Raw genomic sequence first — 72,089 nt, 5'->3', positions numbered from 1 at the left:
CTTTCTTTGCATCAAGTGGGCATAAAACAAAAATTCAATCAATCAATCAGTATCAAATTTCAGGAATCAAACATTTATCTGATTTTGAATTTTGTGAATTTCAAATGATTCAAAATATAGGGTGATTCAAAAGTCCCAGGACACCCATTTTCTCTAAGACAGATGTGGTAATGGCAGATCAAACTTCACCTGGGTACGCCTTGGGGCCCGTGTGTGAGGGTGCTTCCGGGACATGGACGCCATCTTGAAGTCAAAATTTTCAAATGGCAAGGGGATCATGTGGGGATATCAAAACACAATAGAATTTTCCAAGAAATGCAATGCTATAATTAGTTTTGTGATAGTTGTAACTGTACAAAAATTATCGACTCTGAAAGATTGCAACAGCGTGCTGCGGTACCACCGGTAAGTCCTAGAGGATGCGCTAAATGTGGTTCTCATCATGCCGAACACTCTCTTCGAGGCATGAGATCCACTCTGCATGGACCCCCATGGGTGGGGGGGGGGGTATTTGATCACAGGCCCGCATGATGTGGTAGGTGGTATGCGTCACAGATTTTCTCGGAGTACAAAAGCTGTTTCAAGTAACGTCATAGATAAAAGTCCAGGGGTGAGGTCAAGAGATCTTGGTGGCCATTCAACGGGCTAATCCAGTGACCGGGGAGTTGCAAATCTAGCAATTGACGAAGTGGGGTGGTGCCCCATTTTGCTGGAAATATCGGGGGGAAGGTGCAGTCTTCTGTGAGAAGGGAGGGAAACACTGTATCCTGAAGCAGTTCAAGGTAGTGCTGAGCAGTGAGCGACTTCCTTGGATGCGTCAAACCAGTGAGGGTTTGTATCACTCTAAAACCGGTGGTTCTGACGGTTTACCTTGCCATTGAAATGAAAATACGCCTCGTCGAAAAACACGATGCTCTGTGCGAACGAGGGATCTTGTTGGTGTTGCAGTAAGGCCCAGGTACAGAATTCTACCCGTCTATCTGGGTCATCCTCGGCTAGTTTCTGATGCATTTGTATCTTACATGGATATCAGTTCTTACTGTGCAGAATCCACACAATGGACGGCTGACTGACATTATGCTCTGCTGATAAACGTCGGGTGCTCTTTGTTGGACTTTTCGCTATGGCTGTGAGGACCATCGTGTACAGTGCTGGCCAGGATTAATCATCTAGAGGTGCTGAGGGGGAGCAGACTGAAATTTAGGGGGTGCGACGTTGAAAATAAAGAAACCATGAATTTTGCATGTATGTTTTAGTCCCTAAATCAAATATCAATCAACTTTTAGTTGGCATCTTTGATAATATGGTAATGAAACTGAAGAATACTAACTTGCTTAATTTTTGCCTGATTTTTAGCACAACAACGAAGTTTGGGAAAGAACAGCTTGTTCAAGGGAGGCCAATAACAAATATGGACGACTGGAGTATTTTTCCATGGAGAAGCAAGCAAGGCAAAGCACTTTTCCACGGAGAGGGGTCGGGGTATCTTTCCTCCCTAATAGTGCTGTTCACTCTCTCTAAAAATATTCTTCGGTTTGAAGTTACCATGTTCCTGCAACGCTCTTATAAAAATTAAAATAAATGAACGTGACTGAAATATGCAATTTTAGATTGGCATCCATAGCTTTACGTCTACTTTGTGCACATATAGGTTAATCAGGACTGCTTCTCTTTTCTGAAAATGTTCCGTTGCTTTGTTACCTCCTTTCATATGCGTTCGTTTAACATAATACATAGCCTACATTCCGTCTGCCCAGATGTTACGGTGTCAGGACAAAACGCTAAGTGCACAGAAAATTCTTAGTTAAAATCTCTTGGGCTGCACTGTCCCCAATAACGAACTAAAACATTTCTTCGCGAATGTCTGGCCTCTTCGTAACAGTCTTTCAATAAGTCTGAAGTAATACTTTTACTAGAACGAATTAACAAGGAAACTACCGTCACGATACAACTGGCGTTAAATAATTTCCCGAGAACGACCTGATGATATCTTGAAAGCAACTGAAATATTTGTTCCAATTCGACTTCAAGAAAAGAGGAAAATCAGGTTCGCAGGTTTATAACTGTTTCAAGGAAGTATCCATGGTCATCATACATTTTCATGGGCAAGTGTAGGCTGTAGAGGAAGAAATTTCCTCCGCCCCTAAGATATCTCACTTCTTCTCTTCTTCATGCTGACCTCCGTGGCGTAGTGGTTATCGCAGCGCGCTACGAAGCCAGGGATCCCGGGGTCGAATCCCGGCCTGGGCAGTTATTTGTGAATGCCCTTTCATCAATTCCAACATGTCATCATTCATTCTCATCTTCGCGATAAGCCAAATGTGAGAGAAAAGCGAATTAAAATAAACTAAATCAGTTCTTTTCATCACAAAGTCAAAGTAAGTTTGTGACGACCTCAATTAGGATTCCGGATGAAATTTTCTGTACTATTAAAGAAAACCGATATACAGGCAAATATTGCGTATGGTAGTGTTAGAAAAAATAAATAAAGTGACAAAAATTTGATTTGAAGTCAACATTATACACAGGGGTTCAACGTAACTGGACCTATGGAGTAGATTTTTGTGAAACTAACCGTTACAGGAGTAAAACTGTGGTGTTTCTTCACACATGGAAATGCTGATCATATAAATTTTTAATACTATACGCGTAAATTGATGAAAATATATGCACTCAAAAATCCGTCGTCGTCGTGAAAGTGCCATAATAACGATCTAAAAAAAATGAAATTAATCACTATCAATCTCCGCTTATTTTCAACTATCTCTGGTAGTATGCATTATTCCCAGTCATATTTCGATTTCATAGGGCATATATTTGCATCACTTCTCCAATTTATCCACACAAAATAATTTAAAATATTAACAATATTTTAGCTATCAAGCACATTGCTTAGTGTGAAATAATGAATTGCACCGGAAGGTGGTGTTTTTCACCCCTCTCAAATTCACAAGTCTTGAAAATTCAATAATTTTGGTCAGATGTTTCAGATTTGAGCGAAATTTTTCATGAGATTCAGATGGAAGGCGGAGGGAGCGATTGTCCCCCGACTTTCCCACCGAGATGTCCAAAACGAAGATCATTCCTCCTCGACATCTAAAACTAAAGATCACCCCTCCAGAAGTAAACATAAATGACCCGTGAACATTAAAATAAATGACGATACTTCTTTTTGATGTCTAAAAGTAAGCGATCATTTAGCCACGTTTAGATACGACGTCTAAATTTAAAAGTAAAAGCTTAAACGAACCTAACAGGCGACAACTTCCCTTCCCACGAGAGAATGTGGTTGGTCCGCCACAAGTGCTTGAAATGTTGTCTGATGTAAAGAAACTGAACGACAAGACTTTTTCATATCCGAATTTTCTGTTTCTCATTGCTATATATTGGAATATAAACAACAAAATATATACTTCAAAGTATGCAGCACTATAAACCAAGAGCAAGAAGAAGGGATGATTGAGACAGTACTTCGTCTCGTCCCTATCTGTTCTTCAACACAGAAAACATACATTCGGCCATAAAATGCAAGGAGAGAAGTACAACTCACCAGTCTACTGCTTCTATATCAGGCGACTGACATCTGTGCAGTGATCTTCCGACGTGACTTTTCCAATATTTTCGTCCATTCAAAATGTAGCTATTCTCTGGACAATAAGTATACCACCTGACCAAAAGGGAAGGGGAGAAGGAACTGGAATTTCCAAGAATATGCTGAGGCGGGTACTATTTTTCGTACGGCCAATGACCTTCTTGACTGCAGGGGTTCCTAACGGGAGATTATTTCCACAAAGACCGAAGTAGCGGTCAGGATTTACGTGCAAATCAATCCTTGATCCGAAACCGCTCTGTTCCTGAATAGGCCTAGAAACGGTTGCACCATCGCCACTCAATCTGCTACTTTACAAAGTGCTGGATAACGACAGGCGGGAGATTTAGGCATAGGTGGGTTGCGCAAAGCATTTTTATCCTCCGCCTTGTAAGGTGGAACTTTCTCCTGCTTGCCATACGACCTGGCAACAGAAAATGGAGAAAGTTGTGTATGTATTTTGTTTGTTTATTACGTGCTAATGTATGCTTGTCAATTCCAAATGCATGCTTTTTCAACTGAAATACGTTTAAAAAGAAAACGAAATATTTATTGCAATCAAATGAAACAGCTGATCAAAGTAGGTAATGAATATGTCGTACTCTCATTTAATATCAAATATATGTTACATGGTACAATATAACCCGTAATCTTTCGAAGTAGTGGGGAGATATTCTTACAAACTTTTCAAATTATTTTTCACGTACTCCAAATCAACATAATGCAAAAAAGAAAAATTCCTCGTCTTATCTTTCAGTAAGGCATACGGTCACTTTTTTTTTTTAATTCATTCATTCATTCATTGTTTTCTGCCTAAGTGGCAGGTTTTTTACTGCAATCTCCAGCTTTCCCTATTCTCTGACTTATGCTTCGTAATAGCATACGACCCAGTTAATTTAATATCATCCATAAGCTGATATCTCTTTCTTCCACGGACTTTTCCACCTTCAACCATTCCCTCCAAGGCATCTCTTAGCAGGCAGTTCCTTTTTAGACAGTGTCCTAACCACTTTCTTTTCCTCTTCTTGATGGTCTCCAGTATAGATCTTTTTTCACCAACTCTTTTCAGTACGGCTTCGTTTCTTACCTTGTCCGTCCATTTTACACGCTCCATTTTTCGCCATGTCCACATTTCAAAAGCTTCGAGTCGTTTCTCTTCATTTCTTCTCAACGTCCAGGTTTCTGCACCATATAGTGCTACACTCCACACAAAACATTTCACTAATCTCTTCCTTAGACCTATGTCCATGGGTCCACAAAAACATTTTTTCTTCTATTGAAAGCTTCTTTTGCTATTGCGATTCTCATTTTCACTTCTTGGTTGCAGCTCATGTCACTGCTTATAGTGCATCCGAGGTACTTGAAGCTATCCACTTGTTGGATTCTTTCACTGTTTGCTCTCACATTAATATTCCTTGGTTTCCGTCCTATAACCATTGCCTTTGTCTTGTTTACATTAATCTTCATCATATACTGCTCACAGCTGCTGTTTAACTCTTCTAACATACTATTTATGGTTATTTCATCCTCAGCGAATAATGCCATGTCATCAGCAAATCTTATGCAGTTTATTCTTCTTCCTCCCAATTTGACACCTCCTGTGCCCTGGAAACAAGTTTTCACTATATCTTCTAAATAGATATTAAACAAAGTAGGTGATAGGCAGCATCCTTGTCGTACTCCTCTTCCAATTTCACAGCCTTCTGTCATTTCGTCTCCTGTTCTCACTTTAACTCGTTGATTCATGTATAAGTTGCTTAGAAGTCTTCTCTCTTTCCAATCTACACCAATTTTCTTCAGAATTTCTAAAAGTTTAACCCAATTCACTCTATCAAAGGCTTTCTCCAGGTCTACAAATACTACAAACACCTCCTTTTCTTTCTCTAAATATCTTTCTCCAATGGTCCTCAGTAAACCAATTGCATCCCTTGTACCTCTTCCTTTCCTGAAACCAAACTGTTCTTCCTCGAACTCGCCACTGACCTTCGAGTATAGGCGTCTGTTCAGAATTCTTAGAAGAATTTTTGCCGAGTGAGATATCAAGCATTTTCTGGCATTGCTTTTCTTCTGCAGAGGTACCAAAACAGTGTCCGTGAAATCTTGTGGCCAATCCCCTTTCTCATAGATTTCATTGCATAAGTGCAGTATTTCTCTTTTTCCATCTCCCAGGCATTTGATAAGTTCAACAGGAATTTCATCAGTGCCCGTTGCTCAAATTCTTCATTCAGGATATAGTATCCTTTCTCATCATCAGGCACGTCGTCTTCATTTTCTACATTCAGACTGTCTGGGCGATTATCTTTCTGGTAGAGCTCTTCAACGTACTTTCCCCACACATTCGATATTCCTTCCTTCCTCGTCTTCTATCATCCACATTGTTTTCCATTTCTTCTTCTGGAAGCCCAAGCAGTTTACTTCACGATACATCAAGTCATACCTTCCTCTTTTTTCCAGTTCTTCAATTTCTTCACATTTTTGTTTCATCCATTGTTCTTTTGCCCTGTCAGTTTCTCTTCTTAGCTGGTTATTCAGTATCTTGTAATTATGTCTTCCCTCTTCTGTATTTACATTCTTCCATTTTCTCCGTTCCTCCATTTTTTCAGCATACTTTCAGTAATCCATGGTTTCTTTGCACTTTTCCTTTCCCTGTAGCCTATTGTTTCATCCACTGCCTTCTGTAAGCAGCTTTTTATTCCATCCCACATCTCATCCTTATTGGTACAACTAGCTTTAAACTTATTATAGTTTCCTTGGAAATGTTCTGCAATTTTTGTCTTTCGTCTTCGAAAACACTACTAAACAGTGACCAAAATTTTTACGAAGTCGTAACAAATGCAAGTTACATTTTTTAAATTTTTAGTGCAATGGTGACATATCTGAGTTTGTGTAAATATACGGAATGAGAAGAGCAATCTTCTATTCTGCTCTTACTAATTTATCATTCTTTCCTGTTAATAATTTATCAATCCGTAACCCCTTCTTTAGCGAATAGCGAGTATCAGTATTATCAACGTTGACCATCTTATACTTAGGTTTATTCTATATTATAATGCAACTTTTGTTCCATAACAAGTAATAACGATGCAAATTAAAATTAATTTTTTGTATTCAAAACAAATTCGGATAGCACCAAAAATCGTCAACGGTTCTATATACAAGATACATTTTGGGAATTACTATCACAAAAGGAATAATCAAATAGTAATGTAAAGTACCGTAGTATTGTATGTACGCATGTTTTATTCTTATTAAGAAAAAATAAGAAACTCCAGGCTGTATATACTTTCAGATAGGTAGTTACGTGCAGCGTTATATGCTAGTGCAGTGCAAGAACGTATATATTTGTTTACAAAAGACACTAATATCCACCCGGAAAATATACCTTGTGCATACGTACAAGCTGTGGCCCTTTTTAGACGAGCGGACAGGGGCAGGATTAGCACCTTGGGTAATACATGCTAACAACACCAAACCTAGCCTGCTTAACCTATCCACGTATGCATATAATAGCTTAAATAAACAAATTATAACTTTCCAAACCTATTTACATGCTTATATATGCTATTATATGCAGGCCAGGTTTGGTGTTGTTAGCATGTATTTCCCAAGGTGCTAATGCTGTCCTTAGCCGTTCGTCTTTTTAGGCCAGTTATTTTGAAAAATTAAATACAATATCATGTATATTGCATATAAATGTTAAAAAAAGAAAACAGAAAAATTTGAGTTCACGTTTTATGCATCTTCAGGCATGCAGATTCGTGCAAGGTTTATTACAATGGTTCATTTTCTTTGTATCTACGAAACGTAACACCATTCGGAAATTGTTCCTTGTATATACGTATCAATGCCGTAAATATACTGCTGTACCTATCTCTATTATTTTTTTTGCCAGTCTTAAAGTTAAAGTACAAAATATCGCACAATGTACTTGTAATTAAAATATGTTACTTGGGATAAAATGTTTCCACAAATAGTAAATACCAAAAAAAAACTTTGGCATTTACGTCTTATACACTCCCATGTATGTATATTAGGGTAGGTTAGGTTACGTACAAAACCAGTAAGAAATTGTTCCTTGTACATGAGTGTCAATATTGTAAGGTTGCTTGTTAACAGTAATTTTTTTTTGCCAGTTTTGAAAGTTACATACAAAATCACACATATAAAATTACGTTTCTTTAAAGATTGGTATTACATCTTATGTACTATTAGGTATGTAGTTGTCTGCAAGGTTATTATTGTAAATGTGTGTTTTCGTACAAAACAAACCACCATTCGAAAATTGTTCCTTGTACATATGTATGAACTGGACGGTAAGAGTACTGCTAAATATTATACGTACATTATTTGCCAGTTCTTATTCGGAAATAACACGTTACTTGTTTATTTACAATGTTACATTCGCACCAATGGCGACGGAAGTGACTCGAATAATATTACACGAATTTTAATTTTAAAGATTACAAATTACTAGGATTGCGAAAAAGCAACTGATGCATGGTGTACATTTCGTGTATTGTGTTGTTTGGTTGAAGAAATTTGTTACAGCAAACACACATTCATTTATTTGGAACGCCATTTTAATACAATTTTGCAATCATCAAATGCATTACTTTAACGGTAGTTTTTATTTATATATCTGTACCCGCATGCACTCAAATCCTACTTTTTACATTTACAGTGAAAATGCTAATGCTTAGTATTAATGATTCAATATACAACATTTTCGGAACACACATGAAAATGACCACCTAATATTCATTTTTACACATACATATTTATAAACGTTGCTTTGTTTATTGCCGTTCCTGACATAATTAACAAATACGCCTTTCTTACTGTTATTTGGTAATGCAAAACATGCAGCAAACTTTCGCAATTTACAACAGCTGATCGAGACTTTTTACCAACTATAATAGTGCAAACACAGATTATACAATGTACTGCACGTATCTGTTGGCTGCACAGTGTACTGCTTTTCCATGTTTATCTGGCACTTAACGCGTTAGGCGCAGCTCCGACGACCACTTACGTTACACGGGACTTTAAGTGCTAGGTAACGTTAGACGGACATTGAACAACCGCAAAAATGATGTTAAGTGGGGGATAAGACGTTAAACGGAGATGGTGCAACCAGCCCTTAGACTCTTTGGCTACTGTGTTGGCAAAGTGAATGCGGCTTTGTGACCTACGCCTCAACATGGAATGTTGGTTTATGTCAAGAAACTGAACACGATTTATAAAATAAAATTAAAAAAAAAAACATTGGGATATTTACTTTCCCATTGCCATATGTTTCAAAATAAACTAACCCCTTCCTTCTTAAGCCCTTGAGGAGAAGTCGTGAGCCTCTTCCGCCGAGTGTCTTATTTTATCTTCTTCACATTTTGAAAAATAATTTGCACAGTTGGAGTGAAATGCCAACTTTTCGGAGTCACGGTGGTCTAGTCTGACTGTCACGCAGGAGGCTCGGTTTCGATTCCCGGGGTGGGTGATATAAGGTCGGAAATTTTTTCCGGCCTTGTCACCACATAAAGCGGCTCCGGGGCTCAACCTCAAATCAATGGGTACCTAGTGACAACCCTGGGAGGTAAACGCGACCGGAGCGCGATGCTGATCACATCACCTCCAAAATGGCAGAGATCGAGAATGTGTGGGGCCTTACCCCCATATCCCCGAAATGTGCCTACATGGCACGTGCTATATGTACAGGGAATGAAATACAACATTATAACATTTTACGACACATGCTACAACGCATTAAAAATATCCTCAATGCATCGATCGCAATTTCCAGATGACTTTCGCAATTTTTGGAGAAGCGTTGGTCCGGGGAAGCCTGGCTTGACTGAAAGATAAGTAATTTCGAGAAACGTTATTGCCAAAATGGCTGCAAGACAAGATTGGGGTAGGGTGTGGGAGCGACCACATTCACCTGAGGATCTTATGTATTTGGTGGATCTCATTGCCAGGGGGCGCCTTTTTCAAATTTCTCCGATATTGATAAATAATTTGCAGAGCTAGATTGAATAATAGGAAATTCTGTGACATTTTACGACATGCATGGTAGGTCTGTAGCTAAGGGGCACAGGCGCTGTAATTTGTAAGGAGGGTGTGGGGCGGGGGGGGGGGGGTGCGTGGAGACGAAATACTGAAAAGATCTTTAGACAAGTGGTTGGTAGAGATAATTGAGGACAGGAGAAATATATATTTTTTCTGTTATGTTGGGAATGAGGCGCTGTAAAGTTGTTATTCCGCCACTGAAGGAACAGCACGGATATTGCAGAGGCGGGACTTGCCAGTCTCTCGTCTTGTCTCGAAGGAACAGTTTACCTCGTTCTCGGTCTTGTCTGTAGTTGTAAATGCCTAACTTGTACTGGGTCTCATCTTGAAGTGTAAATACGAGTTCTGTTCGCTTTTCCGTCTAGATTTGACAGACGTTTGTCTCATCTTTGGTCTCGTCTCGACAAGTCTTGGATGATCTAGTCTCGTCTTATCGCTATTGTTAAAGGTCGTCTCGCATTCGTCTCGAATTTCTTCCACATTGAACGTTTAACTTAAAAGGTTCAAGCTCCATCTGCCCCACTTGTTCGGAGCCCTTGCCACGTAGTTGTAGATGGAAAAGAAGAGAATAAAATTAAACTTCCTCTGCCCCCCCCCCCCTCTCCCACCGGGGTACACTGGGTTAAATGTTTCACACTGACCTCGCCGTACAAAACCTGGTAGATTCAATGGAAAACTGGAAACGGAAGCTGCGAATTCCTACGGCGATTGTAGGTGGCCGCGGTGGCTCAGGATAGTCTGGAGAGAGTAGCGATACAAGGAAGTTGTGCGAACGCTCGCTCGTACAATGCCGATCACGCGTACGCGTAGCCAGTGCTTTACGTAAGTGTCTTGTTGAAATTTAATACATAGGAGTCAAATGGCTATTAAAAGGGTCAACACACTGAAAACAAATTTCAGAAACATCAGTGATAAACCCACGTCGACGGGATTATACCAATGGATAAACGACACATTGAAACTGACACCGGATCAAGTCGTGAGTATCGAGTTAGATCACTTTTGAAAATGTTTGTATCTGAAGCTAGTTTCGAAGCTTCTGTGTGAACGGTTGTTGAATCAATCGAATGGATCTTATGTGTATAATGATTCGGAAGGTGCCCATGAGGTTTTAATGACATGGGCGGACAGTGCAACAGTAATAGTGCGACTTCAGGTGATACCAAGTAAATTAGACAATAACCCGATACGAGTAGTTTTGAACCAATATGGAACCATACATACATTAGTAGATGAGAAGTATAATGAAGATCATATATACCCAGTACGTACGGGCAGAAAAAATGTAAAGATGACCTTGACCCTTTGTACGTGTCTATAAGTGGAGGGAGGTATTGGGTCACACATAATGGTCAAGCTAAGGCTTGTTCCGCGTGCGATTTCCAGGAACACTTCTTCAATGAATGCCCCAATCGACAGCGATCATCAGCAAGAGTGGGTGACAATTCGTATTCAAGAAAAGTCCGACCCATCCCGTATAACCTGTACAGCACAGAGGAAGTGATAACCAGTGAGCCGACAATACTCTCAGGTGTAACGACCAAGCAACAAAACGAACCAAATGCATGTGTCAGTCATGAGGCAATACAGGGTGTTCCAGAAATGTCGACCAGAATAGATCAAATCGCACCAAATGAAGAAAGTACTGAGGATCCCAGTTTGCCGATCATCAACACTTTTAAGGAAGAAGAACCAATTGAAACACTTGAAGATTCAACGACAACAGATGAAAGTTCATTGCAGATGACTACCAGGGACCAGTCTCCAGCACGTTCATCAGTGCAGATCGCATCATCACCTACAGTGGGGAGGCAGAGACGGAGGAGGAATCGTCGCGTCGAACCGATCAATGGCCCTCCAGCAAAGAAACCAAGTGAACAACGTTCCCCTTCGCAAGTGAGGGATAACCTGTGCCAAAGTGTACCCGACAATCTGGAAACAACCCTTGCTCTTGATGATAAACATGTGAATAATGGCTCTACAGAAAGTCTGTAAGTACCTTTGTTATACAACATTTGACATAAAAGATGTGTTATTAATTAGATATGTTCATGTTCCCTTCTCTCGTCCCCTTTTGTTGGTATTGAGTGTAAGAGAAGGTTTTGTTTACAGGTTGAGTTAAGATATATATTTAACAGAAATGTTAGTAACGGGTACTTTTTGGTGTGTATTTCTATTACTTGTCACGAATAACCTAGATTTGAATATCATAAACTATATGGCGCAAGATACAATATTTCATTTAGCCACGATTAATATAAATAAATTTACCTCGACAGTAAAAATTAAAGCCTTCAAAGATTACTTAAAAACTTATGATTTGGACATCGTATGTATACAGGAAGTCTGTATAGAAAACCTTGAGGTAGGAATAGACTATGCAGTTTATAATATAGTAATCCTCAATTCACAGGGACGGCAATAATTGTTAAGAAAACTATCCCTGTCTCTAAGGTATTATACCACCCATCAGGGAGGATTACATGTGAGTTTGTGGGATCGGTCTGGATATGTAATGTATATGCACCCTCGGGTACTGCAGCAAGGAAGGAGCGCGCAGACTTTTTTAATACCCGTGTAGCGACAGCATTAGGGGGAAATCGACAACATTTGATATGTGTGGGAGACTTTAATTGTACCTTGCGAAAAGAAGACCAAAACCCCGGATTTAATCCCTGCCACAGTTTGCAAGCTCTAGTGAATGGGTTTAAGTTAAGTGATGTATGGGAGATAAAACACCCTCACGAGCCAGGCTACACATACATAAGAACCGACTCGGCAAGTAGATTTGATCGATTTTACGTAACCAGCAGTTTATTTTCACAGACTAGAAGAATAACTGTACAACCAACATGTTTTAGTGATCACCTTGGAGTAAACATGGACATTCAATTAAATATAGCTCACGTTAGGAAAGGTCGAGGATACTGGCGTTTCAATATACAACTATTGCAAGATTCCACATTCCGTAAGGAATTTGAACAACAGTGGAAGAAATGGGAATCCATGAGTTTGCGTCAGAAAGATTTGATTCAGTGGTGGGACTCTTTCCTCAAACCGTCCATAAAATATTTTTGTCAAGAATACAGTAAACAACGAATGTCTGACTTCTACAAGAAATACAATTTTTATTATGCTGTGTTACGTGAACTAGCCCATAAAATAGAAAGTGACTCCTCACAATTGCCCGAATACAGAAAAATGCAAGCTGTTGTCTTGAAGATGCATAAAGTGGACCTAAAACATCAATTCAATCAACATTGTACTTGTTGTGGAAATGATTTTGCTAAATATTGTGTACATTTTTAGCATTCTATTATTATATTATTGGTCAAAACATTTGTTTGACAGTCGACAAACAAATTCGAACCCCCTCAGTAATTAACAATTTCTACTACAGTTTCATTAATGTGTCATAGGATAAGGACGGTTCAAACGGATACTGGGGCAAACGGACAGTCCCTAATAAAAATTAGAATAATTTGGCGTTGAAGTTTGCAACAGTGCATCGGTTAGCGTTGTGATTTGAAGCAGAACGTTGGCGAGAAGGTGTGTTGAACATTGGTTGAAATCTTGAAGAAGAACGCCAATCCAGCCGTAAAACCTGACCAGGTAAGGATAATTGTACTAGAAAAAACCTAAACAGTAAAAGTCTGTGTGCGGAACATAAGGATTGCGTGGATTATGATGGTCCCGCCAAAGTTGCGCTTTGTAGTGTGGATACGGCATTGGTTCCTCGACATACACAGCCTGTGTCAACATGCTGCTGCCATGTGGTGGGCGTTTTCGAAAATGTAAAGCCCAAGGCTACAGGTGGGGCGAACGGACAGGCTTGTGTTGGGGCAAATGGACATGCGTAAAGTGCATATCATTTAAATACACTGCTCCACAAAATAAGCAACTCGAACGAAGTAGGACCAAATGAAAAGAAAATTTCAATTCACCAAGTTTAGTAAACATAAGGAAGGTACAGATGCACAATGCAACACAAATGAACACCTACAATGCAGGTATGGTGTACAGGGTGGCCAGAAAGTTCAGTACCACTATAACACAACATGAAAAGCTGGAATCTGAGAAGGCACAGGCTGTCAATACGGTGTGTAAAAACCTCGAATAGACACACATGCACGACATCTGGCCTCCATGCTGCGATCAGAGTGGTTATCAAGTCTTGAGAGGAAGATGGGGCCATTCCTCTAAGAGAGCTGTCCGCAGTTCAGGAATTGTTCGTGGTGGTGGATTGCGCTGCGCTATTCTTCGCCCAAGAGCATCCCAAACATGCTCGTTTGGATTAAGGTCCAGCGAGTATGCAGGCCATTCAATACGGGTAATGTCTTCTGTCTCCAGATAATCGGACACAAGATGTGCACGGTGTGGACGAGCATTGTCATCCATAAAGAGGAAGTCCAGACCAAATGGTCCACGGAAATTACGAACATGTGAATGGAGAATTTCATCCCGATAACGTTGTGCCGTCAAAGTTCCATGTTCCACAATATGGAGGTCCGTTTTCCCATCCAGCACGATACCACCCCACACTATGATGGAACCACCTCCAAAGGCCTTTCAGCAATGAAGTTAGGGTGATATCGTGTTCCTGGCTCTCTCCAGATGACTATCCAATCCAGAATCAGACGACAGGCTGTATCGAGACTCATCAGAGAACATTAGTCGTACCCACTGGGCTTCTCCCCATTCAACATGTTCCTGACACCATGTGTATCGCGCACATTTATGCTCCCGTTTCAATGGCACACACACCACAGGCCTCCTGGCATACAGTCCTACTTTATTCAGCCTCCTACGAACAGTTTTACGACTAACACGTTGTCCCGTAGCTTGAAACAAATCATTGCCAGTTGAGAGCAGGACTCTTGGTTGCTACATCTGGCAGTGATTGTGAGAAACCGGTCATCAGCTGCTGATGTCGTCATCAGATGGCCTCCTCCATGACGTCTACTGACAGTAGGACCATTTTGGAAGCGAAGCCACAACCTTGATACGACGCTTTTACTCACATTGGATTCACGTGCCACTTCCACTTGGAACTAACTCATTTCCAGCTGTCCAATTATTCGACCTCTGTCAACGTCACTCAAATGATGTCTAAGATTCATTAGAAGGTGTCTACACTTGATATCCCATGTACGAACCACCACTTCTCTGCTTGAGGACTGGGACAATACTAGGCTGTGGTTTGCACTGGCAGGCACAAGCTGTTAATCTTTGTTTATAAGGTGCTGCTCACGCGATATAGAGGGCACTCGCACTGCCTGTGCTTGTTTATGTTTGTACATGTCTCATACAAGTGTTGAATGGGAACCACATCTCACCTATTCCACGTTGTACAGAGTTGCTTAAGTTTTGTGGAGCAGTGTAGTATAAGGTATTTGGTAATTCAGCAACTAATCTACATTTGACTCAAAATCGAAAGGGCATGAGTGAATTGTATGTAATGCATGTATTACCCTTCACATGTATGCTTTTTTAAAATAATGTGTCCTTGTTATAGGATGGTGCGACATCGTGAACGAACCACAGACCGCTGTTCCTTGACAGATGAGAATATGCAAAGGGCTGTTAAAGCAGTACAAGATGGAATGCCTCTAGCTACAGCCGAAAGAACATTGTCTGTTCCTCGGAACACTTTACGGAGACCGTGCAAATTCCGAAATTTGGCCAGCACACTACGCTTTCAAATGCAGTGGAGGTACAACTGGTGGATCACCTTCTGAAACTTGATTCTATAGGATATGGTTTGACCTATAAGGAACTCCGCAGTTTGCTATATCGGTATGCATTTACAAAAGGTGTGCCACATTCCTTTAATGATCTACAAATGGCAGGGAAGAACTGGATACAAGAAATTTTGGCTCGTCACAACGAACTCAGCTTGCGTGTTGCAGAGGCTCTGTCATATCCTCGCGCTAAGTGACTATCTAAGGCAAGTGTTAACATATTTTACAATAATATATCAAAGTTGCTAGATGAACACAATATGTGGGACAAACCTGCCAACATATACATCTGTGACGAGACAGGCTTGCGACTGATCTACAAACCAAAACGAGTCATATCAATGCAGGGCAAAAGAGAAGTCGTGAGCCAAACGAATTGTGAAAAGCTAGAAACAGTAAGTGTTATGGCATGTGTATCTGCAACTGGCCAGTATGTGCCTCCTTTTGTTATCATGAAGGGTCAAAGATATAATAAGAACTATGTAATTGGCATGTCTCCTGGGACGAAAATAGTTCTTTCGGATAGTGGTTACATGCAATGGGAAGAGTTTGCTCATTTTATGGACCATTTCATTAGTGTCAAACCCCCTGGTCCCTTTAGTGCTCATTCTTGATGAACACGGATTGCTGTTCAGATCCACCAACTCTGGAGAAGGCATTAGCCAATAACGTGTACCTTCTGTGTTTACCTCCACACAGCACACAAAAACTTCAGCCGCTCGACGTTTCGTTCTTTGGGCCACTTAAAACATTTTACAATGACGGCTGTAGAGTTTACGTGCGAAGAAATCCGGGGAAAGGTGTCAATAAAGTGGCCTTTGGTGCAAAAAGCAGAGGCATGGAATCGTACGGCCACAGTGGGGAATGCAGTAAATGGGTTTCATGCGTGTGGGATACATCCATTTAATCCACAACGCCTGCCTGAACAAGCATTTATTCCTGGAATGGTCCATGGTCAAGATCAGCGATTACCAGAACCTTTAGCGACAGACGATGATGCCTCATCCCAAGGAAGTTTTCAATAACTCAACCCCTTGCCATCAACTTCTGGGACCTCGAACAGGAAACGAGAAACGGGGGAATTGCACTTATTAACGGATCCTTCTTTCATCGCTCGCCTCAAAGAGAAAAAACTGACTGCAGCAAATCAAACAACAAGAAAGGCAAAGCATGTTAAACGCACCGCAAAAGATGTGTGCTGTGTATGCTACGGTGTGTACAAGCAGAGTCAACACTGGGTGCAGTGCTTAGTGTGTTCCGTCTGGTTCCACGTAAAGTGCGTTGCGAATGGAAATGACCAATACTTTGTGTGTTCTTCTTGTGAGAATGATGACAGTTCATAAATGAGCTAGTGTCCATTTGCCCCTCTCACATGTCCGTTTACCCCGCGATGGTGGGACAAACGGACACTGCTACACACACTCATTCAATTAACAATTTAGAGGCCAACGTTCATTATTTTCAATTATACATTGTACTATTTGTTAACTCAATGTTCACACTTTCTGTATCGACCATAATTGTAATTTTTCAATAAACAGTCTGATAGTTATTTTGCAATATATCCTTACGGTGTCCGTTTGCCCCGTCCTTGCCCTATTCATTTTCATATTAGGTCTATGGAGAGGAATTTTGTATGTTGTTAACGTTACGGACCTACGAAACCAACTGTTGAAGGGGCACTCCACCCCCCTCCGAAGTCCAGTACCGCACCGCAGGATCTGTCATTGAGCTCGACAAAATCTTGCCAGACAGTGCTCGAAATGGAAATTCCTAGCCGAAAAGGGAGGGGATATTTGATCGATTTTGGAGATACGAGGGGGTACATCCTTGTATGGATCAACATGGAGACAATACAGTAGGTGGAGGATGCTCAATATGCAAATTATTCTAATTGGGGGTATGCCTTGTGAAACTTTCTTAACTGGAAGCAGCATCCCCTACTTCGACCACTGATGCCAGAAAAGGTGCTTTCAGAAAATGAATATATTACTGCACACACACATATTACTTATTGTATTTGTTGCGTTTATACAAGAGAAATATTCAGAAGATTTGTAAGGAATATTTACAGTTCATAGGATGCCTACCTAGTTTATCCCGTGACGTAATACAAATGTTATCCCTTTCCTACAAAATAATAAAACTGTCCATGGCAACCGTGATTTTATAATGTGGTTGCATACATATATAGTAGCACCAAGCTTTCTGGGACCTCGGAAAATACGTGAACCACTTTTGCTTTGAATTTTTTTAAATGACGAAACCAATGGGGGGCATTTTAACCCTCCCGCACCTGGGCACGCCACTGGGCTGCCAGGAGCAGGGTCACAGCGAGTTGAAGCGTGCTGCATGTTCTGAAATCCCAAGCGGTTCGGCATAGGGAGTTCTAAACTGAAGACTGATTGGTGGAAATGTTATGACGTCACAGCCTCATCGGAGGTTCTGCTGCAGATCGTCGTCTGCGAAAAAAGGTTGCATTACCGATGCATTTCATTTCTGAAGAGGAAATATAGTACAGCAATCCTAATTTTTATGTTTGTTTATAAATATATTGCAGATATGAGTTACAAATCCTGCTCAATCGTCAATTTGTAGGAAGTTACCCCCATACGTTGAGTTGAACATCATGTTTATGATTGTGAACAAGTGTCTAAATCATAGGCATAGACCCTCTGAAAAGGGGGCAAAAGCCTTGATGAAAGTTCAGTCGGAGAAAGAAAAACCTCATTTCATTGCACTGTTTAATGGTATTGATGGGTATTAAACCGTGTGTGTTAGGACCCACCAATAAGCACTGTATTAGAAGAATTCCAGCTTCCGTGGCACAAAAGTTCTCTGTTCCCCTCCCCCTTTATTTTCCTTCTCTGTGCCTCATACTAATTTACACGTGAGCATGATTTCGTACAGCAGATTCAAAACAACTACGCATAATTTATTCATTTCCAATGTGTGACCACATAGGCGGAACACAACTAGGCTAAGGAATAAAATGCATGAGTCTTAACAAGTAATTTGCTGGAGAACGAAATGAGATAGTCCAATTACATATGGAATTCGGAATTTTCGTCGGCTTGAAAATAATTTATTTTTTAAAGGGAATAATATTGATTAATAACCGTAATAAAATTTCCGTGCACTAAATTTCTAAGTGAGTATTAGGAGGGGCAAAGTGCGCACGCCTATGGTCTAAGTGACGAATTTTTAGTTTGATAGAAAAGTAAAATTTAAGAAAATATATTTAAAAAATGTACGAATAGTAAATCCTCGTAAAACCAGATAATAAACGACATGGATGAGACGGAAACGCCGATCGTAAAATAAAATTCATATTTCTGTGAGAAGATACAATACATGCAGTGTGTTTATGATGGATATCAGCAGCTTGAATTTGTACGAATTTGAACAAATTTATGAGGAAATCGTGCTTGGAATTTGCATATCAGCTTATTACGTATAGAATGTCTTTCATCACAGTAATTTGCATCAATTATTACAAGGGACTGCTAATTGCCAGTAAGACTGTTGCAGGTCATCGCAAGAATGCGATAACTTCAAACTGAAGCGGTCTTTTTTGGAGGGAGTTGCCTTCATTAGTCCTACCACGGAAAAACCCTCCTGTTGACGCGATGTATGTATGACCATCCCAACAGTGGTTTATCCAAACTTCTCCATCTCTGGGGTGTAAAGTAGTTTTTAGGGGAGAATAAGGGTACATGTAGTGCCAAAATTTACAATGAATGTGGCTTTCATGAAAATTGTTGGGGGTGTGGATAAATCACTGCATCCCCATCGGCGCGATTAACCAAATATAGTGCTGAAAAGTGACGTGCAATGTACAAAATAAAAATGGACCACTTCAACGTGGGATTTAGAACTAGTGATTTTTTTAAATTATTTTATTTTAAATACAATCGCGAATTTTGAAAGAATTTAAATATATATGTAGCTTATACAAAACTGTGCCTTAGCATCACACAACTTTTCTCGAATATGTTTCATTTTCCTTTTCTATTTAACTTGTATATTAATTTTTACTTTCTTTACGATCATGAGGGCCTCCTCTATGGCGCAGTGGTAGCGTCGTTGCCTTGTAATCAAGGGGTCCCAGGTATGACACCCGGTGGAGGTTTATAGTGGTCCGGATCCCACTTTAAACTGTAGGTCCAGTCCCGTTTAGCCTTACTGTGCATAAAGTAGACATAAAACACCAAATCAACCAAGGATCATGAACTTATATAAATTATGCAGATTCCAAAGTATTAACGTTGAATGCTACGCGCCACGAAATTAAAGGTCTTTTTTACTGGTACGGCGGGCGCCCTACATGCTGGCAAGGGAAGTGGGGAGGGGAGAATACCCAGCAGACCAACCAGACAACAGCGGTGGCGCCGAAAGTTACGACGTCGAGTGGAGGGAGTTCTGCTCACACCTTCTTCTACACGCTGCTGAGTTTCTTATCGTGCTGGATTGGTCGCTTCCCCGCTTCCCTTGCCAGCATATAGGGCGACCGCCGTAAGACTGGAAAGGAGCTATAAGAGTCAGTGACGTCCAAACTCCACCCTGCACTCGCATTTTGAGACGTAACCACCTGGCAGCACAAATCACTGGCGTGCATTCTATCGCCTATGCCGAACTACTTGGGATTTCAGAACATGGAAGCGTGTTCCTGTCGCGACTTCCACCTCTCGCCTCCAACTCCACGTATGCCGCCAATTCGGACAATGGAGGACGGCGATTCCGCGTGTGGAACGGTGCTCTAGGCGACATCTGCTGCCAATTCGAACGCGAGCATGGTTACTGGCTTGACATTTACCGCTTCTGAAGATTTTCCATTGCTAGATCATAAGAAGAAAACGAGGCAGCAAACGTCTGCTTGGGATGCCAACATTACATTAGTTTTCTTTCTCGGTTCACCACAATGCCAAACGTTCATTGCGTGAAACTTTGGTTGCACCCAGTTGCACCATCATGTTCAGGCTGAGTTAAACCGTTTTGTCCTTGGTCGTACTGTCTCGCCGAAATGAAGTGTATGTTGTGTCCAGTGTAACGTATTTTAAGTAAACCTCCATTAGGTCTATTATGTGTGAGAAATGTCAACATAATATTCTATATTGCTTATGGAAAACACCATCCATAACAAATAACTGGCCGGGAGAACTTAGATCAGGTATAATTCGCAAGATCTGCAGTGCTTTGCGAGACTAGGTAAAAAGTAGACTGCGGGCATAAGAAAACTATTATTCGTATATTTAGGTAGGTACTTTGCTAAATAGTAATATAGAATTTTAAAAAGTTGCCGTTAAATATTAAGAGGTTCACTGTGTTGCTGGTGAATCAGTATATCGCATTTGGTTTCAGGACGGAAATAGTCACGGTACATCCTTAAGATATTGACAAGTCATTACGTGAAATTTTTACAGTTAATAATCTCGTTTGTATTCATGGTCATCGGGAGAGGGGATCGAATGGGCCCAGTTGACCCCACTGCAAATTGATGTTCTTCATTTTAAGTTACAAAAAGGAGAAAGCTTGTTATTTGTATTGTTAATAACAGAAATAAAGTTCATAAATTATATATCCACCAGAAGGAAGTGTGTTCACGCGCAGACGCCATATTTTTAGCACGACTTCAAGGTCGAAGGTCCATGACATGTAGCTAAACGGAATTAACATTGTGCCATATAGGAAAGAAACGAAAGGGTGCGTGGCAGTAAAATGTAAAATGCGATCAGGTCTAAATAATATTTTAGGGATACCCTTACATTAATTTGCTCCAGATCTAAGCCTGACCCCCTCCCTACAGAAATTTCTGGCGACGACCATGTTTGTATTTGTATTTAAACAGTTTGTGTGTTCATTTAATTTTCTGTATTTCCTACAAGTATACAGGGTGAGTCACCTAACATTACCACCAGAAATATTTTGTGAATATCAATAAATATTGAAATCTTCTTTCACAGACAAAGTTATGAGAAAAATTAAAATAAAATTAGTGGATATAATACATTCAACCATGTAAGAAAGTGTGATTATCAACACAAAATTATGCTTTTTTTAATGGAAACCCATATTATTTTTAATGCAATTGAAAGCATGAAAAAATGCATTAAGAATGGTGTTTGTTACATTGTAATAAATCAATTACTTCCCAAGTAATTGTAATGTGAAGTTGAGCATGAGATACAACTAAGATGAATCTCAGCACTTCATTCATGCATATATCAGATGACAACATCAAGAATTAAAGAGCAAGAATGATAAAATGTAATTTTTATTGTGTAGAACTATGAAAGGTTTAGGAAGGAATTTCAACCACACATTACATGTGCACATAAACTTTGCTACTATTGATCTTCTATTTGCCACACACGCTTCCAATTGATGCCGCAATGAATGGATACCATGGCATAGCATGTCCGGTGTAATCCTGCTGCAGGCTGCTTCAATGTGATGTTTAATGTCCTCTGAGATGGTAGGCGTATTACGATAGACTTCCTCCTTTAACCTACCCCATACAGCACACCAAGTTTCAGACATATTTCAGAAATATTGCAATCTTTCATTTACAACTCTAACATAATGGTTTTGCATTGACGTTACAGAAAGCATCACACGAAGTCCCAGTTTTGTTTCTGAAACATTTGCAATGTTATCGTTTCATTGTCTAGTTTCTGGGAGCTTATTATTGAAACTCGTTACGATAGCTAGCTGACGAGTTGGTGGCTGAAGTCGGTTGCAAGACAAACGACATCGAATATACCGTATTATTGAAACTCACTCGTTCGCTGGCTCTCGAGTCGTTCCGTTCGCTAGCACTCGGCAGCTCATACCCAACCGAGATCAGTCGTTCGGTCGAGTCGTTACCAAAATTGTGGAAGATGGATGTATATATATATGTTTGCTTTTGGTACTTGAGACAAGGATAATGTGAGATGCAAGAGAATACTTACATTCCGGGCCATCTTAGGGTGAGTATGTTACGATTTGTATTATTATTATTATAAACTTGCACATTAAAATAACAGTAATCAGCGATGTAAATATGCCGTTGTTAGTCAATGCATTTTTTTCGATTTCTTAAGGAAATATTGGTTTCCGCGTACGCATGCTTGACTTTGTTGAAGACATATTTGTCAATGTATATTGTATTGCAGTAGTACAAGGTGTAAATAAAAATATATTTAAAAAAATACAATAGGTTTTTCCAATGTTCTTCTAAGTTGCCTTCATGACACGGTGCTATATCCACGGAAAATATTGCCTTTGCCCTTTTCTTGTGTAAAAAATAATATAAAAGCACTTTAATGCTCATGGGGTAAGGCGTTAATATATGATTGTCTCATCATATGTATGTCATAAGTTCGCAGTTATTGTCGCGATTGATCCATATGATAGAAAAGCGGTGCAACAAAAATTAAATTGAAAATACAGAAGGACTTTAAAGGTCATAATTGAGAAATAGAACACTAGCAGCTAACCTGAATTATGTTTAACTACAAGAACACGTTTCGTGTTGATCAGAGTTACAAATTGTATAGAGAAATTTTGAAATAATGGAATGGATATAAAATGCAAATGTATACACACTTACTACTGAGTACTGATAATGTAGAACTAAATTCGAACATTTTTAGAATGTTTAGTGATGTTTATATTTGCTTTTTTGCAACAGGCAGCTACTAGTTGGCAGTGGCAAGAGATTGCAGAATTTCCATTTCCTAGGCCAGAGTCAGGAATTGCATCAAGCAAGACTTTCTCCCAAGAAGAATACAGTGGAGAGGGTGAGTGTCTTTTTAAACACATTTATTCATGATTTCCAAAATTTAAGAAATGTTATTTTTGAAAAAGAAATGTAGAAAAAAAATTATTTACCACACATATGTAGGCATTCTATTTTTCATTGATATGTGGTAAAATTTACATTTAAAGGTGTTCCACTAATTTATAACCATTGGTCCAATACTGACAATTTCAGAGGCCAACAAAATTAAAAATTAATATATACACATCAGTAATGTAAGTACTAATATAATCTGCATTTTTAAAAATATGTAGCAAACAAAACATTGGAACGTCAACTTATTCCTCTGTGTCTGACACATATACCTTGTATTAACAAAACCTTCCATGTCATCATCACTAAAACCCATAGCAGCCTCCCCGATGGCATAGCGGTAATGCAGTCACCTTGTAATGAAAGCATCCCAGGCTCGATACCTGGTTGGAGGCATATAGTGTTCCAGATTCCACTTTAAACTGTAGGTCCAGTCCCAATTAGTCTATCTGTGCATAAAAGTGGACTTAAAACAAAACTCAATCTCAAACTAAAGACCTCTAACAGTTACAATTGAATGTATTACATAAATCATGACACCAGTATTCACTAGACTTTAAAAACTGAAACAAAATAAACAAGAGATAAGGTAACGTCAATGTCTGAACTTATTCTAAGCAGTTAAGAACATGGTTGACTGGAAGATACTGAGAATCCTCTCTTCTATGACTATGAGACTGAACTAACTAGTGTTGCCCATGGGACAGGCTTTTAAAAATTCGAGACGAGACGAGATTGATCATGTGTCCCGAGACAAATTAATATTTTTGAGGCGAGACAGGCCAAAGTCTCGTCTCGTGGGCAACACTAGAACTAACATGAAAGTTGGATGGTTAATGTAGCTACATAACAAGTTAGTGAATAACCACTGATTGAGATTTGCTGTGTTTATAACTGACAATACTCACAATACTTTGCTGCTAAAAAAAATCTGCTTCTAAATAACAAATTTCTTGCTGATTTACAATATCGGAGATGAAATGCATGACATTATTTTAGAAAGTATTTAGAAAATGGCTTTGTGAAAGTAACTTCCCTTTTGAGGTCCTTAAGTTATATTCAATCTTAAGATTTTATGTTCATATGAACTTGATGCACACCTAAACTCCCCTTGCCTTAACAATATCATCCAATTTGTATTTACTGCGCATGTAACCACAGTTAATATATATTTTATAATGTCAAGTTTCATGGATTTAAAAGGCCACAATTCTTGTTCTAGTACATAATGACACACTTATGCCATAAATGATTCCAGTAAATGTTTGAAAAAATCAATTTTTTAACACGGTTGTGGGATTACGGTATTGATCCACTCGTTTATTTTCACATGCTTCTGTAGTTTGGCAACACTAATCACTTTGACTCCCAGTGTACAGTGGGATCCATGAGTATTACCGTGAAAATTGTCCATGACTATTTTAATTAATTTTTCTCTTAATCCTAAGTGTTTTTAAGCGATGTATTTTCATGTATGCTGGTGCAGAAGTTGTCAACAGCTTGTTTTGACTTTTCTTTTAATTCTTGAAGCTCTCATTGGGTCAAAGAAAGTGAACGAACATGGCGATGGACAATTTGCATGGTAATACTCGTGGATCCCACTGTACCTTTGTGGAAGAGTGCAGAAAGTCTGTTCATCCATTATGTGAAATATATCCATTGTTGACTTGTTATAAAGCTCACATTTCAGTGGAGCACAATAGGGATCCATGCAACCATTAACGGGAGTGTTTTCAGACACACAGTATTTCTACATATACTAGTAATAGTTTCTAATATCCGTTATAAATGTATAAAATCCAAACTACGAAAAGCATGTATGAATTTTGTAGGGAAAAGTAACAATAAATGTAACAAACTAAGTTGTTATTTTCATCATATTGAAATGTAATTCATTAGATTTAGAATTTCCTTACCTCTGTAATGTATTGAGTGAAATGACTTTTTTTGCTAACGAAACCAGAATACTATTCATAGGACATTATTGCTGTAAAACCATGCTAGCATTTCACATGCTGCTGTTATCAAGCTGGTGTGTGTGTTTCTTTTTTTTAATAATCCTGTGTAAACAAAAATGAAAAATCCAGAGATCAGTGGGAAAGTTTCTTTTTCTCATGACATGACTGGCCGTGACGAACCCCTGATCATTGTCCTGAGTTTCCATGACCAGGTTACGCTACTCTTTCTTAGCTCCCAATTTCCTCACGATGGCTGGGGGCCATGGGTTCCATACACAGGCTGAAATCTTGGGAAAATTTGTTATGCTTCCCCCAGGAGACCCAAACCTATGCATATCCCATAGTCGGAACCAAATGCATGACACAGTGCAGATTAAACTTTTTTCCACTTATGTGTATGATATATATTTTTATAATCACAGTTTGTTACGAATGGGACAGCCCTAACAGTTAAGCATTAGTAGCAGCCAACGTGAGCATATCACATTGGTCCACCCCAACCATATATATATATTTTTTTTATTTGTCTCTTTGTGATGCATGTACTATTTATACTCTTTTATTTTTTAGGATTTGAATATACTGCATTGCAGACAGACATGACCCTGGAACATATTGACACTGTGATGTCAGATTACAGGAACTTGCAAAGTATTTCAAGTGTCAAAAAGCAAATTTTACTGAAGACTTTCAATGAGAGTGCAGTTTTATAGTGGTCCCAGCAAGTTAACCATTTTAATGGCGGTTTCCCTGTGTTGAGTGCACATGGGAGTTCTTCAGCATCCTGAATAGTAGACAAGTGGTCAAATGTCGTGTATATATGACTTTCTATCTGCAATACACTAGGAAACTGGCAAATTTCAGAAAACAAGTCGAGCAGGTGATTGGATATGTTTGTTTGATTACAGAAAATATAGTATCCTGATATCAACAATACCTGCCCAATTTGTCAGTGCTAAACCAGGTGATGTAACACAAACAAAATTTTTCAAGTGTGTTGTGCTTTAACAATTTTTTGTTTGTCAGTGCATTTGCTACGAATGTTGTTTTGACAACAGTGGAATTGCTAAACCCATGCAATGAATTCAAACTAATCTATTCTCTAAATATACTATTGTGTATGGTGCAGTTTGGTTATTCACAGATCAACCCATATGCATAAATATTTCTAATAATTGTAATTTTTTTTCTCTCTGGAAAGTGTGTATGTCTCTCCATATGAAATATTTTTGGATACAAATAAAGTACTATTATAGAAAAGTAGGATTTATTAATTTATATAAAAATAACAATCCTGTGCGTAACAGCCCATGAAGGGCCTTGGCTTACCTACCGGCCTCCCTCCTATGCTTTCCTTCATCACCACTAAGTGTGGAGATCTTCAACCAGGATTGGAATAGTCGGGGGGTCAGCGTGACGTATCCCCAACCGTTGTAGTAGGTCTTCGTGACCGGATTACGCTTACTCATTCAGAGCTCCCCAATTTCCTCATGATGGTGGATTGCCACCGGCCGAAAATTCCTGGAGACTGAACTTGGGATCGAACCCATAGCCATACCCATCGAACCCATACCGTCCCGCAGAAGGCACGGGCACAGAGGAGGACTTAATTTATATAGGTTCACAAAAAATTAATATAATTGCAGTAAATTACAGACTATTTAGAGAAATATTGGATTGGTAAAAATATCTAATTTTACTTGAGAGTATAATTGCTCTAATGAAAGTTGAGGTTGGCAGTGTGATTGGTATCTCTGCACACTAATGTAAGTTATTTTTTTCTGTAAAATATATTTAAATATGCCACCAGCATGGCAGTCAATGTCAAGGTTTAGTTGTGTGTGACCAAGAGCGGCTCTGCTGTAGTGCTTGTTAAAATATTGACCAAAGTGCTGCCTACAATGAAAAAAAGGTACAGCAGGTTTAGCTTAATTGCTTGTCAGTTTTGATTTGGTGAATCCTGCAATAACTGAACCGGTTACACGAATGCTCCCTTCATCAGACATTTATTTTTGAATAAATGTAAATAAAACTAAAAATAAGTCTGATTAAGGGAGCATATGATCTGCTGAAACGTCACAATGAAAAACTGTGTTTTTATCCTTGTAATGACTGTAGACTACAAGAGAAATAATTCTACAATGCAAGCAATGCGTACATACAAGAAAAATTATTTTCCAGAATATAGTAGTGGCACATTTTATGAAGAGATGGAAAAGTTTTCGGAACCATGGAACTTCCTGTTTGAGGTAAAATGTATAACAAAAACAACATGGGTGATAATTGGTTTTCTTGGGATATCAACATGGGTGATTGTTGTGCTGTTTCTGTGGCATTGGGTTTTTGCTGAATACAGCATTCATTGTGTGACCAATTCACCTCATGCAATTAAATTTCAAGTATATATACTCAAGAACCTTCATTTCCTCTCAGTAGACCAAATGAATATGTTACGTTTAGTTGTTCACAACCAAATAAGAGCCCTTCAGCTTCTATGGTGCTTTCCACAACCATTAAGACTGAAGGGTGGCTGTGTAAACAAGGCTAACTGATAAAGTATCAGGGGGAGGGAAATGGTGACAGAATTAACTTTTGCTAAACTGATAAAGTATCAGGGGGTGGGAAATGGTGACAGAATTAACTTTTGCTAGCCAAATTAGGATGAAATTTCATTTCACATAGACGATGGTTCACCAAGTAAAATTTTAAGCAAAAAATACAGGCACGACCAGGACTCTATCAGAGCTACCGAAAGAAAGGTTCACCATGTATGTCAACCTCATCTATGATAAATGTCAGCACCTTAATTGTAAAGTACATTTCCTTCCTTTTGATGCACACAACAATCACCACCAGAGATCTTTCAGAAAAGCCATTCACGAATGTCTCGCTTCTCATGCCAGCAGCACAAAGACATCCAAGCAGATTTTCATCCGCACCCATAGGATGTCAGCCAAAGGGTTGCAGGAAGCATTGAAATATATTTTGCTTGTGAATTATTGTATGTTTGAAAAGAAATTGAGAACACTTTCAAGCACAAATAGAAACATTTCGTATAATTGAAAGGAACAGTCCACATAATTTGTCCTTTCAAGTTCCAACAAATGAATGAAGGTAGCTTTGTTACAGAAACCATTGTCACCAGAAAATAAGAAGAAATGTACTTTTAAACCATTGTACCACTTCGAGAGTTAATGTTTTCCTTTTTAATCAACCAATTTTGATGCTTTACGAAATATATAATTGATTATTGCATGCAGAAAACACAAATAACAGATATTTGAACCCAAATTATGGCCAGCACAAGTAGAAACCTGCCATCTCCGAATACTTTTGCTGCTTTTTATTAGTAATAAATGCTTGTATGCACACTAAAATAATGAAAAACATGGAACTTTCTATAAGCTCCAAACCTAAGGCCCCCAACATAGTTGTGGAATGTCTTATTGGGTGCTATATTCACTGCCGGAAAGTCTTTGGGCTGTGCTCCTTCACAGTAAAGTAACACGTTAAGGTATCAAATGTACTTTACTTCACAAAAACATGTTTCCGATAGCTAAAAACAACTGAAAATGTTCACAGCAAAACATTTCACAGGTACAGAGGGTTAAGGGTACCAAACATACTTCAAATGAAGGATGAAAATACCCAAACAAAATTTCTACTTTAGCAAACACTTTTATTGTGCATAATAAACTAAGTAGAAAAGATTTTTTTTAAAAAAATTTACTGTTTTAGTTATGCACGTTTCTGCACTTTAGTTTATTTTTGTGGGTAGACAGGTATCAATTGTATTTATTTTATTTTGTTTCAATGAATGTGATGGTCACATAAAAAACCTTATGTATCAATAGCACTGTTGAAAATTTGATTGAATGGTTGCAGCAACAAACTTAATTTTAAAACCAGTTTTCATTTTTAAAACATCATCAGCTAAAGTGAACATGTTAACAGCTCAAGAACATTCTTGTGATAAACAAAGCAACTGAATAAATTCACATCATTCCACTTGAAATCCCAGAACAAAACTGGAGCACATGCTGCATTAAGTAGATGCTCTAATTTTCTACATTACCGAAAACTATGTAAACTCACATTTATAACAGACAGTCTCAGTGGCGGAGTGGTTAGCACAGCAAGCTACAATGCTAGGGTTGTCGGATTTGAATCCCAGTCAAGGCATTGGTGCTCTTTTTTGAAAATCCCTTCATCAATTTTATCTCATTACCATTCATCCTTACCTTTGCAATTAGCCAAAATTGACAGAAAAGCGAAGTAATATAAACCAAACCAATCAATCACATATATAACGAAAACGAGCACTATACTTATTAATGGTAGTGTCACAGCACCCTTGCTGACAAGACAATATCTATGCATGTTTGATTTGGAATGCCTGGTCTTTTAGTACAGTACACATTTCAACATCCCCCAGAATCCTACATATGAACATTTTCTTCTCTGTAAATTTGTCTTTGTACCTGAAAGTAATAGGGATAATCTAGTTTCAACTTCATGAGATCATTGTCTTTAGTTCAGCAAGATGATTTCACAGAGCAAATCTCATTCACAGTAAAGTTTCTCAAACTATGGGCACTTTATTCCATATACTCCCTTCCCACAGCATCAGCAAATACTATTAACCATTCCATCTAGTATTGCGCCCATGCAAGGACAATTTTTGTTTAGGAATAACAGACATGTAGACATTAGGAGTAAGACCTTTGACTGTGTTCATACTCTCTCATGGGTTATACCTTAGTTACAAACTTCAGGAGAAAGGAAGAACTTGGTCTCAGTAGCTTAAAAAAATAGTGAAACAGATGGTGAAACTACCAGTTGTTTGATACAGTGTTCATCCCTGATTTGTACTGAAATCACTTTGAACTTCCTGCTTGACCACAAAATATAACTACATTTATTTTCCAAGTCTGAGCACAAATACAGGTTGTTTGAGTGCAACCTGGCATATTAAAGCACTTTTGATCACTAAATTTTGGCCAGGTGCCTAAATTGAATAACATAATTTTGAAGAAATACATCTCACTAGTCTTTTGTAGGTTTCGGAATGTTTACAAGAGACTGATATTCATCGGTGATTTCGGTATCACTTGTCATGTCCAACCTTCTTTTCTTCTGCACGGAAGCAACGAAGTCCATGATACTTATTGAAATGGTTAGTAGTGTTTACATATGAGGAAGCAGCCATGCATTTTCTTTTTCAATGAATGATAAATTATCCCTTTATTGTACATCAGGTTCAAGCATGAAGATGATTGCAGCAAGATGAGACCTCTCCAATACCAGCCATACACAAACACAAGCCATATGTTACTTCACCATCCTCTTTCAATTGGAGTTCTGGGAATGCTTAATCTGAAACGCTGAAAGAAAAATGAAACGAATTAGAATGAAAAATATATACATAACTATCTGAAGTAATACACTAGACAACATGGTAATGATTCAGATTGTGTAATGAAATTTGCAAGTTGTACAGAAAGATAAGAAATACATTTAGAATACTGAAAGTAAATTTAGAGAAACTGGTAACAGTTTAGTATATCGGAGACACATTTCTTCAATTTTACAGAAGAAACTACTTACGGAAATGAGTTTTTCCAAGGTTTACAATGTTCGTCAAGGTATTTTCTTTCATCGTGGAATATATTTGAGCAAGAAATCATGTATTTTTTAAGAGAAATATCTCACCAACGCACAATTGCCATTGCTTTCATTTGCTTGCCCTACGACAACCGGATGCTGCGTACGTTTGATAACGTAAGCCCCTGTCAGTGTTTCCAATCCCTTTTTTTTAAATATGCTTGCCTAACCTAACCTAACCTTATAGGAAATGGTTCGTGGGGCTATCCATCAGCTACCCGTGCATAATGTACAATTTGCACAAGTGACAAACATGACAGTAGGTATTTTTGGTGAAGAAGGTTGGAAACACTGTATACCCACTACAGTAGTCAACCTCAGCCCGCCATATTGTGTGTTACGAAAGCGAAGAAATGAATCAAAAGAAGTACTCTGTATGTGATTTTTTTTTCTTTTCATGTAAAAAGCATAATGGCACTTTGAACTATGTTCCGCAATACACAATTGGTAAGTACGAACCATTCGAAACAAAATATTCGATTTAAATGTGTCTCCAATATACTAAACTCTTACCGAGAAACTAATTTGTACATTTTAAATATGAAGAATGCATTAATTCATGAGGAATTGTTGTGAAAAGTAGCTTGTGCAGGCTATTCTGCCACAAATCACTGATGTATGAAAAATGTTCTATATTTGTGTAGCACATCAAGGAACATGTGGAAATGTTAAAGTATCCAAACACACTTAAAATGTAAAATTAGTAATACTTTATGTGTATGCACATAGGAGTATAATTATAACGCTAAGGGCACCAACCCTAACCTACTGATGTAAGCCTACAGAAACATGTTGAAAAATCGATCTGCACATCAAAACGAGTTAAATAACAATGAAACATGTTCAACATGTGCTTATAGTGATGTACGGAATTCCATTCAAGTAGAAAATAATGTGTATCATTATAACAATGGAATTGGAAAATTGGAAAAACACAGTAACAATAATGAAAATCATTCTTAAATACAGGTGGAGATTCAAAGTACGTAATACAAGCTTTCACAGTAGAATAACAAAATTAGGCTAAAAATGAAGAAAAGTGGCTTAAAATAGAAAAGAAGCAAAATACAGACACACATAAGCACAAGTTGTATTTTTTGTGGTTACTTTCTGCTTGGAGTATTTTTGTGTCGAGCAATAATAGAAATGAGGTCTGTGAGTAACACAACATCCAGACCTGAATAACGTTTGTGTACCAAACTAAACTTTTTCACCACTAGGCACCGTTTTATTAGATTGTGCGTCTTCGCACAATTTCGCATGTTCGCAACAATTTAAATTAGATTAGATCGAAGACATCCTTGCTTATGAATGGTGCATACGGTTTTAATAAACTCATAACTGTATTTCCATTCAACAAATACAATAATTATTTTTATATTAAAAATAGAATGGATACTTGCCTTTACGCAGCAACAGAACTTCACTTATTCTTCATATCTTTGTCAACCGTGGAAGAGTTTTACTGCTATTTCCAGATGGCACAGCACGGTCATTAATTGTATGCGATGTCACCCACACTTAACACATCCGTGCATTAACATCATATGTGAAAAAGAGTATCGATACATCTCATTCTGTATTTCATTGCAGACGAAACAAAATTGTCCGCGATCAGCTGTGCATGACCGAGATGGAAAAAGTCGCAACGCCATTGGCTGATGGTACAGTAGCCTCTCTTGCCAGCCAACATTTCACTCACATGCAACTCGAGACCCCGAATCCGTTAGCTGCTCAACTCGTTTAGTTTCAATAATTCGCTTTTCGGCTGGCGACCGACTTGGCTACCGAACGAGAAAACTCACTCATGAGCTAGGTGTTGACTTTCAATAATAAGCTCCCTGGAACGTCTCATTTTTCTTAAATCTCGGAAGAACGTTTCAGAAAAAAATTGAAACGTTGGATTCAGTTATCACGCATGCTATCTGGGACATTTTCTGTGGTGACCATATTGTGTTTACCTTCGATGCTGCCTGGAGTCGTGCACATCTTATGAAGAATAATGTTGTTTATTGAGTGGTAAGTTGATTATTATTAATACCAAAGAGACATTGATAATACTGTAATGAGTGTGTTTAATTGGGTTATACTTATGCACGCTATATATTTAATCTGTGTGGTGTAACGTGTGTGAAACAATGGAAGTGGAACAAGGCAGTTTCAAGCCAGTGTTTAAAGAGTGTTGTTTCTCACTTCCGTGTGTGTAGTGAAGAGGCATAGAATACCATGTAAGTTGTTACGTTCAGAGCCTCTATCTAATACAAATCATTATGAAATGTAAGTCTAGGGCAACACCACAGCCACGGTCATGCAATTTTTTGAGTCTTACACACTGTGGCTAGTGGGTAGCAACAGCCAAATTAAGCAGCTTGGATATATATGCTAACAGCACCAAATATGAGTAGCCTAACCTACTCACGTGTGCATACAATGACAGAAATAAACATATGAATAAATTAGGCTTGCTAAGTTTTGTTTATTTCTCCTATTAGATGAATAGATCACTAGGTTAGGTAGGTAAGCTTTACTCTTAGCATGTATCTCCAAGTTGCTAAGCTGTCGTTACCCGGTTATGTGGCTAGATTCACAACGCCAGCCCAATACTGGGGATCACAGCATAATGTTGTATGGTGTTTTTATAATTCAAATTCAAATTTTTCGATACAGAATGGAATATTGCTGCATTAGAATTTCAATGAAGTGGATGAAAAAATAAGTAACTATTTGGCACGATTATTTTGTTTATAATATATACTGCTGGACAAAAAAAACCGGACACTTGCATTTTTTGTGATAACGCATACATTCTGATTCGAAGGCTAACTAAATTATTGGAAATATATTCAACAGAAAACAAACTTTGAGGATGATCTACATACCTTAATAAGTTAAATTAGAACAAAAACGAAAGTTACAGAAAAGTACCAAATTGAGAGCGTAATTCATAAGTAATTGCAATTCAGATGTCAAATATTAAAGTGTCCGGTTTTCTTTGTCCAGCAGTATAGTTTGCTAACTTTAAATTTGTTGTTTATAATTGTCATAATTTGGTTTAAATATGGAACTACAACATTCAGCAAATTCGATACTTGTTAGATCAGCTCTTGTTTGGTTGCACAAGCTATCAAGAATAAAATTAGCCTATGAAGAAACCTTTGATAAAAGATCAAATGAACATAGCAGTCATAATCAAAATTCTGTTTACATTGAAGTGCAATTATAAAGAAAACAGGCACTGGTACTGGCTTTAAAAAAACACAGCCCTCTGAAAGTGACAGTATGCCATGACTACTAGTAGTGTCACAGAACCATGACTAGACAGTGTATATTATAAAAAAATTGACTAGCTATGTCAGGTTATCAAGCTAGTGTTTATATAATTATTTTGACCTGTCTCATTATCCACTATAATGTGAGGAAATCCTGTTATTAAATACATTCAAATCAGAAGAGATTTTGTTGTATACTTTCATTTTTAATGCTGCTTAACAGGTTAGGTAGTTAATGTGCAAAGCTAGCTTTTCCAATATTTCCAGCCATCAATCACCACATGGGTAATTTTTTCTGTGACGAAAATTAATTCCTAATTATATTCCTCTCTTAATCACTTGTTAGGTTACTCACTTATGTTAATCATCTCTCTGTCAGTATAGTTTTGTTTCTCATGTGGCTTGTGATGATGCCCTTCATATAATTTATTCATCATTTCTTCGAAATTAAGTAGGTAGAATTATAGATTATTGACAAAAATCAAATAAAAGGTTAAAATGTAATTATGATACTGCATGATTGCACAAGTTGCAGATGTTGTATTTAACTTGGCATGTTAAAAGAAAGATGAAACTTGAAATATTTTTCTGCAGAAAGCCAAGGAGTTTTCTAAAAAAGTAAATGGCAACATTGATTTTCACTAATATTAACGATTCGGATGTTACATAACATATTGAGAAGTCACTAGAAAACTTGTTGCTAGTTCTGAGGAAATAATATGAAGTAAAAGCATTTTTTTTTTGCCAAAATTCAATTGGTTTTACGGCATTCTCCGAGGTTACTTTTATAAAAAAAGTGAATGGTGCTGACATGAAGAATGAAAATTATTGATGTTGCTTTGTAATTTTCTTCAAGGCTAAGATGTTTATGATTACAACAATTAGTTTTCATGCAGACTTAGCAGTAATTAGGCATTTTATGGCTGATTTAAGATTAGTTTCTTTCGCAAGAATGATCATTTTTGGACAAAATTTGGATTTCAAGTTACAACAATTCAAAACTATGAAACAATACAAGTTTAATATACTAGATTTAGGTCATTTGTGGTTCGTTTCTTATTATTAAATTTCAAGAGGTAAAAAATTGGTAAAATTTAGTTGTTTTTATGCTAAAAATCCATTCAATCAGAGATCTTTATAAAAAAATATGCTCTTAAGTCTGACAAAAATAGTTTTTTGGTGTATTTTTTTAGATTGAAAGGGAAATACAGTGTTTGATTCTTTCTATTCCTTCTTTAGAATCAAAGGTGAGAGATTCTGCTATCCACCTTCCCTTGAAGAGGGCTTCCCATACATATGACTGTAGTTAAAATCAAACCAAATGGCTGCAGTAATGAAAGAAAGGAAAATATAAAATCCATACTTTTAGATATTTGATACTACAATTGTCAAAAATTCTATGAAGCAAGAGGTGTCTAATGTGGCAGAGTGGCTTGTGCAGGGCAAACTCAAAAGTGACAGGAAACAAGTAAGTAATAACGATCGATAAGTAATGAAAAGTGGGCTAATTTGCATTTTTTGTGCACAAAAGTCATAAAAAGATGTTGCGTTGATCCAAACTAACATATTTTCACTGCAGTTACAGAAACTAAGGATTTATAAATGAGATATTTACTGGATCCATGATTGCGATAAGTTTCAAAGTGCACTCTTCCATCATATTCTCCATTATGTACAGCACATTATTGCTATCAGGTGTGGGCTCCAATCTGCCATTTTCCCTCCCAACAGAGACTTTTTGCAAGTAAAGGTAAAGACAGCATTTTTTTTTTTTTACATGTTTGGCAAGCACGCAGTAATTTAGTTCTTTGTTTTTGGTCATGCACTGATAATGAAATGCAATTTTTAGAAATAGAACTGAAGGGTGCGAAAATTTGTAGTCTTGTAGAGCAGATACGGGAACCAAAAGAACAAAAATTTGGCTTGCTTTTATTTTACTTGTGTAAAATATTGTTCTTTTGAAATGAAAATTCTGACCAGAATTGGTATTATATGACAATATTACCTTTCAGAAAAAACAATGTTACTTCACTCCAACATGAGGTTATAGCGGAGAACCTGCAATGAAATACTTCTCAACAGAACAGAAGCAATTGTATTTTCACAAATTAAGACAAATAAAGAATATATTACATGAATTTTTTTAAGTGATGCATGACCAATTTTAGAGTTCAATGGTGACATCGATAGTGTCTGATCACTCACTGGTTTAAAAAGATGTATCAAAGTATGCTTATTTATATTTATTTGGTTCTTTGAATTGATGTTTCAAGTCCAATTTATGCACAAATAGGTTAATCAGGACTGGACCTACAATTCAAAATGGGATCCATATCACTGCAATGTGCCTCTACCAGAATTTCGAACCAGAAATCCCTTGATTCCAAGGTGCTTTATTCAATTTCTCAGTGTATTCTGAAACTGACCAACCCATCCTAACCACCACAACAACGTTGAATCTGAAACTGACCAACCAATCCTAACCACCACAACAACGTTGAAAGTCAAGGAAGTGTGAAATATAAATGATTACAAATAATGGAAATGAGAACATGTAATTATATCTTTGAAGTAATAATTCAATGGAAATTGCTCACAAGTAACATTAAGAAAATTATTTTTTGTTACTAGTAACCCCAACCTCTGATACACACTGCACATTTAATATTATAGAGAATGTCAAAAACTTTTCATTCGATTATAAATTTTTAGTTATTATTCAATTATATTATTCGTATTGTTATTGCCTAAAAACTGCTAAAGTTTAGCTTGTCCAAATTTTGCACTTGTGAATTGATATTTATTTCCCAGTTCCGGTTACTGGTTCATTTACTGAATTTATTTTGTGGTCAATGTGTATCTACATTTCTCCAATTATGTAAGTATATAGGAATATTCTTAGAAACTTAAAAAAAATGCTAATTTAGGTTACTTGTCAGGCCCTCTGATTGATCTCCAAAAAGTTTCAAGTAAGTAAGGTGTTTACAGAATAATAAATTATATTTCAGAATTAATATTATTAGAATGTAAAACATAAAGAATTTCCAGTAGCTATGTACAAGGTTTCGTTAAATTACAAACATTCAAGTTTGCTATTTATTTATTACATTCATTTTGAAATTTTATTTGAGATAAAAGGCTCAGATAGCCTCTTGATTCTTTTGTAATTAAAGGAAATAAAATGTACTTTATTCTACACATACAGTATACCAGATGTTTTCATCGAATGTGACATAGTAAATTTTAGTATCCAAAAGTTACATTTGAAAACATGTGCTCAATTTGTGATGTTTGAAATTAATTTGGAATATTGCTGTGTAATTCTGAAAGTTCGAACGCCATATAAGTTCAAAAAACTGTTTTCTTATGCTTGTAATAACCATAAACTACAAGAAAATAATTCTACAATGCAAGCAATGTGTACATACAAGAAAAACCATATAGTTTGAAATCCATACCTGTGGAACATGTATTCTGTCCAGGAAAAACATTATAATTCATACAGATATGACATTAGAGTAGAATTTTCAGATGACCGTGACTCATAGAATCATGAATGAATTTCATACAACACTAAAATGCTCTAGCCTCTCATCGATTTGTAAAGGGAATGGGAGCATTATGCTGATCACATCATTCAAATCCCACCTTCTTTGTGACAGGGTGCAACAAACTGCAGAGAGAGCTTTATTATTGCATGTAAAACTTTATACAAATTTTAAGGTAGTTTAGGATTTGGTGGCGAATACGAGTATATATATGTATATATATATATATATATATATATATTAGTTGTAACTGTTGTCTGGTGTGAATGAATGTGTATTTTGTACTTATACACACTTTTTCTCCCCTCGAGAATAATTCTAACAATTGAGATACATGGTCATTTAAGAAGAGGTAAAATAAATATAATTAAATATCATTCCTAATTAGGTTTCAAACATTGTGAATTCTATTTTCAGGAAATAATTTACAAATTAATATTGAAATAAAGGGACTTAACCCCAATAAGTCCCCTTAAATACGCCATTCATGAACACAGTACTGATTACATTCAATATAACCATAATGTAACATAATATCACTGTAATGTAACTGAAATATCACAAAACCTTGTGGAAATGTATCTGTAATGTTCCCTTGACATGTTTCTGCAATGTTACACTGACATGTTTCTGTAACATTATGAATGTTATGTTAGATTTGCAGACATTTTTACATTGCTGAAACATACCTGAAACATCACTGTAATGTTTCGCAATGTTGCTGGAATGTTACAATGTTTCACGAGTTATGTATCTGTAACATATCTGAAACCATGTTGTGCTGTATGGGACCCTAGGTGCAAAACTGATTCCAAATTTTAAATTAGCATACCAAAATTAGTAACAAACACATGCTTGCTTCTCTGATGCAAAAAAGCTGTTGCACAGTGTCATCCTCGATATGAGAAAGCATATTAACTGTGAAATAATGTATCCTTTGCTCATCTTCCATCTTAGTCTTTTGGCATAGTAGTTAGCATTCAATGCATTTGGAGTGATGGACCCTCTGGGGAGGGTGATGCAGAGTATTGGTGTTAGATAAAGGGGGACTTGTCTTCTTTATACAGTACCACTTCCCCTCTATCTATTAGTGTGAATGTCATTGCTAGTGGGCGAGGTTCATCTGGGGCAGAATCATCCACTCATTCACTTTGGTATATGTGTTCCAGAGTATCATAGTTGGTATACTGTGAGCATGGCACTCAAACATGGATTTCATTGTTTTCTGTCATTTCTTCTATTTTTTTTATATTCAATCATATTAAAATAATTTATAAATATTTCTTGTCAAACATACATCATATATGTCATATATAACTTTTGGAAATAAAATTTATATTATTTATTATATAACAAATACTTTCTTGTATTGTGATATTACTGATTACATATTATGAGATACAAACCGTGCTTGGATCTGTTCTTCATTCTTGCTGAATATCACATTTTAAAGATTATTTAGCAGGATATATTAGCAGTAATAAGGAAATGTAGACAAATAGCAATATAATTTCCAAAGAATATCAATAGAAAACAGTGAAAAACATGAATTCGATGGGAACAGTAATTGAAAAAAATTGTTACGTGTTTGGTATACATGTGAGTGTGGCGCTCACAAAATGCGGACTGTCATCAAAATGGCATGTCTACTCAGAATGGGAGCAGTGCTATGACCTACAGCTGATATCGTCTGGCCACAGACATTACAAAACACAGCTACACAATACCAGAGTGTGATACCATGATCTCCACCTGAAAAACTTACAATTATATTCTGGGATGAGCATCCCGCTCATACATATACCAACAAAGGGTTAAGACCAGCAACAATAAATTGCGAGGGCTGTCCAAAAGGAAACCTACCTTTTGAAGTAGTGTGCCAGTGTATCGATACTTGCCAATCCACTACTGGCCCTGCATAGTGGAATTACTAGGAAGTAATAATTGGTTTGTTACCTCACTATGTATTTTTTTTCTGTTCCAGTTTGCAAGTGTTTAAGTGAGGTAGCATTTAATGTTTTCAGCAATGTTCTGAGGCATAAAGTGTGTGGTAAAGTTTGAAAACAATGAAAAGAACATGAAGCATAACACAACTGTTGTATTCTTCTCATTTGGCAGCTGCAAACTTCTTCTTTGTGTCTGGGGATGTAATCAACCCTGAAAAGACACTGTTTCCAGATGATATATGAGATTTCAGAAAATTGGAACAGACCCGCATGTTATTCCACAAAGCACGTATCAGAATACATTCCAACAGTGATTGAAATGTTGGAAGTGGTACATGAAAACTTGAAGGGGTTAAATCTGATTAAGCTGTACAACAAATGATAAACACAATTTTGGAAAAGAAAACTTTGGTTTATTTTTGGAGAGACCTCATATATTTGAAACTTTTGTTGTATTGTTTGCAACTTGTGAATTCTCAGATATTCATTTGTGAATTGTTAGGAACTTAAAGCTACATATAGAATATCAGACAATTGAATTATTGACAAGTTTGTTGATTGACTAATTAATTGACTGACTGCTTAAATGTGGCTGAACACATCAAATGCAGGGCTTATGATACCACCGCCAGAGGTCCCTGGTTTGTATTTTGGCTTGGGAATGAATGTTCCTTTGTAACTCTTCCTTTATCAGTTTCATCTATAATCATAGTTTGTCATCATCACAATTAGCATAAAGAGAGAGTAAAGCAACATAATTTACGAGAATATACATAACGAGACTGAGCACTTCTGACTTTTCTCACTTTAATATTTAAGAATCAAGAGAAATGTAAAGGAAATTTGAAGTCTTCATAAAACAGGTTAAGAATAATTTAAAAAGGTGAGAAAATAAAAATTTGGAGAAGTCTTATTGATAGCAGATAAGGAGGAGACCAGAGGAAAACGATCCCTCTAAGGTACATGAAGCCATATATTGCATAAACATTGCAATACCATGAAGACTATTACACACATGGGCGTATTTAAAGAGGGTGTTCAATGGGTCCAACCCCGCCCCCCTTTTGGTTCAGTAAAATTACCACATTACCTGTTATATTTGCTAGTTCATGAAAATATCTTAGGATTTATTTTATTCTCCTAAATTAGAGATGGATGGGAAGAAAATTACGTAATTCCACACACCAGATGGGACTGCAGATCAAATGTCTGCAATTTACTGATAGCTTAGGAATTTCTGTGATGAGAAACTTCATTCGGACTGTCAAAACAGTTGTATTTTTTCCTTTGTTTCATCTTAAAGAAATTTGGTTTCTAAAAATGCAGTGCAAGAAAACCAGGGAAACACCATAACATTCTCAAGTTGTTTGACACAAGATGGACAGAAAAGTATGAACACTAAGTAGCATGACTTGTGAGTCATTCCATGCCAAATCAACACAGTTAGCGATGTGCAATTTTCAACCCAACCATCTCCGATTTTTGTAAAATTTGGAGAGTTAAAACTATGCATGGAATTGTGAAAATTTTGATTCTCATGTATCTTGTAATTGTCAAATTATTCAAGGTCAAAGTTAGCACAAATTACCCATTCTAAGCTCATTTAGCTACACTAAATGTACTGTAACTCTGATCTTATTTGGCCTAGGAAGTTGAAATAAAGTTTATTGTGTAGGGAATAGGACAAGCTTGACGTTTGACATTGAATATCCCAAAACATGTCATCACCAAAATTCGTGAAAAAAATATATTTGGCACACCATGCTATATTCTAAAACATATGAAAAAATCAAGCTGGGACTGCAATGGGATCAGAAAATACAAAATAATATGACTACAATTTACTTGTAGAAGATAAATATTTCAGCAAGCACTTCAGTTTCTACACTGTGTAACCTGTAGTGTAGTGGGGAGTTTGAAATATCTCCACTTGATCTAACCAAATTGTTTTTATGCAGTGCAAGATTATTTTGGACACCTCAAAAGTGATTGATTGAATTGCTTTATTTTTCTTTGCTTCTTGTGCCATTTTTGGCTAATTTGCAAACATGAGGATGAGTGATGGTATGATTGATTGATTGATTGATTGATTTGGTGTTTTAAGTCCACTTTATGCACAGTAAGGCTAATCGGGACTGGACCTACAGTTTAAAGTGGAATCCGAACCACTTGTGCATCCACCGGGTATCGAACCCGGGACCCCTTGATTACGAGGCAGCGACACTACCACTGTGCCATCGGGGAGGCCCTGAGTGATGGTATGATAAAATTGATGAATGAGAACATTAATTAAATTTATTCCAAAGAAGAGAAAGTACAAAGAGACTATGATGAGGAAATGAAGAGACCTAGAACACCCAGCCATCAAATAGGAGGAACAATGCACCAGCTGAGAACACAAAAGAATATTACAAAATAAACCATTACAATCCATTTTTTAACCATTTTGTAGTAGAATTGAACTCTCTGAACACAGTAAACACATTGCAAAATTGCAACAACTTATTCCAAAAATGTGAAATGCCTATCTCTCATTTATTGGAACAGTGTGTTAAAACGTTGGATGTCCTGGTTGATAGATTGGATTTGATAGCCTGATCATACCTAGGCCTGCTATATATCCTGGATTTTCTGGGACAATTATGGAATCATATCATATGTTCTGGTGTCTGAATAGTTTCTTCGGGATGCACAAATGTCCTGGAATCGGGTGGGAAAGAAGAAATGTTTAAACTATACTTTCCTGAACTTTATTTATATGCATAATATTAAAATGCTCATTTTACTAAACAATCTAACTGTACATTGAACTGCTCCCTCTTGATAATACAAGTTATCGAGTTACAAGAAAATGCTGCAAAGTTATTTGACTTCACGATAGCACCGCCGTCTGCTAGCAGCACTGAAATTCAGTTTCAAATCTCTTCCATTGCATAGTAAGCTGTTTACTGTAAACAGTCAGTGCTTGCGTGCCCACCTGTTTAGGCTGCAGTTTTCAAATAAAGTTTTGACATTTTGAGATTGCAGCTTAGTTCATTATGGCACCAAAAAAAATTGCAAGATTCATGATATACATTGAAGCAGAATTTGTCAGGTTCAGAATTCTCCCCCCCCCCCCTTCTGCAAAAAGCTTCTGGTCAGCAGTGTCCCAGATTTTCACTTATATAGCAACCTTCATCATACCAAAAGTTGGATCCCCCCTCCCCTTACGTGAACTATATATATGCTCATGATTACACATATGTTTTGTTTTGGTGCACATCTTAACCAGTAGCATAGCATCCTAGTATGCCCATACACAAGGCGTTCCCTGATTTAAAGTTTTAAAAATGCATAAATGCTTTAAATATAAAGTAAAACGCGACTAATTATATACATGTTGGAGCATTATGGCATTATAAAAGCTATTTTCTAGATCCGTCTACAATGCTCCACTAACAGCTCTCATTGTAGCATTTTTCTAATGTCTTTGCTTGCTGGAAACTGGCTAGGTTTGGCATACAGCACCATGCCTGCCTGGAGGCAGAGAGAAGGAGGGAAAGCTTGTGGCTTGGATCTCTACAGCACGGGCGAAATGCTCTTTCAATACTCTGGCGTATGGAGCACCTGATTGGTTCTAGGGCCATGTGACTTTTCTTGCCTTCCGATTCAAGGTGCTCTACTTCTGATGCAGACGACAGAAATAAAATTCCTACCCACTTTTTTGCGTTCTTGCCCATAGACAAACCTCGTGCCTCTGCTCATGCTGTGTGATGCTACAATATGCAATATTGACTGACATATCTTTAATGACCACTGCAGTGTGTAATTTATCACAAAGAACAGTGAACTGCATTAAAAACTAAAAGAACAAAACAGTTTTTGTCAAACAAGTTGATAAAGCCCTCGTGGTTCAGCCTGTGACTGCTCTACCACCTAACCCACAAAACTATTTCTTTAAAAAAATATTTTTTTGTTAGTATCTAACTGCCTAATATTGTGCCAGTGGAAATGTTTAGCATTTGTTTCAAAACTCTTAATATCGTATGATCTCTTGACAAAATTATTTTAAAATGTTTATTATCATTCTCAAGATACAATAAACAGTGGTATGAAACTAATTACTAATAGACACTGTTACGTCAGTAGAGTGTACGATTGTTGTCTCATGTCAGAGTGTTTTGCAGAGCGTGCTAAGACACCAGAGGTTTCCGGTTCGAATTTCGGCCTACCCATGTTTGTTCTTTGTGAGTGTTTCTTCATCAAGTTCATCAATATCATCAATCATATTCATATTTGCGATTATCCAAAAGTGGTACAAAGTAAAGTAAAATAAACCAAATCAATCAATAGTTGTATCATCCACAACAATGAAGTCTACTGTTGTTCTAGAGGCACTTGTGATTCAGGTAGTTTTTTTTTTAAAGGTTTCCTTGATTATAAAATACTGTCTTGCTACACATGTGTTACATGTGGAGAAAAATACTCCGAATGGTGTATGGTGTTTCTGACTTGAGCAATCTAATTAAAAATTATATAAAACACCAGTGCTCCAAGCATTAGTTGCGCACTGAGGCATTTTATTTTCTAGATAAAACAAGCATGGATCATGTTTTATCAGAACCCGGCTGACTTAATGTAATAAACACAATGAGATTGTGATTTTAAATAGACAATACATATGTCGGCTAATTCCATAAGTAAGCTCTTAAGCAAAAAAAAGGCCTACCCTTCCATCGGACTTGGCATTCCCATCCGGAATGCTTATGCTATGCCACTGATCTTAACTATTATTTAAAATTGATTTGGAAATTTTTAATGTGTAATGTAACACAGAGTAAAGGCAAACATAATATAATGCAATGTTCATTTTGCCACAGGCGTACATGACAATATGATACCCTGTTTCAGAAAAACTACAAAACATTTTATGAGAATAACTGCAAGTTGAAAGTCTTAATAATGATTCTTTTTTTCAAAAATTATGTTGACTTGTTTGTAAATTGTATTTCTCTTAAAATGTTATTTAAGGTAAATTTATAAATCTAGAAAAAGTATAGGTTCAGTTCGTCTAAAAACTTCTAACAAACACTAAGTAATCTTACAAAATAGAAAATGTCATTGTTTGCTTCCAGAATTATTAATTAAGACTTTCTGAAAACCTCTATTTCTTATTTTTCAAAAATAGATTTATTGATTTATTATGTAAGTTTACACTATTTGGAACATTTCTGAGAAAACTGGACGTTGATAGGAGACACTGTTCTCGAGATATATCAAATCCAAAAATATCAAATATGGTGGATTATTTTCAAGATGGAGGCTGTCAAGGTGCAGATATTGATTGGCTACTCGACTGAAAGTATCATTAATGATAGAACAATTAATCCTACCAAGTCTCTTGCTCTTATCAACAAGTCAACGATTCAGGACTTAGCCAGAACAATTAATCCTACCAAGTCTCTTGCTTTTATCAACAAGTCAACGATTCAGGACTTAGCCTCCGGTCTGTGATAAAGATGTAATTTTTTGTGCTTTTGTGCTTTTGTCTGCATCATCTGAAAATGCAGATGATGAATGTGAGGCAACTGAGACTCAAATCAGTACTTCATTGCATGGCACCAACATTCCTGGTGTAACAGCTGGATTGAAGTTTTGTACTAGCACATTAATCTTGAAACATGCTGAAGTACCAAATTCTTCTGATTCTGCAAATGATGATTTTAAGGACTCACAATTATATCTTGATTTTGAACAAGAATACAATCATCAAACTCTCAGATTCACGTAACCAAATTCCTCTCTTTCTTGTGAAGTTACAGCTTGCTCATCAGCATCACCAGAAGATGACTCCTCTGGGGCAAAATACTCCAAGAAATACTTCTAGAAAACTGAAAGAAGTTCGGATAAAGATGCAGATGATGAATGTGAGGCAACTGAGACTCAAATCAGTACTTCATTGCATGGCACCAACATTTCCGGTGTAACAGCTGGATTGAAGTTTTCTACTAGCACATTGATCTTGAAACATGCTGAAGTACCAAATTCTTCTGAATTTGCAAATTATGATTTTAAGGACTCACAATTATATCTTGATTTTGAACAAGGATACAATCATCAAACTCTTAGATTCACGCATCCAAATTCCTCTCTTTCTCTTAAAGACACAGCTTACCCATCAACATCAGCAGAACGTGACTCCTCTGGGGCAAAATTCTCTGAGAAGGACATTAGGAAAATGTCCCATAGTGCTAAAGAGAAAGAACTTTTAAGCTGGTTGAAGGAAACTCTTATATCCAACATTCTTGTACTTAGTAAGAATGCCAATAGACTAGAAACAGAGATCTCATTTCGTAACTCAAAGGTACATCTTGTCCGATTACAGGAACAACTTCTTCAGCTGCAGGAGGAGAACAAACAGCTGCGTGATGCTAAAGTGGCAGCTACTAAATATTTATCTCATGAATAGACTGAACTGAGTAGTGATGTGGAATGCCCAATGTCAAGTCAGGATACAGTGACAGACAGTTTGTGGTTTTCTTGTTCCATTGGCGACATTAGAAACAATATTACTTGATCAGAGACATGTTCTACTCTAACAACTGAAAATAATGGAGAATTACAATACACTCTAGGGTGTGATTCTACAAAGTCTTATTATTGTTATCTGTGATATTTTTGGTACTAATATATGTACATGCACACACACACATATATACACAGCATGTTCCGCTTAGAGGGATCATGAAATAATTGATAATTTAAAGTGTAAATAATGGTTTATTACCACACCTTTTTATATAGCTTGGTATAGAAACTCTCCGAGTTTAGGAAAATGGTCACTGCAACTTGATGTGTGCACCTTGAATTGCCCTGCAGACATCTAAATTGTCTACAATCTTACCATCACGTCATGTGTCTGTTTCTCTACTGAATAGTGAAGAGATTGTTCCCACATTACACATTGGTGTGCATGCGCAAGCACGTGTATTCACTATTGGTGTATACACTCAGAGGGTTTCTGTATCTTGTCAAATGAAAATCATGACAATATCTCCCCTGTGTTTAAATGGTGAGCACTATTTCTCCATCCCTCAAAGTGGAACATGCTGTGTGAGTGTGTATATGAATATAATTACATACTTTTAAGTGTTGCTATTTAGCATACTTGTTTGCCATATGTTAGTCAATTTAGGTAGTTCTAATTGTTCAGAAAGCATTCCTGAAATAGTTATATTTCTTGCAATCCATTAATTCTAACTTGCTCTAATGACTTTCCTGGTTCTGCTTTATAATTTTATTCAATACTTTCAACAGGTAGTACATATTTTTCCTTCATGAAATGTGTTATGTTTGTGTTATGATCTGGTTTGAATTCTATATTATGTTTATGTTAAAAAAGAGAGACTTTATATTTTAATCAGTTGTAGTGAATTTTGATGAGATAGTGAGAGAGGTCTGTTAGTTGCATGTATCTGTGGCATACAGTAGGAGTCTGTGTACCTTTGCAACAGAAAAATATTATTCAAGTGAATATAAAACAGTTCACAAGTATAAATGTCACTTGAGGAAATCTGCTACGTCAATTTCAAAAATGTATTAACACATTTTGAATTACCTCACTTCACCTTGCCTCATAGAAGTTTGTGCAGTTTATCAACATTTACCTGTTACAAAGTTGCAGATTCCTTCATATGCATGCACATACTATTTAAAATGAAATTATGTTGTGTTAATTTTTTGTAAAACTATCAATAAAAGCAAATCAAATATGGGAAAAGCTAGAAGTACTGACAACTTAACATGCATTTGAAGAAATAATTGACAACAAATTATAATTTCTCTTGAGATTTTTATTTTATGTTTACATGTTGGTAAAAACATTTAAATCAAGTTGACTTTTGAATTTCCTCATTTTACCTCAATATTTGCTACATTTAAGAATATAAAAAATGCAAAATGTTTTGGTTTTCACGTTGTTCTTGGGTTATTTTGTATCCATATTCTGTTTCCTAAGTAAATAGTCAAGTAGTTAGCTGCATATATACATATCTTTTATTAAACTGCAGATGTTGAAAAGTGACAAAAATGGTCTCATGTGGTAACTTCAAAGCTCAACATGTGAATCCATCCTATTATAATAACAGTTCATTTTTTAAAATTAAAATGCATATGTTTATAAACCCATGTGATGTTATTTGTACTCTAATAATAAATGTAAATTAACAAGTAATTGTAGTTTTATTTGTATTACTGGCAAATTTATTTATGTAATTTTTCACTTGTAGAGTCTGAAGTAATATGCTGCCATTGGGAATTTACTGAAAAACATGTTCAAATTACGACTACTTGCATCCTATCCTGAAAAACAACCTTACATCATGTATTGCCTTTTGATTTTTACCAGTACCTGACTTCTCTGCCAAAACAAAATGTAAATTATAGAAATTTATAGGGCATGTTTTAATTACATCACAACAACATATATCTTCTCCTGACTGTACATACACATTGCTGCAGAGAGTGGTAGTATTATTTTAGAAATATTTCTATGGTATAGATGCACAGTGGAACCATGATTTTATATGTTTCATGGTGGAAAAACTTAAAATGCAGGAAAATGCAAAATCTGGGAAAATTTTATGCCGTCTTGTTATGTTGGGTTCACTAAGAGTGAATGTATAAGTAGAAAAAAGTAAAATCTACGAATGTAAAATTAGGTGTTCCTCTGTACACACAATAGCAGCCAATAGGTGGATAAATTTGTATTTAAAAATCTGAATTGTAATTTATGAAGAAGGAGATGATGACTAATTTTACCAAAGGCTTTTGAAATGTCCAAAATATGTCAAGCTGTGAATTACTTGAAATAGCATTAGTTTGAGCTTTTAAGTCCACTTTATGCACAGATAGGCTAATTGCGACTGGACCTACAGTTTAAAGTGGGATCAAAACCACTGTTTGCCTCCACCAGGTATCAAACCCAGGAGCCTTTAAGTACAACGGCAACTACATTATCAATATGTTATCAGGCGGACTCAAAGTAGATTGAGTAGCATGAAGGAACCATGCTCAGCAGTATTTATGTGAGAGGTCAGATCACAGACAATAGAGAGAGAGGTGACAAAAAAGTCCTCAATAAGATTTTACAGAATTTTTGTCCCCAGACTTATAGATCAATACAATATTGGCACACTTGAACAGTTAAGGAAACACACCTGTTTCAAAAGTACTTCTTTACTAAGAGATACAGAAGGTGAGCCCAGGAGGCAGCACTTTTGTGATGGAAAATTGTGGGAATAACATCAGGACCTAAGGACCATTCCACGACAAAGATATGAGGAGTGATTTCACTTCCTCATAAGAAATGTTCATCGAAGAGAGTGCATATGAACTAACAAGACTTCACATGAGGGAGAGATTCAGAAACACTTTCTGAAGAAAAAATTTCATAAAGAATATGTGCTCTCTCAAGCGATGGCAGAATTACAAACAATTTCCATTGGCACAAGGTAGTTCTGCTTTCTTGAATGTAATACTCATGAGAATAACTTCTTTAGATTAGCAATACACTATTAACATGAACATAATCATCTGCATAATTATTTTAAATGTGTTTGAATATCACAAAATGTTTTGTATGTATGTTCATTGAGGTTGTCAAACAAAATAGGATACAGTTAGTTCATTGAATGATAGTGACAATCATTCCAGTGTAGAATGAAAGCACATATGGTCCCCTCTCCTCAAAAATTAGAAATGCTGTAGTAGCATAAATGGAGCAAAAGTTACATCAGAAATCTGGGAGCATCATGGCATAATTGGTTAAAGCACTGGATTTGTATTAAAAATCACTCTGTCATAGGCTCGATTCCACCACTGACAAAAGAAGACGAGAAGTGTACTTTCAAAAAGTAGTCTTTGATTAAGTATAGTTTAAAGCACTAGACAATGGATAATGTCCAATTAACATTGCATGCTAAAATAGTATATTTTGTGCCTGGTGGGCACAAAGTTATTCACTATATCACGCAGAACATCAAGAAACATCTTTTCAACTTCATTGGGAGATTTTGCACCAAAGCTGCATGTGACACTATAGCTCTTTTCAGTTCTTATGGCGTGTGCTCTAGAAGCTGGCAAGGGAAGTGGGGAGCGGGGAAACGACCTATCCAGCGCAACAAGACAGGCCGGTTAGAGAGAGACTGCAGCATTGCCAGAGTAGCAGGAAAGGGGAGTTGAAATCGAAAGAACCATGAAATATAGACGTCCCATTGTTCGCGTATGGCCTGAGTATGCGTATTATCCCCATCTTGTGGTCAGTAGAATACCGATAAGTGTATGATATCAAGTGTATAAAAAGGTTCATTGATAAGAGACCGAAAAAAAATTGGTTTAGAAAACAGAGACATGTCCGGTGTATGGTATACAACACATTTGCTTCCCTTACTCCAGCTTAAGTATCCACGGTAAGGCACTCAGCATCTTCACCAGAGCCATCACCAGAAATATCCTTGCTACTTGACTCCTCGCTGTGGCTGTCATCACGTAGATTCACGACAATCGGATCCATGATCGTGTCCTATACCACGTCCCTTGCGTAATCTTCCTCTTGAAATTTCTCTGCATGTGACACACAAGCCTTCCAGTCCTCCAGTGTTACTTTATCCAGTTCCTTTTCCATTAAACATTGGACATCAGCCAGTTTGAATGTTTTGTTCCTTCTAACCACAGCACTTTTAATGTTTCCCCAAATGAGATCTATGGGGTTGTACTGGCAGTGGTAGGGTGGTAGACGAACAATGGTATGTTCCTTTCTCACAGCAAGTGTATCAATTTTGTATATTTTGGCCTTTGCCTTTGCCTTGCCTTTGCCAAGTTCACGAGAGACAACCGTTCAGCTCTGGTGAGATTGCTGTCGTGAGGAATATTCCTAGCAGATAACCACGATATGATATTAGCTTTTCGTGTATTCATTGTGGGAATTCTTTCCAACTGTACCGAATGGTAGCTAGCATTGTCCATTACAATCACTGCGTTTTTGATGTTCCTTTTGTCAATCGTATCTAAAAACTGCAAAAACCACTGTGTAAATACTTTAGCGTACATATCAGTATGGTAGTCATCGGACGTCGATTTTGCCTTTGGCCTGAAAACTAATTTACATTCCTGTAGAAAACCAGTGTGACTGTAACTATATTGGCTCTCTCCATCAGAAATCGTCTACCGTCATTGCTCTTTTTGTACTTGAACCCCATAGACTTCAGTATCCTCCACAATGATGAAACTCCCCACTGAAAGCTTATTTGTGTTTGAAAATCAACGCGTAACTTGTTCAATGTTGGAATTTCACCCTTTATATAATACCCGAGAATAATTCTTCTTATTATATCTTTATCGCAACCGTCGATTGCCTTTATGATACTGTTCCTTTTGATTCGTTTGCGCGGTGATTTAAATGACATGGAACCTGACGCCTGAAGACTGTCTTTGCCTTCCCTAACAATACGCTGCACAGTTCGTGAACTCATTCCACAGGCTTCCGACACCCTCTGTTGCTCTTTGTGCACACTTACCAAGGGACCACTGTTCTCTGCTTCCTTTTGAAAATATCCATGAACCCTACTGATTATTTTCCTGCCTTGGCTATGAACTACCTCTTTCCTGTTCGCCATCGTAAGATACGATACTTACTGCGTTAATAAACACAAAGCTCCCAATGGAACAACGAGAGTACAAATTAACTTCACATCACATGCCAGATACATGTTTATCAACTAAACAATGCAGTTAGCCAATACACGACGTGACAACAATTACTCCCACGCACGTTATACCTACATTTTGCTCATAACAAACAGGAATCGACACTTGGGCAAAACACCATCAGCAGCGCGACGAATTGGCAACACAGCAACATGCAGATCGAGGTTAGCGCTGCAGCTTCCTCCCGCGACTGTGTAACTCTCGGCTCCACCTCTAGGTGGTCTGTTTTCTGGTTGGTCAGCGGCAAGTTCCCTGCTCCCCACTTCCCCTGCCAGCTTCTAGAGCGCACGCCGTAAGAACTGAAAAGAGCTATAAGAAGCGGCAAGCTGTAAGCAACCCTTGTTGCTCTGCTCAGTTTGCATGATGCCAGCATCAGGTGATGATATTGATATAATTGTACTAATCAGTTTATTATTCACCAGAAGAAATCTTAAGAAGAAACATTGCTATATGTAAATCATGTTGTGCATATTATTTAAACACGGGAGAAGTATGTTGTCCATGAGAAAATGAATAAATCATATACACTGACCTCAAACTCTATAAGCTAGACTTTTTGCTTTCCATTCCAGCCTGGATAAAGCAAAGACCTAAACACTAGAGCAGTGGTACTCAACCTTCATGGGACATGGCCCACTAAATTCTATTTTAAAAGTAAATGCATGGATTGGAAGAATTTTCTTTGTAAATACCTTTCTCAATATTTAAAACTTTATACATGAATTAACATGTACCCTTGAAATTATATATTGATAAATAAATTCTGGCATAATCTTAAAGACTAATAGTTCGATTACATCTAGGCTTGTTGACAAATATAAAAATAAGGATGGTGTAGCGGTAACGTTGATGCATTCTAATAATAAATTCATTCTGGGTTCAATATCCAGTGGAGGCACATAGTAGTGCAGATTACACTTTAAACTGTAGGTCCAGTCTTGATTAGTATATATGTGCATAAAGTGAACTTAAGAAACAAAATCTCACAGCTCACTTGCCTTCAAACAAAAGCAGTCACATCCTAAACAGCCAAAACACAACCTCTTTACATGATGTTGAATGCCAATTACAGCTGATAACTGCACCAACAAACTTGACAAAAGAATGTTATGTTTCAATCTTGAACTCTTGTACACATTGCTATTAAAAAATGTTGCAGGGCCATAGGTTGGGCTCTATTCTAGAGTTTAAATATAGCTTGTTGTGGTGATGCATTCACTGTGCATACACGCACAACAAACTCAGGCAACGTAATGCACGGTATTGAGAAAATGGTCCAGTCTAAGCAACAAGTAACACATGCAGCATGTTCTGTCACTTCAGTTTGAAAGGTTCAAATGATTACTGAGGGTTCAATTTCAAGCGGCATGTGCTGCTTGTTGCCTGTTGCTTTGGTGTGAAATCTTTATTCATATTTTGCACAGTGCGAATTACTCACTTTTAGTAAACAATAAAATTTCAAAAAAACATTTACTTACGATATTTGAGTATGCATCGTTGGTAAAAGCGACGTTTTGGGGGTCTTACCACACCCTTCCTCAGGCTTCTTCCTAGGCACATATCAAACCACCATGCCACGTTAAGTTTTAACAATTTTTGTTTATTCAATTTAATCCTCTTAGCCTATTCCTTGTTTGTCGTAACTTGAAGTGACATGGTGGTTTGATACGTGCATAAGAAGAAGCCTGAGGAAGGGGGTGGTAAGACCCCCGAAACTTCGCTTTTACCAACGAAGCATACTAACACATTGTAAGTAAATGTTTTTTTAAATGTTATATGAAATTTTATTGTGAAATCTCCAATTGAGCTCTTTGTGTTGCTTCCAAAAACAAGGAAAGACATCGATTCAATGCCATTCCAAGGGGCTTTTTGCCACAGGCAGTGAGGTCTTTTCTGCAGATGGTGGTTTTTGACCTCGATGGAGGGAAGGCATGGTCAGAGAGCAGCAATTTTTTTAGGCATTATATCCATTTGAGGCAGTGTTGCCAGCAAATAACACAAATTGTCTTCTTCACATGTTTTTGCTTGTTCTCAGTGCGCAACCACAGGGGAGGACATTGCTCCCCCTCCAACCTTCAATGGAAGTCAGTTCTAGGTGGCAAACTTTGATGGCCAAGGGCACCTTCAGGTGAGGCACAGAGGAGCAATTACCCTTTTCGATTTAAAATTTTATGGAAATCAAAATACATTTCATACAATTTTCTTGCTCGCTTTGCTCGCATTTCCTGCTTTTCTCATTTTCGTCAAGTTCAGAGCCATAACTAGGGGATGACAGGAGTAGAATTTTATTTTCCTGGTACCCTATCTGCCACCTGGGAGGCACCCGATGGGAGACTAGCAACTCCACACAGGGTATATAACTCAAGGTGCAATAAAATTGGTAATACTGCTGCTTATGACTGATACTACCATCTGTAGAGCAGGGGAGAAGCACAGTGACAACTAGCATGTACATGCTCATTATTTGTTTAGTGTGTGGGTAGTAAGGTTAGTGATAGGTGTATTAATCTCACACCAGAATGGAGGCAAGTAAACACTAGCACAGAGGTGCGGTTTCTACTGATTATGGTGCTGGAGGATGAGAAATTCATTTCCACATGTCTGTTGTCCCTGGTGACAATACAAGACAGAAATGTATACTCTTCCTGCAGAAATGCAGGTGACCCAGAGATGCAGCCACACATAGACTTTTGTTTCTCTGTCACTTGATGTGGAACCCACTGCATGCAAATTTTCCTGAACTGCAGGATGTCTTTGTTCATGTGTGTTGGAGTGGCATAAGAGATTCAGAGATGAACATGCATGACTGTTGATGACCCATGCGCACGATAGACCCACTGCATCATTACTCCTGATATCATTGTTCAGCTGGATGGTGTAATCCAGGAAAATCGGTGGATCATAGAGGAAGAACTTCGTGTTTTGGTGGGGATGAGCCAGGTTTCCATATATGCCATTATCAAAGACAACCTGCAATTCAGAAAAGATTGCATGCACTGGGTTCCACATCAATTGACAGAGAAACAAAAGTCTATGTGTGGCTGCATTTCTGGATCACCTGCATTTCTGTCCTGTATCATCACTGGGGACAAAATGTGGTACCGCCATTTTCATAGTGTAAACACATGGATTTTCTCCCATCAAGTAAGTCCAAAGCTCCACACACAAGTTCCAGGAAAATTCATGATGACGGTCTTTTTTGACTGAAAGACTTGCTGCTCGTCAACTTCCTTCAGCATGAGGCCACAATCAATGCAAGGTGCTATGAAGACACTTTGCACAAACTGAGGCATGCTATTAAGCCGAAATGCCCTGGATTGCTATCAAACGTCATCATTCTTATATATTATAATGTTTGCCTCCCACATTTCCACTCTGGTGAGGGATACACTTTAGGGATTTGGATGGGAAACTCTCTTCAACATCCCCCCTACAGCTCAGATCCTTCCCCATGTGATTTTTCACATTTTTTTGGCAACCTCAAGAGAGACATTTGTGGACATCAGTTTTAATCAGATGAGGAGGTATGTAATTGAGTACAGTTGTGGATCCATCAGAAGCTGACAAGCTCCTACAAGGATAGAATTGACCATCTGGGCTCCCATAGGAATAAATGAGTTTACGTTTTCGGAGATTACTTCTGAGGTAACACATTTTCAATGAAACTTTTTGATGGCTGGCCCATTTTATTTGATTATCCCTTATACGCGTATGTTGTGTTTCAAATCAGTGCCTGGTAACTTCCATAGTTCAAGATGAAAGTGTTAAAGTAGCTAAAATTGAAATTATAGACATGCACGGTTCAATTCCCATATATCTAGCACTAAGTCCATTAGAAAAGTGGTACAATTAAAAATTTGATTTCATTTATTGGTTTATATTACTTTGTTTTTCTGCTACTTTTGGCAAATCATGAAGATGAGTAGGAGTGATGGATGATATGATGTAAATGATGAAGGAACACTCATGAAGAACAACCCTGCCCAAGCCAGATTGGAACCTGGCATAATACCATGCTGTGCTCCACCACAGAATTTAGTGGAACAATTAATTAAATATCCATAATCAAAGTAACAGATGCCATATAATTGCTAGAAATCTGTCTCAAGTAAAATAATTTCCAATTTGAGGATGATTTATCAGCAAAGTGGTGCCATGGGTTATACAATATCAGTCCAGTAGCAAACAAAGTGATGCACGTGGCAGAGAAGGAAATACTCAACTGTAACTTGTGTTCAGTGCCAGATCTACAAGCTTCAAAACCCCACAGTGCAGGGGAAGGGAGACATGTAAGCTTATAGGGGGCCCTCAGCCATTGACATAGTAAGAGGGTTCGTATATGTGTATGTAAAAATAAACTTAGTTACTCAGGGGTACAGAAACAAATACAATATATACAGGCAAAGGTAAAATTCCCCATGCATATAGAACCGTGCCATGAAGGCCCATTTAGGGTATGTGGTCCCACATATTTTCAATATCGGCCATCTTGGAGGTGACATGATCAGCACCATGCTGTGGCCACCTTCCCCCCTCCCCTGGTTACCATTGGATTTGAGGCTGGGTGGGGCCTGGAGCCGTTTTATGCAGGGAAAAAGCCAGAAAAGTTCCGACCTTAGATCACCCATCCCAGGTTTCCCGCATGGCAATCAGACTAGAATCAAATGAGGCTAGAATTTCACAAGAAATGCAGTTGAGATGGTTTCTTCAATCTATCTTTAATCAGGAAAAAGTTGAAGACTGCATGATTGTAGCAAATGTATTATCTTCCAGGCATGAGTTAACAGTATTAAAAATATTTGGTTGAATTCAATATGGCCACGGTGGCTCAGTCGGTAATGCGTCTGACTACCATGCTAAAGGTCCCGGGTTCGATCCCCGGCCGGTTCAAATCCGGGAACTTTTCTAACGGTGGAAGCGGCCCCGGTGCCTACCCAGCGTCGAATAACATGTTTACCTGGGGGAAACCCTGGGGGGTAAAGGCAGTCAGGGGCGTGATGCTGATCACATCACCCCCACTCACGACCGGATCAAGAAAGTGCGGGGCGTTACCCCCACACCCCCTATACGCCTTCATGGCGTGGTGCTAAGCACAGGGGAACACTTTACCTTTTTTTTTCAATATGGCGGACGTCTGCTTGGAACACACCAATGTGGCTCCCCCTACGACTAGCCTGTTTCTATCATGACCAATTGTATGCACCCTAACTCCTTTACTTTTTAAAGTGGGCTGTTAAAGGACTTTTGAATCACCCTCTAGGCCCTTATACCGGGTGGGGCACCTAAAAGTACCACAGCGAATAGTTCTGAAACGCAGAGATTTACGGCAGTTCTGACGTCACCGATGTAAATGTGGTCATGGGGCCCAGTGGACAGAGCATGTCTGGTATCTAGTCGCCATCTTAAAGTCCGCCATCTTGGATTCAGCTCATGTTCTTGAAATGGGAAGGGGTCATGTGATACACAATTTGAGGCTAGAATTGACTCAGAAACACAAACAAAACAGAATTTGTTTTCTACATAACTTCATTCTGAAGAAAGTTAGTATTGACTGAAGTAGAATTGTCAGCAATGTAATGGCAGGTTATTGTCCTTGCTCCAGGTGAACCAGCATGTCAAAACCTTGTCAAGATCGCATAGAAATGTTGCTGCTGAGTGGTGGCCTCAGGGTGAGTGTGGGCATCTGTAATGCCCAGCATCCACATTTGCCGCAGACATCACAAGAAGATGTGGACCAAATTCAGGTAGACCACCTCAAATAAGAAACGAGAAGTGCCATTGATACACGGTTTTTGCACAAACGACAAGCACAATGCAGGTCACAAAAGTATCATACGTATTCGGGGTTCCGACAATTATCGGAAAGTCAAATGTCCCGAACGAAGGGACATGTTTTGAAATGGAACAAGCCTGCGTTACATGATGCAAGTACAAATAAGGATGGAGATACGGATTGACGTTGTAATAATGTTGAACAAAATGAAGTTCAGACTGCCCCACTTGACCAACAGTACTGCTATGATGGATGCGGGCTTGCTCCCATGGTGGTCCTTTCTGAAACGGGAAACTTAGAGACCAGTGCTAGGTGATAGACATCTACAAGTAATACCTAGATTGTTGGCATCCTTTATTTCAGATGGTAACATGGAATGTACAAATATTCATGGCACAAGATATGGGTACACTACACGATAAGCATGTTTGTGCTATGAACAACAAGTTGCGTCTTTCAAAGGGTATGTTCAAAATGGTGGCCATCAGCTGCAATACAGGCTTGCAGCCTAACATGCAGAGATCATTGCACACTCTGTAAAATGTCTCGTGTAATTCCTGCACACGCTGTGCCAATGCAGTGTTTCATGTCTGCCAGTGTGGTTGGTATGTCCCTGTAGACAATCTCTTTCAGTGTTCTCCAGAGGAAAAAATCCAAAGGTGTCAAGTCAGGGAAGTGAGCCGACAAAGAACACATCCTCCTTGTACAATCCAACGATGTGGAAACATACATATTCTGCATACAATCCTTATAACACCATTAAGCCTTGTCTCCATGATATGAAAAACTCAATATGCTTACCAAAGCAGAAATTTATTTTATTATAAAACATAAACTAAATGTAACGTTTCAACCTTCTAGCAAGGTCTTCTTCAGACTCTTGTACAAATGAAACAAGGTTCAAAACAGGAAGATATATATATATATATATATATATATATATATACAAAAATCAGTCCCCTCCAGACACAAGATTATTAGAAAAGTGTTATTTTTGGAACATTTCAGCAGGTGGCCTTCCCTTGTCAACTGTACTTTCACCTGACAGGCGATTTAGCTAAATAATTCCTTTTATCTGGAAAGTGGTTGGACTCTCTATATCTCATGCTCTTTTTCCTTATCCTTTCTTTCTTCTTTCCTCTACCTTCTTCTCTCCACTTTCGCTCTTGTCCTTTCCACTCTTTCTAACACCTTCATCCATTCTTTGTTTATCTTCAGTCCCCCATTCCAGTTCATTGTGTCTTCTCCTTCCTTGACTTCCTTCCATTTTTTCTCTTCTCCCTTCCTATCTGCTTAGCCTCATCCCACTTTATGTCAGGTCCTGTTTCTCTCGTGTCTTTAAATATGGCATTTCTCTCTCTCTTAAGTCGTACATCATCCCTATGTTGTTTCAGCCTGTCTTTCAGCCTCTTTTTCGTTTCTCCTATTTACACACTGACATTTTTTACACTTCACTTCGTAGATAAGCCCTTCCTCTTCCTCTTCTCTGCTTTCCTTTTTCTTGTTTGCATTCTTTACTATTCTTAAGATGCTTCGCCCTCCCTTCCTGTAAGTTTTAATGTCCGCTTTCCTAAGCACTTTGCATAGCTTTTCTGTGGTCTTCCCCATACTCCTTATTCCAAACCAACTCTCTTTTTCTTTTTTCTCTTCCTTTTTTTCTTTCTGTTCCTCTTCTCCCCTGCCACTTTTCTTCCTTCTTCTGTTTATGTTCTCCTTCTCATAGCCATTCTTTTCCAGCTGTTTCCATAGGCTATTTTGTTTTGCCTTCTTTTTCACATTCTTTCATGCATATTTTTTTGATTCTGTCCTCCACATACTTCATAAAATTTATTTATGTCACCTCACTTCCTCACTTACATCACTTTTTTTGGGGCGGAATACCCCTGCTGCACACTTCTTCTGATGCCAAGCTGTTTCAATTCCTTGTCCTCTCTTCCGTTTCATCTATATATCTAGGTAGTTTATCATGTCTTCTTCTTCTTTTTTGAGTTCCAACAAAATCCCTGTTTCTTCGTCTTGTATTTCTTTGGCAAATATGTTGAGCTGCCTCTTCGTTCCCTTCCATATGCCAAAAAATCGTCCACATATCTGCAAAACAGACTTATTTTGTCACCTCCTTTTTTGACCACTTTCTTTTCCCAGTCATTCATTCATAACCAATTCAGCCAATGCTGGCCTTACGCTAGAGCCTATATTCAGTCTTTCACTCATTAACATTATTTTATCCACCATTCTTGATGACATTGAATCTGCTGGCTCTGCTGGAAGGACCTGAATAAGGATCTGCCAACCAAACATGTTCGCCATTTTTTTGATAGATAGGAGGTAGCAAGGCTTGAGGTGGATTGGTTGAAACTAGTGTCATCAATGTCTCTGTCCTCATCTTTGGAAGAAGAATTGGAAGGGATAACAGCATCCTCTTCATTCTCATCTGTGGAAGAGACATATTCACTTCCATTGTCATCTTCATCAGAATTTAGCAAGTCTTCTTGAAGTAAGTCTACTATATCGCTTTCACATAGTGGTCGAGCCATCTTGCTGACGCTGGCGAAAATTTAGAAATCTGGATGAAGAAATAAACGTTTCGGTGTAAGTGATTCTCAGTACGACACAATTTGTGTGCAGGCCACATTATTATTTGTTATTATGAGCAAACCACTTGCACAATCAAAAAGAGAAGGCCCGCACCAAGTTGAATACTGCCAGCTACAAATAAGACAGGAACCTAATTGAAAGCAAAAATGTTATACAACAAGAAACATTGTTAGTACGACAAATAGCAAAATAGTTTCAGGGCAACAAGTGCCATTTCCCCAGCGCCATCTACATATTCAAATTGAAAATATCGGTGGGTCTAAAAGACCTAGTTGGTACAATTTGCTATTGTATTCTGTAGAAGTCTACTGGTAAACTCAAACACGAAGATAATCTCAACATTTAATCTTCACCGAAACTGCAAAAAAGTCACATGACCTCATAGTCCCTGCAAAATTCCTTGCAAAATTATAGACATATGGATTCAGTTATGGGTCTCAGAGATCCGGTTGGAACTCGGAGGGCTAAACACAACTTTTTAATGCTAAGACAACTTTCAGGAGAATGCTGAAAATTCTAGAGTGTACAATAAGTGACATGTAACATTGTTTCTTTTCGAATATTTCAGTCACAGCACATACTGGATATATAATATATTTTTAATGAAAGTAGAAGCTATTTTTAACTTGCAGTCACTCACGAGTTCTTTGTCAGCCACCATGGATGAAAGATGTGTTGGGAATTGCTTACTGTTTGTCTCTTTAGCTGTAGTAGAACATGAACATTCTTATAGGTATTATTGTGAAGGTGGTTAAACAATGTAATGTGCAGATTAAATTCCATGAAAGGTGGAAAACTAAGTAAACTCTAGAAGGTTTTTGTGCTACCACTTGAAGGTATGGCCTTGAAAACAATGATACCATGTGACTGAGAAAGTGCTGTTTTTTTTATTTTCATAAATAACTAACTGTTGTTTACATTTGGCAATTGTAATTACAATTGTAATCGCATAAAATATTGTTGCAAAATATTTATGCAGGCGTAAAAATAAAGTATGTTAAAGTTGACTTGTTGTTTAATTTGATTGAATAAATTGTTTTGATGGTTACGATATTTAGTCTATTTCCGTCTACAGTAATTCATGAATTCCTAGTACCTGTGGTCCTCCCATTAAAAAGGATGCTCATTAATTGTTAGCGAGTAAGTGTGCCAAATATAACTGTCCTTCTTTTGCAGGAACTTACCTTTTTGCTAAAATAACAGAAGCACTAATTTGCCATATGATAATAACATTGGTACGCTCTGTTAGCGATCAGTATTATTGTTTTTGCTTTTCGGGGATTACTACTATAAATCATACAGTGAAATAAAAATCTAGTCCTCGTTTTATGGACATAGTCTACGTAGATAAACTTATAATATTTCCCTCCGATTTTGATGTACACGGTTCATCGCCTAGGTTAATCAAACTTGTGAAACATAGAGGATGAAGCGATTGAACCATACAATTGTGTCTGCTTGGTTTGAATACTAACCTAAACATCCTGACCCTTAATTTCGCACATGTATTCCTACTTCTTATCCTCAGAATATTTAGTATAAGAATCAAGCGACACAATACACACACACACACATATTTATATTTATGTGTGTGTGTGTGTAAAGGTAGGCAGGTAGAGGGAGCATTCAGTAATATTTTGCGGGGGGGGGGGCAAGATTTGTAGATCTGGCACTACTTGTGTTCATCAGATAGGGAAGGTGCTTAGATGACACTACACTCAGGGTTCAAAATTGACATTTTTACGGAACTGAACACTTTACTTTCATTAACATGGTTGTCTCTTTCTTTGTCTCTGCATACTACAGTGATGAAATTAACGACTAAAGAAATAACTTGCAGTATTAAAATAGAACAGGTCTTTGATAAATTTTCTCAGTATGATATGAAAATTCTGCTAGGTGACTGTAATGCACAGATTGGCAAAGAAGATATATTTAAACCCACGATTGGTAAAGAAAGTCTTCACGAATTAAGTAATGATAATGGTATAAGATTGATTACTTTTGCAACCTCAAAGAATTTAATTGTGAAAAGTACCACTTATAAACATAAAGATATCCATAAATATACCTGTTCTTCTCCAGATGGTAAAACTCATAATCACATAGATCATATTCTCATTGATAAGAGAAGGCATACTAGTATAATTGATGTTCGTACACATAGAGGTGCTGACTGTGCCAGTGACCATTATTTAGTAATTGCTAAGTTAAGAGAAAGACTCACAGTGATAAATCATAAGCAACAAAATCTAAAAGTTCTAAAATTTAATACAGGAAAATTTGCTGATGAAAGAATTAAGAAAGATTACCAAATTAAACTGTCAAATAGATTTGATGTTTTGCAGGATTTAAATGATGATGAAAATATAAATGAAACAGACATAAATAAGAATTGGGAGCACATACGTAATGCAATAGAATCAGCAGCTAAAGAAAGTATAGGATACCATAAACCAAGAAAAAGTAAGCTATGGTTTGATAATGAATGTCATAATCTAATAGAAATAAGAAATCAGGCTAGACTTAGGTGGTTAAATAACTCTGATGATACAAATCTAAGCAATTATAATGGAATAAAGCGAGAAGTTAACAGCACGTTTAGAAGTAAAAAAAGAGATTACTTGAAAAGCAAAATTAACGAAATTGAAACAAACAGCAAAAACAAAAATATCAGAGATTTATATAAAGGTGTAAATAAATTTAAAAAGGGGTGGCAAACTAAAGTAAACTTGATAAAAGATAAAGATGGTGATTTTCTAGCTGACCCAAGCGATATTCTAAATAGATGGAAGTACTACATTAATGACCTTTTAAATGTTCATGTAGAAGATAAATCAGAAGTAAATGAAGTGCACACAGCAGAACCTTTAGTTCCAGAACCTAACTTGACTGAAGTTAAAGATGCTATTAAAAGGCTAAAGAATAACAAAGCACCTGGCATTGATTTAATACCAGCTGAGTTAATTAAATATGGTGGAAATTCGTTAATATATCAAATTCATAAATTAATTTGTTTAATATGGAATAAAGAAGAAATCCCTCAACAGTGGAAAGAATCCATAATTGTTCCTGTGTTTAAAAAAGGTGATAAAATGAACTGCAATAATTACCGTGGAATTTCTCTACTCTCGACAACATATAAAATATTATCTAACATTCTTTTAACAAGACTAACCCCATATGCTAATGAAAATATAGGTGATTATCAATGTGGATTTAAATGTAACAGATCAACTAGAGATCAAATTTTTCATATTAGACAGACACTTAAAAAAAAAGTGGGAATATAATCAAAATGTCCATCAGCTATTCATTGATTTCAAAAAAGCATATGATTCGGTAAAAAGAGAGAAATTATATAATATATTAGTAGAGTTTGGAATACCTAAGAAGCTTGTTAGTATGATAAAAATATGCACCAGTGAAACAGAAAGTAAAATTCGTGTGGGTATTAATGTGTCTGACAAATTTACAATTCATGATGGGTTAAAAAAGGAGATGCATTATCTCCATTGCTCTTTAATTTTGCCTTAGAATATGCTGTTAGGAAGGTTAAAGAAACTGAAGAAGGACTAAAATTAAATGGTGTGACTCAGTTGTTAGCATATGCAGATGATGTAGACTTATTAGGGGATGATATAAATACAATTAAGAATAATGCTAAAATATTTTTCAAAACTGGTAAAGAGATAGGTTTGGAAGTTAACAAAGAGAAAACTAAATATATGCTTACAGGCCGAAACCAAGTGTTAAGTAATAATCTAAATCTAATTATTGATAACAACTCGTTTGAACCAGTTTCCACATTCAAATACTTAGTAGTAATATTAACAAGTGAAAATTATATTAAAGAGGAAATAAAAAGTAGGCTTAATTCAGGAAATGCATGTTACTTCCCTATTCATAAACTTTTGTCTTCTCGTTTAATATCTAAGAAACTAAAAGTTAAAATATACAAAACAGTAATTTTGCCTGTAGTATTATATGGATGTGAAACTTGGTCCCTTACATTAAAAGAGGAACGTAAATTGAGAGTATTTGAAAATAAGATCCTTAGGAAAATATTTGGACCTAAAAGGAATGAGGAGACAGGTGAGTGGAGAAGGTTACATAATTTAGAACTACATAATTTGTACTCATGTCCAGATATTATTAGAATAATTAAATGAAGAAGACTTAGGTGGGCAGGCCATGTGGCACGAATGGGAGAGGAAAGAGGAGTCTACAGGATTCTTGTTGGGAAACCTGATGTTAAGAGACCTGTAGGAAGGCCAAGACGAAGATGGAGGGACAACGTTGAGATAGACCTAAAGGAAATCGTCTAGGGATGTCAAAGAGTATATATATCTTGCTCAAGATAGGGACAGATGGAAGGCCTGTGTTGCTGCAGCCATGAACCTTCGGGTTTAAGAAGGCTAGAGAGTTAGTTAGTTTATTAAAATAGGTAATAGTTGCTATTCAAATAGTTACATAAACATCTAACAATGCAAAATAAATTGAGGAAGGCTTCTGGAATTTTTTTCATTTTAAAATTTAAACAGATGGAAATTGTGGATGACAGTCAGTCACTCAAAATTGGTGGGGGGAGGGGATTTTGAATTAAGTGTACATATGGCTAATATTTGGTGTTAATAATAGTTATTAAAAATCAATTTGTGCAAGTTAAAGTTATTTCAATATTGTTATTTTGTGTGAGATCAAGGATTGAATTTTTTGAAAATTTATTCTTGGGTAAATCGGGTCAAAGAAGAAAGGATGACAGAAAAACACTGAAAAATGGAAATTCAAGAAAAAAGGAAATACTGCAGATGGTGTGCTGGTTGCAGTTCCAGCACTCTGTACTTGTCTCCAACTTAGGCAACATGTGCACTGTTAAACTCTGCTAAACCTCCTCATGGCAACAAACTCATTTCCATGCATATGGGGAAACTTACATGAATCCTATAATATGTACTTGACACTGGGAAGGAAAATGTAGTGAAATATATAAATAAATAAACTAGAATAGTCTGTTGCCACACCTGACAAGATGGAACTGAAAGGTTCCAGATATTCATGACCTTGAATGCTGCTCCAGTCCATTTCAAGCCCTGACAACAGTTATTTACAAACACCAAAAAGAACTAGGATTCCTGGTGGAGAAACTTGACAACATCCCCAGCAGACTCGAATTCATGAATGAACCAGAAAAGCAAGGCAAAATGAACTCACCATCAGCTGAAGACAAGAAATTCATAACCACCGTGCACAGAAAGCCAAATTCAGGCAACCAATACATTCACACATTCATTACATCCACATATCAAATTAAACATAAATGTATGGCTAAACCTTTCATGACAAACTACACAAAGTGGGATTTGAACCCATAAGCACTGTGGCTCTATCAGGGATCAAACATGGAACTCCTTGTTTATCTTTTAACCACATGGAATAGCCATAAAATAAATAAGGGAAGCAGGGAACAGTGGATGGTCAGTGAAATATGCACACAAACATAAAATGGCTTCCATAGAAACTTCAAATGCTACATCATATGAATGATGCCATCGTCAGTTTTACAAGTCAGCGCTATAGCAATTTGAAAGTGTTCCATCCTTTGCATGATGAAATCAAGTTATTTCTGAATAGTGAGGTCAATCGCCATAATTCCTGGTACTGGACCAACATCAATCCATATTGGATTAAATCAGATAGGATTGAAGTGCATCAAAAGTCATGGTGTGGAGTGGAAAATGATATACACAGATAATCGGTCCAGTGTTTGTTGATGGTGCTTTGACTAGTACAAGTTCTCTCTGAATGCTGTGAGAGTCCATCCTCCCATTCTTCTTGAATGCAACTGGTGATTTCCAAGACTTCTTCCAGCAGGATGGTGCAACCCTCATTATGCTGCACCTGTTAGGGACAGAATTTCCTGGTCATTCAATCAAGCAAAAGGTAGTTAACATTGCTCACCAGGGTTAACTTTGTTAGACTCCTTTTTGGGGGGTTTATGTGAAAAGCAAGGTTTATGTAACTTTGGTAAGATATGAGTGAAGGGGCAGAAATGCTTTATTGTAGCATGTGACACCATTACACCCAACAGGCACAACTTGGTTCATATGGACTGTGAACGACATTCTTGGATGGGTGTAGGTGAACAAGAACAGCATAGTGAGCATGTTCCCTGAAGTTATGTTCATACCTAATATAACACATCACATGCAATAACTTGAAAATGATTCAAGATATCTTAAAATAGACTTAACCATTCCTTTTTTTTCCCCTTCAGAAAAGTTCACATGACTTCGATATGTTACTTACTGCCCCTATTCCCATTTGCTAAAATTACCTTTAGTACATTACATGGTGGATCTAAAATGGTGGATGTGGAGGAATTAATTGGTCTCCTATACACTTCATGTAATTCTATCTAGATTTTGATGGGTGGTTCCACACTTTTGAAACACTCCACATATTAAATTAGATATCTATAAAAATATTCCAATTCGATTTAGGTTCATTTGTTATTTTTAAAGAAAGTTAATTCTTGTAAATATTTCAAAAGAAGATTGAAAATTGAAGTTTTTCCTTAGTCAAGAAGTTTTCAGAAAAGTAATATAAGGGATAGTAAAAAAAAAAGTTCCCATATGTGTATTTCCAGAAAGCATGGACATTTTGTGTTGGTAATATGTTGTGGTTATATGGGCACCATGCTTCTAGTGTTGTCTGATGCACGACAATATCCTTGCAGAGGGCGCAGTGTACTGCTGTGTTGAAGACTGCAAGAGTTGAGAAGTGTGTGATTGACCGGCATGAAGAACAGAGGTGTGTTGCAATTGTGGACAAAGAATGAAATGCGAGCTGCTCTCCACAATGAATGAGCACATGGGACCTCTGGTAGTAAAATTCAAAATAGCTGGTGGATTCTGACATCAGGCGCTCTCTTCTTGGAAGACAAAGTGACATCTCACACAGAAGCAGCAACGGTCAACCATCAGTTGGGCAGAGCCTGAACCACCCACCCTACAGTCCTGACCTTGTGTCCAGTGACTTCAACTTTTTTTCCTGTTCTGAAGAAGGTACTAGAAGAGAAGAGTTTCACCTCACACTGAAAGAACAGATTAGTTGCAGGGGCAAAATATATTTTGCTGAAAAAAATTCTTACGGTTAAACAAAGTTTCGTTACTCCTACAGTGCAACTGTTTACATAAACCATTTGGTTGAGTTCCCATAACAAAACTATTTGTTTCACCTTATTTCATTTCACCGAAACATGCATTGTGCACCGTGACACTCTCTTGTTACACTGAAACATATTTGTTGCTTATCGGAAACAAACCTGATGTTATGTACTGTAAAGTGTGACAAAAACAAACATGGCAGATCCAGAAAGAAAGGGATCAAAGATCTTCGATTTTATTTTAAAGTCATGGGGATTTGAAACCGTGATAACTACGTTTGCTGGTAAGTGTAACAGTATTGATGTTAAATGTTGTTAAATATGTTAAGTAGGAAGTGTAAATTATAGAAATATATAAATACAGGCATATGCAAATTTTGAGGTCTTATGCAAAAATATATAATATCTGATCATGCTGAATATAAAATACATCACAAGTGGTGCAAGCGTGTTTTACGTTAACATAGGCACGATAGCTCAGTTGATATAGGCTAGCATCTTGACTACCATATGGACAACCTGGGTTCGATCCGCGGGTTAGGTGATCTGGGCCAAGCAGGCATTTCCCCAAGAGTTAAGATAAATTTTATAACAATTAACCTTTTGATTGTAAGCACTGGCAGTGCAATGTGTACTGTGTTAGTTCCTATCACATACTGCATCTTGTTACATTATGGGGTCCGTTGTTCCACTGTACTCCCTCGAGAATTGCTTTGTGTTTTTTTTTAAAACGACAGAGTTCAATGTTTTAAGTAATATAAAATTATTTCCAGCATGCGGAAAACACAAATAACAGAGATATCTAATCCCAAAATATGGCTCTAAATAGACGAACAAAATTTATATCCCTTGAAAGTACGTACCTTCTACTTCCATTTTACGGTGTTACTTTTCCGATTACTATTATATTATTGTGCGTAAAAAATGTTTTTCCTGCTACTAAAAGCAATGCAATTCTCTATATTCATTCATGTCCATATTGTTTACGCACAGTTTCTTTCATTATTTTGACGAGGAATGCCTACAAGGTTAGGTTAGGTTTCATTAGCATAAATACAATCACAAATTATTATTCAGGCTAAGAGAACTAAACGTAGCTACTTACTAACGTAGGCATTTTTTGCTTTCACTAGATTTGTGCAGGAATGTGCGCCACCATGTCACTTTTCCTTCCAAGAGCACCCAACCTGGATACATATTTTTAGTTTTATTTTAAAGAAAAAAAATTCTGCAACTTCAAACTTACTTATCCCGATTACTAACTACAAAACATTACCAAAAAATTATGAACCACGTTCCTCCTAAGCAGCCCATATTCTGCAGTCTTACTGTTCTGCTTCATGTTAAAGTAACAAGTAACACGTGTACTTTTCTTCACATTAACACATTTCTGCAGGCTATAAGCAAAGGAACAACACAATCCTCATAAAGCATGCAGAATATTTCATTTCCTTGAGAGGGTTAACACATTATTGTGATGAAAAGGTCAAACAGCGTGAAATGAAATTTTTGAAATTTGTATTGCATTTTTATTCTTTCACTCAGCAACATTCCACAAAATAAGTATTTTAATCTTGTGCGCATAAAATTGGTGCATCATGGGTAGTATGTCATAACGTTCCCTGTGCCTACTCGGTTATTTCCAAGTTTTTACCACAAAAATGGTTGCCAGGTGCAAAGTAAATAGTAAGGTGATTAGAAATGTTCTCCCACCTCAGTATTTCCTTTGATTTTAATCAAAAAAATATTTATTTCTCCAGGTTCAGTTTTGGTTCATATGTAATACAGTTACTTGTTTTGCATGAACATTCAATTTAGTGCTTGTTTGATTTGGTTGTTAGGTTCAGTGTCTCTCTTTATATATATATAATGTGTGCAAAATCCCTATGCTTAGTATGTTAAGCAGTTACATCGAATGGCTCTCTTCATAAACACTTTTATGGTAATTTTATTTATGCTTAGTCCATTGATTTTACCTACAAAACATTGGCAATATGTGAAATATAGAAAGTACTTGATGAAATAAAATACTGGTGAAAGTAGTTAGTCTGACAATTTGTTGTGCTCCTTTATATTGTTGGCCCCTACTCCAGCAACATACCACACACAAAGGTAAAGTGTTTTAATGGTGGTATCAGAAGATTTTAGAGTACAAAATCATGAAACATATGTTTAAGGAGTTATGGTAATTAGAATGTATTCTGAAATGGCATGTTTCAAGCACAACGGAAATGCCATTTCACAATTGTACTTGAAATGTGTAAACATATATATATCAAATCATAATAAAATCATGCAGATATATGTGAATTAAATGTAATTGAAAGAAGGAAGACTAAAACTAACTGCTTAACCTACTCATGTGTGAATACTTCTCCCATATTTTTTTAGAGAGACATTGGTAGGCCCAGTCTTGATTAGCCTACGTACAAACTTTCATTCAGAGAAATAATGAAGAATGAATATTGGAAGGAATCAATAGAATTTTGAGCATAGCCTTTTTTTTCTTTACTTATATTCTCATTGAGAAAAATGACAATTTAGAATTTCTTAATGAATTCTCAAATAAGAACATTGTGTTTTTACATTTTAATGTATTTTTTTCACTCGTAATGTTGTTCTCGTACCTGTTGTTGAAATTATACATATTTCACTATTATTTATATTGTTATTAAAGTTTAGAAATGTATCCGAGTGGAAAGTATAGTTTAATATTTCCTTGTTTTTTGTTTGTCTTAAAGATGACTAGTGGCCAATAGCAGTAAACCATGAACATTAGAGCATTTTCACAATACTTGCTGGAGCATTAAGAAAGAAGTAAATATCAAAAGTGCCAGAATTACACATGAATCATTGGCCAGTGCTACAGCACAAACTGAGATATACATTAGTAAGCATTTGTCTAATTTCTTTATGAATAAATAATTATAACATTTCTAAACAATTAAAAGTGCTCAATACTTTGTACAAATTAAACATTTTTTGAGAATAAAGTTTAACAGTAGGAATTGATAACTCACCAGGTAAAAATCATCTCTGGATATGAGTAGGTTAAATGTGCATGTGTGGGTTTGGTTAAGATTTCTGTAGCATTAAACAGTATATTTTCCTCTTTCAAATGCATGGCGAATATTTCCAATAGTTACAAGGCACTTTATATTTTTCATTGTTGCTAATTTGAAGTCTTTCCTGAGATCAACAAACCTCGTATCAAGTGGTATATCACAGATCATTGTTAAGGTTATTTGTAGTTACTTTATGCACAAATAAGCTAATTGTAACTGGACCTGCAGTTTAAAGAGGAAGTCAAACTATTGCCATGTGCCTCAAGGTGAATGCAACATGGTAGGCTCACACATGAGTGATGCACACACATATCTTTCCCAAGAGCTTCATTTACATATTTTCTACTGGTGTATGCAGTATTTTTAATGCTATTTATACGTATTAACAGTATTGGCCAAAGAATATATCGTATTGTGACTGTACTTTTATGATATATTAGTTTCGTAATGTTATAATATTGGCAAGGGGTGAGTTCAATACCTGGTGGAAGCACATAGTGGTTTTGATCCCACCCTAATCTGTAGGTCCAGTCCCGATTAGCCTTACTCTGCATAAAGTGGATTAAAAACACCAAATCAATCGATTATCATAATATCGGCGAAATATATTATGTGTACAGAACACATTTATTCACTGATACCTCACAAATTGCATGTATCTCTGGTAATTGTATAAATATGCCATGAGTTTATGAAAATACAAGGAAGGAATTGTGTAGCCCAGAATAGTAAAAGTGCCTCTTTCTACCACCTCACCATTTTCTGTGTTGCAAGTTGAAGATAAACAACCATATGCTCAGGTTGATTGTTGCATGAGGTCAGTTTTTGTTGTGCCCTTAATAGAGCATTTCATAAGATGTACAGGCGATATTATAAATATCCTAGTCATTCATCTTGCAGAACTTCAGATGCAATAAGATATTTACATATACCTGTTGTAAAAAATCCTGCTAATGATGTATTGTTAATATCACAACATGGAATGAAAGCACAGATATAGCTATATAGAAATAATATATCTACATTATTTCTGTCTTTTGGCTGTTAGTTATGTTTATTACTTCTGCTTTCATTTTTATCTTTTCTAAATATTAAAGTCTCAAGAAAGCTGGAAAGTTAGAAAAATAATGAAAATTTTAATTTTTTGCCAGTTGAGGCTAACCTATTTTACTTGCAGTATCAGTTGTGAGTTTAGAGGTTCATAATGTCTTAATTTGGAACAAGCTAAAATATTCTACATGGTGTAGCAGTCAAGAGACAGATTTTGGCCGTTGCTTTTTTTACTAATTTGTTTTTGCCATACGTTCATGTATGTGTGTGCATACCAGGTGACATAATGGTAACACTTGTCTTGTAATTAAGGTGTAACAGGTTTGATTCTCAATGGAGACATATTGCACTGTGGTTGACATTCCATTTTAAAACTGTGTGTCCTTCTGAACATAAAATGAACTTATAACAAACTTTCACGTGTTTGTGCTTCTTATGTATGTACAATATAATTTGATTACAAAGAACACCCATGCTAGGCCAGGATTCCAAACTCTCTAGACCTGGGGTTGTAGCACACTGTGCCAACCACTCTGTGACAGAGTTCAGTGTGCCAGATGTATAGTTTCATGTGATAAAATTGGAAACGAATGTTAATATCAACTGGGTAGAGGTTTTTGGAAATTAAAAACTTTACTACTCTTACTTGTACACCTTTTACATTAGAATGCATATGCACACTCCATTTAATAATGAAGGAAGATTTCAGATTTAATGTAGCACATGATGTTGAAAATTTTAACTGGCTGGGAGGAGGGGGTGTTTAGTTGGGCCTGGGAGTCAGCTGGGGAATGCTTTGCAAGAATTTCTGCTAGCTGGGGGATACCCCCATATCTCCCTCTCACTTCAAGACTGTTTTAATGTGACCTGTTGATACCAGAATTACTTGCAATTGTGAGTATTGTTTTAGGAAAAAGACCAGCATATTGATGAAAGTTATGTGAAGGAATTGTACTTCCTGATGACAAAGTAATGCCTTGTGAATCCTTGTAATCAAGGTGTTCCAGATTCAATCCCCAATGAAGGCACAGTGTGGGTTCAGTCCCAATCTTCATGTCTGGGCATAAAGTGTACTTAC

This window comes from Lepisma saccharinum, chromosome 2, assembly GCF_977018435.1.
Source record: "Lepisma saccharinum chromosome 2, izLepSacc3.1, whole genome shotgun sequence".
NCBI classification, from domain to species: Eukaryota; Metazoa; Arthropoda; class Insecta; order Zygentoma; family Lepismatidae; genus Lepisma; species Lepisma saccharinum.
The sequence above is the reverse complement of the archived record's forward strand: the minus strand, read 5'-3'. Positions refer to the sequence as shown.